The sequence below is a fragment of the Staurois parvus genome, unplaced genomic scaffold, assembly GCF_062004578.1.
Source record: "Staurois parvus isolate SC_StPar_1 unplaced genomic scaffold, SC_StPar_1.0 ptg000325l, whole genome shotgun sequence".
Classification (NCBI taxonomy): Eukaryota; Metazoa; Chordata; class Amphibia; order Anura; family Ranidae; genus Staurois; species Staurois parvus.
In genome coordinates, this window is record NW_028318121.1 from 197,215 (window position 1) to 269,303 (window position 72,089).

A 72,089-nucleotide genomic window follows, 5' to 3' on the forward strand; every position below is an offset into this window, starting at 1 on the left:
ACCTTGGTTGGAGGCCAACAGGCTCAAGTCTACTGCCAATGGATGGATCCCTCCTTGGTATTAGGGATCAGTGGGTGAAACATACTCACTGTGATTATCATCATCCTCCTGACCCTTGTGACAATGTCCACCATTGGGCTCTCCCAGATGGACATCAGAGGATGGACATGACAGCACCTGGACTGCTGACTGGGCCAGTGAGGTCAAACACATCATATCTACATGAAAGAGGCTGAGCTGAGTGGAATAAGACCTCACTGGGGCCACATTACATCTACTGAGGGCCACACCGACCTCATTCCAGAAGATGATAAGACCACGTTGGCGCTGTCATCTCTGTCCCCAGACCAGCTAGTGCTGGGCTGTCTTATCGGAAAGCCCAGAATTCTCTGTAACACGGTGTCATGGAGGAGCCGGGATTAAATGCTGATTTATAAAATGAATATTTCATACAATAAGTAATAAGAAAAGTGACAGAAAAGATCAATTTATTCATTTTTAAATCTTCCAGAAAATGAATAAAACCAACAAAAGACATTGTAGATTATCATTCAGCATTTTGTATTCGGGGAAAATGAAAACAAACGATGCGAGAAGAATGTCCCCGGCTGTGACATAAATGACACCTGTACTGGGGGGAATATGGAGGGGCCATTGCTGGATGTCTTCTGAAAATGCTCTTCTCCTGGCTGTCTGTGGACTCAGTATTTGGGGACACTGACCTGGAACAATCATGCAGATCAGGAAATCAGAGTTAAGTCAGAACTCCGAGTCTGAATACTTCTTCCAGGTGGTCTGACATAGAAAGTACAGAAGGCGTTGGATCAGAATGACAGCCAGGGAACTAGTATTCTTTAGAAGTAGTTAGCAATGGCTGCCACCATACTTCCTCCATGCAGATTCCTAGAATAGAACTCTGTAGGATGCAGACAGGTTAGTGTGTGATGATATATTAGCAGTATGTGTCTCCTTTTTATGTCCTGTACATCCTGGGGAAGGTGGGAGCTCTATGCTGCTCTGTACAGACACACACCGGGTTATGCCGGTCCTCTTCCTCTGCCCCCCAACCTGCTCTATGGTCACCCTTCCCCCCCTCTGCAGAAAAGGCCCTCTCCCCTCCCCCTCTTGTTGTGTGATGGAGCCGATCTCCATGAGTCCCCCCAGTACAGACTGAGCTCATCACCCACCACCATCTACCAGACCTCACTTCTGTCCTTCCCAGTCCCCTCACCCCATATGGTGTCATGTGACCTCTCCTAGATGTAGGGGTGACCCCATCCTATCCCATCACAATGGCAGCACTGCATCCTCTGTACTGATGGATCATCTCCATCCTCTGTGTGCGATCATGGATGGACATAGCGCCACCATGAGGAGGGGCAGAACATAGGGGGAGGGGTGGGGGAAGGGAAAATGCTGGTATTACATCGTCACTTCCTGTTTACAAAATTAAAGTAGAACTAAAGGCAAAACTTTTTTTTATTTTGGATGAAGCAAGAAAGGGTTCTACCCCCTGCCAGGCTTGTATTACATCTGTGTTCCATTGGGGAGATTTCTCCTCACTTCCTGTCCCATCGCCACAACAGGAAATGACAGACAATTGCTGAAAAGTGAGAGAATCCCTGCTGATCACCAGAACTAGTCTCCCCACTGGAAGATTTCCCCTCTATTCCTGTTCTGGTGACAACCCAACATTTGTTTCATTGTTACTTCTGGTGATAATGGTTACAAGGACAAATAGAGAGGCCGAATCTCCCCAATGGGGGCCCAGACAGCAATAAAAACCTGGCCGGGGTTCTAATCCCTCTCCACCCATCCAATACTAAAATACGTTTTGTCTTTAGTTCTACTTTATAGAGATAGATAGACAGCAGGGCGGACTGACAACTCATGGGGCCCCCGGGCAATAGGAGATCATGGGGCTCCCGGGCAATAGGAGATCATGGGGCCCCCTGTGTCCCCACCCACACTCAAGCCACACCCACACAAAGCCCCACCTACATTATGCACTGCCCACATTCCATGCGTTTGTCACAGAATTTTTCTGCACTATGTTCAAGATATCAGTGTTATATACAGGGAATAGTCAGTGTACAGATATCAGTGTTATATACAGGGAATAGTCAGTGTACGGATATCAGTGTTATATACAGGGAATAGTCAGTGTACGGATATCAGTGTTATATACAGGGAATAGTCAGTGTACAGATATCAGTGTTATATACAGGGAATAGTCAGTGTACGGATATCAGTGTTATATACAGGGAATAGTCAGTGTACGGATATCAGTGTTATATACAGGGAATAGTCAGTGTACGGATATCAGTGTTATATATAGAGAATAGTCAGTGTACGGATATCAGTGTTATATACAGGGAATAGTCAGTGTACAGATATCAGTGTTATATACAGGGAATAGTCAGTGTACGGATATCAGTGTTATATACAGGGAATAGTCAGTGTACGGATATCAGTGTTATATACAGGGAATAGTCAGTGTACGGATATCAGTGTTATATATACAGGGAATAGTCAGTGTACAGATATCAGTGTTATATACAGGGAATAGTCAGTGTACGGATATCAGTGTTATATACAGAGAATAGTCAGTGTACGGATATCAGTGTTATATACAGGGAATAGTCAGTGTACAGATATCAGTGTTATATACAGGGAATAGTCAGTGTACGGATATCAGTGTTATATACAGGGAATAGTCAGTGTACGGATATCAGTGTTATATACAGGGAATAGTCAGTGTACGGATATCAGTGTTATATATAGAGAATAGTCAGTGTACGGATATCAGTGTTATATACAGGGAATAGTCAGTGTACAGATATCAGTGTTATATACAGGGAATAGTCAGTGTACAGATATCAGTGTTATATACAGGGAATAGTTAGTGTACGGATATCAGTGTTATATACAGGGAATAGTCAGTGTACGGATATCAGTGTTATATATACAGGGAATAGTCAGTGTACGGATATCAGTGTTATATATACAGGGAATAGTCAGTGTACGGATATCAGTGTTATATACAGGGAATAGTCAGTGTACGGATATCAGTGTTATATACAGGGAATAGTCAGTGTACGGATATCAGTGTTATATATACAGGGAATAGTCAGTGTACGGATATCAGTGTTATATACAGGGAATAGTCAGTGTACGGATATCAGTGTTATATACAGGGAATAGTCAGTGTACGGATATCAGTGTTATATACAGGGAATAGTCAGTGTACGGATATCAGTGTTATATATATAGGGAATAGTCAGTGTACGGATATCAGTGTTATATACGGGGAATAGTCAGTGTACGGATATCAGTGTTATATATATAGGGAATAGTCAGTGTACGGATATCAGTGTTATATATAGGGAATAGTCAGTGTACGGATATCAGTGTTATATACGGGGAATAGTCAGTGTACGGATATCAGTGTTATATACGGGGAATAGTCAGTGTACAGATATCAGTGTTATATACAGGGAATAGTCAGTGTACGGATATCAGTGTTATATATAGGGAATAGTCAGTGTACGGATATCAGTGTTATATATAGGGAATAGTCAGTGTACAGATATCAGTGTTATATACAGGGAATAGTCAGTGTACGGATATCAGTGTTATATACAGGGAATAGTCAGTGTACGGATATCAGTGTTATATACGGGGAATAGTCAGTGTACGGATATCAGTGTTATATACAGGGAATAGTCAGTGTACGGATATCAGTGTTATATACAGGGAATAGTCAGTGTACAGATATCAGTGTTATATACAGGGAATAGTCAGTGTACAGATATCAGTGTTATATACAGGGAATAGTCAGTGTACGGATATCAGTGTTATATACAGGGAATAGTCAGTGTACGGATATCAGTGTTATATACGGGGAATAGTCAGTGTACGGATATCAGTGTTATATACGGGGAATAGTCAGTGTACAGATATCAGTGTTATATACAGGGAATAGTCAGTGTACGGATATCAGTGTTATATACAGGGAATAGTCAGTGTACAGATATCAGTGTTATATACAGGGAATAGTCAGTGTACGGATATCAGTGTTATATACAGGGAATAGTCAGTGTACGGATATCACCGTTATATACAGGGAATAGTCATTGTACGGATATCAGTGTTATATACAGGGAATAGTCAGTGTACGGATATCAGTGTTATATACAGGGAATAGTCAGTGTACGGATATCAGTGTTATATACAGGGAATAGTCAGTGTACGGATATCAGTGTTATATACAGGGAATAGTCAGTGTACGGATATCAGTGTTATATACAGGGAATAGTCAGTGTACGGATATCAGTGTTATATACAGGGAATAGTCAGTGTACGGATATCAGTGTTATATACAGGGAATAGTCAGTGTACGGATATCAGTGTTATATACAGGGAATAGTCAGTGTACAGATATCAGTGTTATATACAGGGAATAGTCAGTGTACGGATATCAGTGGCAGCATTTCGGGCACATCCAGGGGATGGACAGAACCTCTCATGGGGCCCTCTACTGACCCCGGGCCCTCGGGCAGTGCCTTAGTCCCCGAATGATCAGTCCACCCCTGATAGATAGATAGATAGATAGATAGATAGATCACATGCTCCTCGCTGACCAATAGAGAAAAGCCTTCACTATAATTGGACAGTTCTTCCAGCCAATCATAGACATCTGTGAGGGAGAAATAGAGACGTCTCACAGTAATATATGGATCATAGAAAACACTGCAGGACTATTGGCTGAATGTTCCACCAATCCCGTCCCCCCTCCCTGTGATGTCACCACTCTGGGCGGAGTTCTCACTTTCCCCGATTCCCCCCACAGATCTTTATACAACCTCTCCATACACCTATCCCGGCATGGAGGGGCTCAGTGAAGGTGGTGGTGAAGGTGTGGAGGTGTCGGATCGGGTCACACAGATCATAAAAGGAGATCCACCCGGCCTCATAATCCAGATCTATCCTGACTCTGGTACTGGAGGGATTGGGGGGTAAGAGGGTCTTATTACTGTCATGTATCACCCCACACTGATTACCATTCCTGTACAAACCCCAGGACTTGCTATTCCATGCAATCTGTGACTGCCCTCCTCTCCTGTCTATACTGGGGTAACACATCCCGACTCCCCATATATCTGACCCCCCGATATCCATATCCCAGTAATGTCTCCCTGAGGAGAAACTCCGACTGCTCAACACCTGAGAATAATCCTGAAATCTCTCTGGTGTTTCTGGACGATTCTGGTTTCTATCTGACCTGGATACAGTTTTCCTGTCATCTGATATATGTAGAGTATTATGAGCTGTGTTTCCATCCAGTAATATGTCCTCAGTAGAGATGAGCGAATCGAAGTATCCGAAGTGGAATTCGAGTCGAATATCGGAAAAATTTCGATTCGTGCCGAATCCGAAAAACAGCCTAATTCGGACGCGCGAATCGAAATTTTTCCGAAAATGGCGGCTGACATGTGCGGCGACGGAGCGGGGATGTCGGGGAAGGCGCGCAGACAAGGCGCGCTGCCCCATAATGCATTCCTCAATGACATGTGATCGCATCAGCCAATCAGCAGCCAGCCAGCCAGCACTGTGTAATGGTCGAGGTATATATAGCGGCCATTTTGGAAATCTTCATTTGCCTGCAGTCATTGAACAGAGGCAGACCGCTCTGTACTAGGGACAGGGACAGAGTTAGGGCCACAGAAACGAGAATTGGGGACAGAGAAAAGTTACTTAGGGACAGAGAACCATTACTCAGGGACACAGACTTGTTAATGAGGGCCACAGAATCGTTATTTAGGGACAAAGAAACGCTAGTTAGGGCCACAGAATTCATACTCAGGGACAGACAGAATTTTCACTCAGTGCCAGAGAATTGTTACTTAGGGCCACAGAAACGTTATTAGGGCCACAGAATTTTTACTCAGGGACAGACAGAATTGTTACTGAGTGCCAGAGAATTGTTACTCAGGGACAGACAGAATTGTTACTGAGTGCCAGAGAATTCTTACTCAGGGCCACAGAATTCATACTCAGGGACAGACAGAATTGTTACTCAGGGACAGACAGAATTGTTACTGAGTGCCAGAGAATTGTTACTCAGGGACAGACAGAATTGTTACTGAGTGCCAGAGAATTGTTACTCAGGGACAGACAGAATTGTTACTGAGTGCCAGAGAATTGTTACTCAGGGACAGACAGAATTGTTACTGAGTGCCAGAGAATTGTTACTCAGGGACAGACAGAATTGTTACTGAGTGCCAGAGAATTGTTACTCAGGGACAGACAGAATTGTTACTGAGTGCCAGAGAATTGTTACTCGCACAGACACAAAATTGTTACTTGCACAGACACAGAATTGTTACTCGCACAGACACAGAATTGTTACTCAGGGCCACAGAATTCATACTCAGGGACAGACAGAATTGTTACTGAGTGCCAGAGAATTGTTACTCAGGGACAGACAGAATTGTTACTGAGTGCCAGAGAATTGTTACTCAGGGACAGACAGAATTGTTACTGAGTGCCAGAGAATTGTTACTCGCACAGACACAAAATTGTTACTTGCACAGACACAGAATTGTTACTCGCACAGACACAGAATTGTTACTCAGGGCCACAGAATTCATACTCAGGGACAGACAGAATTGTTACTGAGTGCCAGAGAATTGTTACTTAGGGACAGACAGAATTGTTACTGAGTGCCAGAGAATTGTTACTCAGGGACAGACAGAATTGTTACTGAGTGCCAGAGAATTGTTACTCGCACAGACACAAAATTGTTACTTGCACAGACACAGAATTGTTACTCGCACAGACACAGAATTGTTACTTAGGGCCACAGAATTCATACTCAGGGACAGACAGAATTGTTACTGAGTGCCAGAGAATTGTTACTCAGGGACAGACAGAATTGTTACTGAGTGCCAGAGAATTGTTACTCAGGGACAGACAGAATTGTTACTGAGTGCCAGAGAATTGTTACTCGCACAGACACAAAATTGTTACTTGCACAGACACAGAATTGTTACTCGCACAGACACAGAATTGTTACTCAGGGCCACAGAATTCATACTCAGGGACAGACAGAATTGTTACTGAGTGCCAGAGAATTGTTACTCAGGGACAGACAGAATTGTTACTGAGTGCCAGAGAATTGTTACTCAGGGACAGACAGAATTGTTACTGAGTGCCAGAGAATTGTTACTCAGGGACAGACAGAATTGTTACTGAGTGCCAGAGAATTGTTACTCAGGGACAGACAGAATTGTTACTGAGTGCCAGAGAATTGTTACTCAGGGACAGACAGAATTGTTACTGAGTGCCAGAGAATTGTTACTCGCACAGACACAAAATTGTTACTTGCACAGACACAGAATTGTTACTCGCACAGACACAGAATTGTTACTCAGGGCCACAGAATTCATACTCAGGGACAGACAGAATTGTTACTGAGTGCCAGAGAATTGTTACTCAGGGACAGACAGAATTGTTACTGAGTGCCAGAGAATTGTTACTCGCACAGACACAAAATTGTTACTTGCACAGACACAGAATTGTTACTCGCACAGACACAGAATTGTTACTCAGGGCCACAGAATTCATACTCAGGGACAGACAGAATTGTTACTGAGTGCCAGAGAATTGTTACTCAGGGACAGACAGAATTGTTACTGAGTGCCAGAGAATTGTTACTCAGGGACAGACAGAATTGTTACTGAGTGCCAGAGAATTGTTACTCGCACAGACACAAAATTGTTACTTGCACAGACACAGAATTGTTACTCGCACAGACACAGAATTGTTACTCAGGGCCACAGAATTCATACTCAGGGACAGACAGAATTGTTACTGAGTGCCAGAGAATTGTTACTCAGGGACAGACAGAATTGTTACTGAGTGCCAGAGAATTGTTACTCAGGGACAGACAGAATTGTTACTGAGTGCCAGAGAATTGTTACTCGCACAGACACAAAATTGTTACTTGCACAGACACAGAATTGTTACTCGCACAGACACAGAATTGTTACTCAGGGCCACAGAATTCATACTCAGGGACAGACAGAATTGTTACTGAGTGCCAGAGAATTGTTACTTAGGGACAGACAGAATTGTTACTGAGTGCCAGAGAATTGTTACTCAGGGACAGACAGAATTGTTACTGAGTGCCAGAGAATTGTTACTCGCACAGACACAAAATTGTTACTTGCACAGACACAGAATTGTTACTCGCACAGACACAGAATTGTTACTCAGGGCCACAGAATTCATACTCAGGGACAGACAGAATTGTTACTGAGTGCCAGAGAATTGTTACTCAGGGACAGACAGAATTGTTACTGAGTGCCAGAGAATTGTTACTCAGGGACAGACAGAATTGTTACTGAGTGCCAGAGAATTGTTACTCGCACAGACACAAAATTGTTACTTGCACAGACACAGAATTGTTACTCGCACAGACACAGAATTGTTACTCAGGGCCACAGAATTCATACTCAGGGACAGACAGAATTGTTACTGAGTGCCAGAGAATTGTTACTTAGGGACAGACAGAATTGTTACTGAGTGCCAGAGAATTGTTACTCAGGGACAGACAGAATTGTTACTGAGTGCCAGAGAATTGTTACTCGCACAGACACAAAATTGTTACTTGCACAGACACAGAATTGTTACTCGCACAGACACAGAATTGTTACTCAGGGCCACAGAATTCATACTCAGGGACAGACAGAATTGTTACTGAGTGCCAGAGAATTGTTACTCAGGGACAGACAGAATTGTTACTGAGTGCCAGAGAATTGTTACTCAGGGACAGACAGAATTGTTACTGAGTGCCAGAGAATTGTTACTCGCACAGACACAAAATTGTTACTTGCACAGACACAGAATTGTTACTCGCACAGACACAGAATTGTTACTCAGGGCCACAGAATTCATACTCAGGGACAGACAGAATTGTTACTGAGTGCCAGAGAATTGTTACTCAGGGACAGACAGAATTGTTACTGAGTGCCAGAGAATTGTTACTCAGGGACAGACAGAATTGTTACTGAGTGCCAGAGAATTGTTACTCGCACAGACACAAAATTGTTACTTGCACAGACACAGAATTGTTACTCGCACAGACACAGAATTGTTACTCAGGGCCACAGAATTCATACTCAGGGACAGACAGAATTGTTACTGAGTGCCAGAGAATTGTTACTCAGGGACAGACAGAATTGTTACTGAGTGCCAGAGAATTGTTACTCAGGGACAGACAGAATTGTTACTGAGTGCCAGAGAATTGTTACTCGCACAGACACAAAATTGTTACTTGCACAGACACAGAATTGTTACTCGCACAGACACAGAATTGTTACTCAGGGCCACAGAATTCATACTCAGGGACAGACAGAATTGTTACTGAGTGCCAGAGAATTGTTACTTAGGGACAGACAGAATTGTTACTGAGTGCCAGAGAATTGTTACTCAGGGACAGACAGAATTGTTACTGAGTGCCAGAGAATTGTTACTCGCACAGACACAAAATTGTTACTTGCACAGACACAGAATTGTTACTCGCACAGACACAGAATTGTTACTCAGGGCCACAGAATTCATACTCAGGGACAGACAGAATTGTTACTGAGTGCCAGAGAATTGTTACTCGCACAGACACAAAATTGTTACTTGCACAGACACAGAATTGTTACTCGCACAGACACAGAATTGTTACTCGCACAGACACAGAATTGTTACTCAGGGCCACAGAATTCATACTCAGGGACAGACAGAATTGTTACTGAGTGCCAGAGAATTGTTACTCAGGGACACCTAATCGTTGAATTAAATAGTATGTCAGACAACATGCAGAGGAGTGGCAGAGGAGGCAATGTTTTAGGAGCGAGCAGACGTGGCAGCAGAGGAAGGGGTCGAGGCAGCAGTATTCGCAGCCAGAGGCCAGTGCTCCCGGTGTCATCCAGCGGTCGTGTCTCCACCGACAACCCTGCCGTCATTGATTGGTTGGCTCGGTCGTCTTCCTCTTCCCAGGTCACCTCTGACACCTACAGCCAACGGTCGGTGGGTACGTCAGACACAACCGTTAGTTGGCATGGCCCGGGACCAAGCCCACTGAAATCACGTGTCCTCTACCTGCCCCTGTCCTTTGCTGTTCCCTCACCAAGCGAAGTATCGCATGCTGTGGGCTCAGCCCCACTGTACAGTGAGGAAGAGCTAACAGAGGGCGGTCAGGAACGGGGGGAGACATCGGCCTTTTCAGCAGCCAAGCGAACAAGTACTGGCGAGGAGAGTGGCTCGGTAGCCGGTCTAGAGACAGGTCTGTCTCCTGACCCAGACGCAGCCGAGGGGGCTAGTAGTGAGGCGGAGACCCTACTTGATGATGAGGAGGTTGATCGCACTTGGCAGCCTCGTCGTCATCAGGCAATTTCTTCCGCATCATCAGGAGAAGAGGGTGGCAGCTTGGCAGCGAGCAAAACAGTCGGTGGGTTGCCCAGGAGACAGCAGCAGGGTCGCATCAGTGTCAGTGGAGCCAAACGTCCACGGAGTAGAGCACCAGCTCCACTGCAGCCTACCACCACGGCCAGTAGTGGTGCCGGTGCGCACGGAGGAAGTAGCAGTCAGCCAGTGAAGAGTAGCGGGGGCAAAGTTTCCTACTCGGTGGTGTGGCAATTTTTCCTCAAGCCGCCCGAGGAAGTAAACGTAGCCGTATGTCGACTATGTGGCCAGAAATGCAAGCGTGGCCAGGGGGCCCATGTTGGGACTACAGCGTTGCGTCAGCATATGCAGCGTCACCATTCGGTGGCCTGGGAAAACCGTGATAAACATACGGCGGTTCTGCCTGCCCCAGCCCCCGCTCCATCACCCGCTCCGTTACTTGCTCCGTCACCCGACGTCGTCAATCGCCCTCTATCAGCCAGTCAAGGCTCCAACACCTCTGCTGAGGGGAGTTGTCGCTCATTGGCATCTTCCGCTCGTTCAGATGCTCCTTCTCCTGCTACTCCTCTTCTCGGATTCCGTCAACAGTCTTTCTTGGAATCCGTATCCAAGAGACAACAGTTTGCGAGCACGCACCCGACGGTGCAAAAGCTGAACGTCCTCCTGTCCAAGTTGCTGGTGCTGCAGTCCCTCCCTTTCCAACTGGTGGACTCAGCACCTTTCCGAGAAATGATGGCTTGTGCCGCGCCGCGGTGGAGAGTGCCAAGCCGTCATTTCTTTGCCCAAAAGGCAGTGCCAGCCCTGCATTCACATGTAGAAGAGATGGTGGGCCAGTCTTTGAGCATGTCGGTCTCTGCCAAAGTGCACGGCAGCGCCGACGTGTGGAGCTGTAACTACGGTCAGGGACAGTACATGTCATTTACGGCCCACTGGGTGAACGTGGTGCCGGCACAGCCGCACCAGCAACTTGGACAGGTCACGACGCTTTTGCCTCCACGTTTGCACGTCCTTGGTCCAGCAAGCATGTCCGCCTCTACCACCTCTTTTTCCGCCGTGTCCTCAGCCGCCACCCCCGTGCCAAGTCCCATTACCCGACCGGCATATCACATGTGCAGGGCGCAACGGTGTCACGCTGTGCTGCACCTGGTATGCCTTGGCGAACGTAGTCACACAGGGGAGGAACTGCTGAGTGTAATGAACAGAGAAATCGACAGATGGCTGTCTCCGCGCAAACTAAAAATCGGAACCATGTTGACTGACAACGGAAAGAACATGGTGTCTGCTCTGCGTCAAGGAAGGTTGTGCCATGCGCCATGCATGGCTCACGTGTTCAATCTGGTTGTCAAGCGGTTCCTAAAATCCACCATCCCACTGCAAGACATCCTTAAAATGTCACGTAAACTGTGCATGCATTTCAGCCATTCCTACACCGCAAAGAACACCCTCCTTGAGCTGCAGCGGCAGAACGGAATTCCACAGCATCGCCTGATCTGCGACGTTGCAACAAGGTGGAATTCAACCCTACACATGTTAGACCGCCTTTACGAGCAGCGAAAGGCCATCACCGATTTCCTGATGTTACAAGCGGATAAAGGTACTCCCCTGTGTAACTTAGATGTCAGCCATTGGCAGCTCATGCGTGACACCTGCCGCTTGCTCAGGCCCTTTGAGGAGGCCACGCTATTCGTGAGTCGGCAGGACTATGGGATGAACGACGTCATTCCTCTGTTGCACGTCCTGGAACAAATGCTGTTAACAATGGCTGGTCAGGGTGCGGTAGACGTGGCGCACAGATCTCAACGCCACATGACCCCTGTGGGGGCAGGACAGGAAGAAGAGGAGGAGGTAGAGGAGGACATTTGTGCTCAGGAATTATTGAGTGAAATGGGTGGTTTTTCCACTCAGCGGACAGGAGTGGAGGAGCAGGAGCATCTGGTAGAGGAGGAGGAGGAGGAGACAGAGGACCCAGACGCACCGTGGCAGTATGCTGTGGAGATGGAGGCAGGGAGTCCCTCGCATTCCTTGGCACAAATGGCCCATAGCATGCTCGGTTGCTTGCGTAGCGACAGCCGAATAATAACCATCAGACAGAGGGATGACTTTTGGCTGTCCACCTTGTTGGACCCTCGCTACCGGTCCAAAATGGTGGCCTTTTTCACACCTGCTGAGAGGGAGGCCAAAATTACGTACTATAAAAACCACCTATGTAGTCAGTTGGTCTCTGCATTTGTGCGCCAACGTCCATCCTCAGACACTGTGGGCCCTGTGCGCTCGCGTTCCGCTGGCATGGCAGCAGGGGAGGGGTGGGGTGGTAGGAGCAGTGGCAGCTCCACCAGCAGTGGCTGCCTCAGTCTGCAGTCGATGATGAGTAGCTTTCTTCACCAGCGCAGTGAGGAAACTACTAACCAGCCGCAGCAGCAGCAGCAGCATCAGGTGGACCTGGAGCAGGAGCTCAAACAACAGGCTTGGGCCTACTTGGACAGCACCCTGCCAACCGAGGTAGACAATCCCCTTGACTACTGGGCAACGAAACTTGACCTTTGGCCCCAACTAGCTGAATTTGCCCTTGAAAGGCTGTCATGCCCGGCCAGTAGCGTGGCATCGGAGCGCGTGTTTAGTGCGGCAGGAGGTATTGTAACTCCGCGGAGGACACGACTGTCCACCCAAAGTGTGGAGAGACTCACGTTTGTGAAAATGAATCAGGCGTGGATTAGTCTGGATTTCAAACCACCAGTTCCTGACACAACTGACTAAATCCGCCATGAATCATGCCTCAAACATGTGCCACTTTCAGGTCTCCTCACACTGCTGGTGTGTTTAATTTTTTGACATAGGGTGCTGGCAGATTACGGGCCTCCTATAGCTGCTGCCAGGCCCCTAATCTGCCATAGGCCCCTATATACCGCCTCCTCATGCTGCTGCTAGGTCCAGAGTCTCTCATGGGTCCCTGTACGGCCTCCCATTGCTGCTGTCTCCATCGCCACACTCTGCTGCCATGTGCCACTTTCAGGTCTCTTCACACTGCTGGTGTGTTTAATTTTTTGACATAGGGTGCAGGCAGATTACGGGCCTCACATAGCTGCTGCCAGGCCCCTAATCTGCCATGGGCCCCTATATACCGCCTCCTCATGCTGCTGCCAAGTCTAGAGTCTGTCATGGGTCCCTGTACGGCCTCCCATTGCTGCTGTCTCCATCGCCACACTCTGCCATGTGCCACTTTCAGGTCTCTTCACACTGCTGGTGTGTTTAATTTTTTGACATAGGGTGCAGGCAGATTACGGGCCTCACATAGCTGCTGCCAGGCCCCTAATCTGCCATGGGCCCCTATATACCGCCTCCTCATGCTGCTGCCAAGTCCAGAGTCTCTCATGGGTCCCTGTACGGCCTCCCATTGCTGCTGTCTCCATCGCCACACTCTGCTGCCATGTGCCACTTTCAGGTCTCTTCACACTGCTGGTGTGTTAAATTTTTTGACATAGGGTGCAGGCAGATTACGGGCCTCACATAGCTGCTGCCAGGCCCCTAATCTGCCATGGGCCCCTATATACCGCCTCCTCATGCTGCTGCCAAGTCTAGAGTCTGTCATGGGTCCCTGTACGGCCTCCCATTGCTGCTGTCTCCATCGCCACACTCTGCTGCCATGTGCCACTTTCAGGTCTCTTCACACTGCTGGTGTGTTAAATTTTTTGACATAGGGTGCAGGCAGATTACGGGCCTCACATAACTGCTGCCAGGCCCCTAATCTGCCATGGGCCCCTATATACCGCCTCCTCATGCTGCTGCCAAGTCTAGAGTCTGTCATGGGTCCCTGTACGGCCTCCCATTGCTGCTGTCTCCATCGCCACACTCTGCTGCCATGTGCCACTTTCAGGTCTCTTCACACTGCTGGTGTGTTTAATTTTTTGACATAGGGTGCAGGCAGATTACGGGCCTCACATAGCTGCTGCCAGGCCCCTAATCTGCCATGGGCCCCTATATACCGCCTCCTCATGCTGCTGCCAAGTCTAGAGTCTGTCATGGGTCCCTGTACGGCCTCCCATTGCTGCTGTCTCCATCGCCACACTCTGCTGCCATGTGCCACTTTCAGGTCTCTTCACACTGCTGGTGTGTTAAATTTTTTGACATAGGGTGCAGGCAGATTACGGGCCTCACATAGCTGCTGCCAGGCCCCTAATCTGCCATGGGCCCCTATATACTGCCTCCTCATGCTGCTGCCAAGTCCAGAGTCTCTCATGGGTCCCTGTACGGCCTCCCATTGCTGCTGTCTCCATCGCCACACTCTGCTGCCATGTGCCACTTTCAGGTCTCTTCACACTGCTGGTGTGTTAAATTTTTTGACATAGGGTGCAGGCAGATTACGGGCCTCACATAGCTGCTGCCAGGCCCCTAATCTGCCATGGGCCCCTATATACCGCCTCCTCATGCTGCTGCCAAGTCTAGAGTCTGTCATGGGTCCCTGTACGGCCTCCCATTGCTGCTGTCTCCATCGCCACACTCTGCTGCCATGTGCCACTTTCAGGTCTCTTCACACTGCTGGTGTGTTAAATTTTTTGACATAGGGTGCAGGCAGATTACGGGCCTCACATAGCTGCTGCCAGGCCCCTAATCTGCCATGGGCCCCTATATACCGCCTCCTCATGCTGCTGCCAAGTCCAGAGTCTCTCATGGGTCCCTGTACGGCCTCCCATTGCTGCTGTCTCCATCGCCACACTCTGCTGCCATGTGCCACTTTCAGGTCTCTTCACACTGCTGGTGTGTTAAATTTTTTGACATAGGGTGCAGGCAGATTACGGGCCTCACATAGCTGCTGCCAGGCCCCTAATCTGCCATGGGCCCCTATATACCGCCTCCTCATGCTGCTGCCAAGTCCAGAGTCTCTCATGGGTCCCTGTACGGCCTCCCATTGCTGCTGTCTCCATCGCCACACTCTGCTGCCATGTGCCACTTTCAGGTCTCTTCACACTGCTGGTGTGTTAAATTTTTTGACATAGGGTGCAGGCAGATTACGGGCCTCACATAGCTGCTGCCAGGCCCCTAATCTGCCATGGGCCCCTATATACCGCCTCCTCATGCTGCTGCCAAGTCTAGAGTCTGTCATGGGTCCCTGTACGGCCTCCCATTGCTGCTGTCTCCATCGCCACACTCTGCCATGTGCCACTTTCAGGTCTCTTCACACTGCTGGTGTGTTTAATTTTTTGACATAGGGTGCAGGCAGATTACGGGCCTCACATAGCTGCTGCCAGGCCCCTAATCTGCCATGGGCCCCTATATACCGCCTCCTCATGCTGCTGCCAAGTCCAGAGTCTCTCATGGGTCCCTGTACGGCCTCCCATTGCTGCTGTCTCCATCGCCACACTCTGCTGCCATGTGCCACTTTCAGGTCTCTTCACACTGCTGGTGTGTTAAATTTTTTGACATAGGGTGCAGGCAGATTACGGGCCTCACATAGCTGCTGCCAGGCCCCTAATCTGCCATGGGCCCCTATATACCGCCTCCTCATGCTGCTGCCAAGTCCAGAGTCTCTCATGGGTCCCTGTACGGCCTCCCATTGCTGCTGTCTCCATCGCCACACTCTGCTGCCATGTGCCACTTTCAGGTCTCTTCACACTGCTGGTGTGTTAAATTTTTTGACATAGGGTGCAGGCAGATTACGGGCCTCACATAGCTGCTGCCAGGCCCCTAATCTGCCATGGGCCCCTATATACCGCCTCCTCATGCTGCTGCCAAGTCCAGAGTCTCTCATGGGTCCCTGTACGGCCTCCCATTGCTGCTGTCTCCATCGCCACACTCTGCTGCCATGTGCCACTTTCAGGTCTCTTCACACTGCTGGTGTGTTAAATTTTTTGACATAGGGTGCAGGCAGATTACGGGCCTCACATAGCTGCTGCCAGGCCCCTAATCTGCCATGGGCCCCTATATACCGCCTCCTCATGCTGCTGCCAAGTCTAGAGTCTGTCATGGGTCCCTGTACGGCCTCCCATTGCTGCTGTCTCCATCGCCACACTCTGCTGCCATGTGCCACTTTCAGGTCTCTTCACACTGCTGGTGTGTTAAATTTTTTGACATAGGGTGCAGGCAGATTACGGGCCTCACATAGCTGCTGCCAGGCCCCTAATCTGCCATGGGCCCCTATATACCGCCTCCTCATGCTGCTGCCAAGTCCAGAGTCTCTCATGGGTCCCTGTACGGCCTCCCATTGCTGCTGTCTCCATCGCCACACTCTGCTGCCATGTGCCACTTTCAGGTCTCTTCACACTGCTGGTGTGTTAAATTTTTTGACATAGGGTGCAGGCAGATTACGGGCCTCACATAGCTGCTGCCAGGCCCCTAATCTGCCATGGGCCCCTATATACCGCCTCCTCATGCTGCTGCCAAGTCCAGAGTCTCTCATGGGTCCCTGTACGGCCTCCCATTGCTGCTGTCTCCATCGCCACACTCTGCTGCCATGTGCCACTTTCAGGTCTCTTCACACTGCTGGTGTGTTAAATTTTTTGACATAGGGTGCAGGCAGATTACGGGCCTCACATAGCTGCTGCCAGGCCCCTAATCTGCCATGGGCCCCTATATACCGCCTCCTCATGCTGCTGCCAAGTCTAGAGTCTGTCATGGGTCCCTGTACGGCCTCCCATTGCTGCTGTCTCCATCGCCACACTCTGCTGCCATGTGCCACTTTCAGGTCTCTTCACACTGCTGGTGTGTTAAATTTTTTGACATAGGGTGCAGGCAGATTACGGGCCTCACATAGCTGCTGCCAGGCCCCTAATCTGCCATGGGCCCCTATATACCGCCTCCTCATGCTGCTGCCAAGTCCAGAGTCTCTCATGGGTCCCTGTACGGCCTCCCATTGCTGCTGTCTCCATCGCCACACTCTGCTGCCATGTGCCACTTTCAGGTCTCTTCACACTGCTGGTGTGTTAAATTTTTTGACATAGGGTGCAGGCAGATTACGGGCCTCACATAGCTGCTGCCAGGCCCCTAATCTGCCATGGGCCCCTATATACCGCCTCCTCATGCTGCTGCCAAGTCTAGAGTCTGTCATGGGTCCCTGTACGGCCTCCCATTGCTGCTGTCTCCATCGCCACACTCTGCCATGTGCCACTTTCAGGTCTCTTCACACTGCTGGTGTGTTTAATTTTTTGACATAGGGTGCAGGCAGATTACGGGCCTCACATAGCTGCTGCCAGGCCCCTAATCTGCCATGGGCCCCTATATACCGCCTCCTCATGCTGCTGCCAAGTCCAGAGTCTGTCATGGGTCCCTGTACGGCCTCCCATTGCTGCTGTCTCCATCGCCACACTCTGCTGCCATGTGCCACTTTCAGGTCTCTTCACACTGCTGGTGTGTTAAATTTTTTGACATAGGGTGCTGGCAGATTACGGGCCTCCCATTGCTGCTGCCAGACATGTAATCTGCCATGGGCCCCCGTACCGACTCCTCATGCTGTGACGTTGCAACAAGGTGTAATTCAACCCTACATATGTTAGACCGCCTTTACGAACAGCTAAAGGCCATCACAGATTTCCTGATGTTAAAAGCGGATAAAGGTACTCCCTGTGTAACTTAGATGTCAGCCATTGTCAGCTCATGTGTGACACCTGCGCTTGCTCAGGCCCTTTGAGGAGGCCACGCTATTCGTGAGTCGGCAGGACTATGGGATGAATGAGGTCAAATCGGCCATGGGCCCCCGTACCGCCTGTTCACGCTGATGCTGGTCCCACAGTGTGACCTGGGTCCCTGTACGGCCTCCCATTGCTTCCACTCTGCCATGTGCCACTTTGAAATCTCCTCACACTCCTGCGGTTGTCCATTTTGTCATAGGTTGCTGGCAGATTACAGGCCTTCCATAGGTGCCACCAAGCCCCATATCGGCCATGGGCCCCCGTACCGCCTGGTCACGCTGCTGCTGGGCCCACAGTGTGACCTGGGTCCCTGTACCGCCTCCCATTGCTCCCACTCTGCCATGTGCCACTTTCAGGTCTCCTCACGCTCCTGCTCGTTTCCATTTTGTCATAGGTTGCTGTATGGCCTCCCATTGCTGCTGCCTCCACCGCCACACTGTGGCTCCAAACACTGGTTTTGGCCCCGTGACTGGCCAAAGGAGTGAAGTGTGCGGTGATTCTAAGATCGACGGCACTCATCTGCATGTCATACTGACAGACAGTATTATTTCTCTTCCCCAGCAGACTCCAAGGGCATTTAAATTAAAGGTACAGTGTTCTGCACTAATATTAAGTCTCTCTGAAGCCTAGAAACACCCTTTTTTAAGTTAAATTCACAGCGAATTTATTCGACTCGAATCGAATATTGTCCACGAATTCGCCGAATCAGTCGAATCGAATTTTTCATTTCTTCGCTCATCTCTAGTCCTCAGCTCCCTGTATATAGAAGGATACATTTCCCTCTGTTATTATATCAGATAATGTGTGTAATGTGTGTGATATCCCAGCCACATCCAGCCCCCCTCCATCATGGAGGAGTTCCTCATGTCTCTCTCTGTCCTCATTATCTCCATCCTCAGTATCACACAAGTCACCTGTGTCTGATTCCTGTAGGACAGTCAGTGGATCCGTCATGTTACACAGCTCCTCAATGTCACGCATCTTCCTGGACAGCTCCTCCTTCTTTATTTCCAGATCCCGGATGAAGATGGAGACCCGCTCTGCCCTCCCGGAGATTTCCCTCAGGACTCTCTTCTCCAGGTCCTCCAGACGTCTCCTGAGATCTCTAAACAGGGCAGTGAATCTCTCGGTGTCACCAGCTGCTTCTTCTTCTACTTTCCTCCTGTGTTCCTGCAGACTCTGGACTCTTTCCTCCATCTCCTCTCTCTTTGTCAGAAGTTTCTGCAGAACGTTCCTCAGTGTCTCCTTCTTCTTCTCAGAAGCCTCATCCAGCATCTCCACCTGGTGTCCTCGATGTTCTCCAGCCAAAGTGCAGGACACACAGATACAGGTCTCATCCTCAGTGCAGTAATACTCCAGGATCTTCTTATGGACGGAGCATTTCCTGCTCTCCATGGACAAGGTGGGGTCACATAAGATGTGTTCTGGGGACTTTTTGTGGACTCTCAGGTGTTTATCACACAGAGAAACCTCACAGAGCAGACAGGATCTAACAGCAGGTACAGGATAGTCCACACAGTGAGTACAGAAGACCCCGGACTCCTCCTGATCAGGCTGAGCAGACAGGAAATTCTCCACTATGTTACGCAGTGTTATGTTCCTGTGCAGTGCAAGACGATCCGGAAACTTCTCTCTGCATTCAGGACAGGAATGTCCTCCAGACCCCTCCTGTGTATCCAGAACACGATCAATACAGACCCGGCAGAAGTTGTGACCACATCTCAGCATTACAGGATCTGTATAAATGTTCAGACAGACGGAACATTCCAGCTCGGCTCTCAGATTAGCAGACGCCATCGCTGACAGTAGGAGAAATGAAAGTCTCTGACACCGGGGAAGAATGCAGCTGGGAGGTGTCACTTCCTCCTACACAGGGCGAGGCTGGGCTGTGACTTGTACTTTGTTCATAGGATTCATTATATGGAGGGACACCAATATTGAAAGAATCTCCTGCAGAACAATGTGTCTGTCTCAGGAAAATATCGGACACTTTGGTGAAAATTAGGGCCGGGGTCAACAAACGTTCGTTCAGAACTGATTCTCTTTCCATACAAGTGAACAGGCATGCAAAAACAGATTGAAACTGTCACAGATTAAAGCAATAAAACTTCTACTAAGCTGCCCCTTGTAGTCCTACAGACCAGCAGACAAGCCGATACGTCCTCACTGGTAGTTGTACAACTCTAAGGCTGCATTCACACTGGAGGGTTTTGTAGCTTGAAGATCCAAGATCCAAAAACACTCAAACTTACAAAATCAATTGTTCTTGATGGCGCCTGTTCCAGTGATCAGGTGTGAAGAAGCACCATAGAGAACAAGTCATTTTTTCAGTTTGAACTTTCTTGGATCTTCGATCTTCAAGCTACAAAACCCTGAAGTGTGAATGCAGCCTAGGGGGGCCACCTCACCCCTTTACACTCGAACACATATTAGTTACACAGGTTCTGGGGCTGATGAAGGTGGGAATTCCACTCACTTGATGCCTTATCTGCATTCAATTAGCCCCAGAACCTGTGTCATTCATATGTGTTCGGGTGTAAAGGGGTGAGGTGGCCACCCTAATGCAGCCTAACATGCAAAGCTGTTCTGTATCTTGTAGTCCCACCAGCAGGCGCCCTGTTCTGTCCTTGTTCCTGCACAGGACTATAGAGTACTATAGACGTCGGCCATCCTCACCTGATGAATGATATAATCAGCTGATGGCTAGTCCCTGCTAAGCTTGGCTACCTGTCCTGCCACAGCCAATCAGAGTGGCTGCATCCTCTCAGAGAGGCTCAGATCAGCAGATACCATGGCTGACAGCAGAAAGCAAAGTGACAGTGAAAGTCTCTGACACCGGGGATAGAATGCAGCCAAATGTTTAACCCTTTCACTGCCAGGTCCGTACGCCGGAAGAAGTCAGATGGCTCCTCTGCCGCCGATTGCATCCATAGCCCCCGGTTCTGGTGACCACCCTTGGGCTCGCTCTCGCCATGTAAGCGGGAGAGCCATGGTGGGGGCTAATGGGTGGAGAGGAGAGAGGAGTGTGGATCACAGAGGAGACATTGGGGGTCTTTTAGACCCTGCATGTCTTTATAAAGAGAACCTGTCACCTAAAAAATCATGACATAAGGGACTTTGTGTCCCTATGTCAAGTAAAAAAAAAGTTAAGCACATTTTTTTTTGTTGTAAAAAAATAGTTACACCCAAGGGTATAACACCCCCCTGAAAAAATGTTGAGGCCCCCCCACCCCCACATATACACATGTATGACCGTAAACACACACGTCAGGGTGCCTTTGTGTAAAAACATTGATTGTGATACATGTTACATATCACCGCACACGCCTGAGTGAGAGCAATAATTCTAGCACAAGACCTCCTCCATAACATGAAACTGATGACCTGTAGGGGCTTATGAAGTGTTGCCTATAGAATATATAGGGGACTGAAGTTTGTCACCATTTCATAGGCGCACATAAATTTAAGGTTTGGCATGTTGGGTATCTATGTACTCGGCACAACCTCATATGTTATATTTTGATTTAAGTAATTGATTGCATTTGTTTGCTCTAAAATTCACTTTAGTGTGATTTTTATTGAAATTTTGTATTTCCAATATGACATATAAAATTGGAACTACCCATATTTTATTCTCTAAGGTGTCTGCTTTCAGAAAATATATAATATTTGGGGTTTTGTGTAATCTTTAGGCCTAAAATGATTTTTTAAACGTGTAAAAATAGGCAAAAATAGATCTGGCAGTGAAAGGGTTAATATTTACCAATACAGGGCAAGGCTGACCTTTGACTCATGCTTGTAAAAGGGTGTAAGTGCAATTCAAAATTTGGCTACTGGATGGTGTCCTCCCCATAGATAAATAGGGAGATACGTTAGGCAGTAGGAGGAGTTTGTGTAGAGAGTCTGAATGAAGAGGAGTGAGACTCTGGAGCTGGCCCCCCCATGGGACTTAGTGGGGCCCATTCTACAGAAATGTGGTGTTCCAGTGATTGGTATTCCCCAACTGGTAAAGTTATAAGTAAAGTTGATCCAGGGAATAACTGACTGCCTCTCTGGGGATCAGGAAGGAATTTTTTCTCCTGTAGGAGCAAATTGGATCGTGGTTTGCTGGGCTTTATGCCTTCCTCTGGATCAACAGTGGGTATAGGATTATACATTTTCTTTATGGTTGAACTGGATGGACTGGATGTTTTTTTGGCCAGACTAACTATGTAACTATGTAACTGGGGTATACCCGGAGATGTCCTGGTGCCCTGGATAGGAGGGAGATAGGAACAGGACATAATGTAGATTGCTTAGGAAAGTACCAATGGAAGTTGAATGCCTTGAAGTTGTGAAAGGAAAGCTTTGAAAAGTTATTGGCCTTGTCTCTTCTTACTACCATTGACCCGTCCATTGATCTGGTACCTGGCTCTGCCAGGGTGAAGTGTCGGGCATAGTATTGTACATGTGCTGGTGAATGTATGCCTTGTTTGCTCCCTCTGGGAGTGGGGACTCACATTAATGTGGAATTAGGGGATGAGGCCTGTTAGGGGTACCCGGGAATGATACTTTATGCCCACGTTCTTAATGCCCGGCCTACATACTGTATTCATATGATTAGTTATATGGAGGAACCCAGATCATAAAAAGGAGCTCATACAGAACAATATGTCTGTCTGGGGAAATAAAGGCCATTGTGGAAAAAAATATTCCCTGGATATGAGTTTTCTTTCTCCCCATGAAATCCTCTTCACCAAAACATAAAAATGTCTCACCATGTGGAGAGACATCTGCTCATCCTGCACCCTATTGCCGGATTGCTCATACTGACCATGAAATTCAGCTGAAATACTGTATGACAATGTTGGGTCTGCATTCATACTCTTCTCTCCCTATCACCATTAAAGAGAGAAGGAACAGCGGCTGCACATCCAACAGTTTCCAACAAGATGGAATATCTCTGTGTGCTGTAAGCCTCTGACGTTTTGAGGGGTCCATTACGGTCCTCTAAGAACAATAGTGCCCGCTCATCACAATTGGTTCTCGAATGAGGATCATCATTTCCAAAAATCAACCCATTAATGGTCACCCTAGGATAAACTCCTTCTTTCCATGCCCAGTCCTTTACCCTCCGAAGGTCATGTGTGGTGCTTTCTGATGTTTATGGTCATTGATTACCTAGGAACTAGGAAATGATTATTGAAAATGCCAGAGACATCAGAAAGTCTATTGCTGGAACCTGAGGAAAGATTATGGTCGCATGTAAGAAAAGTTTTTTTAATCTTTTAAATATCCTTACTGTATGTCCTCATTTTTCCTGGAATCCTAGCCTTCCCACTTTGGGATGGATGCAACCGTCATGTTGTAGTTGACCTATCACCATCATACGTAACAGTGAGCAAAGTTGAGTTCCAAGGTATAAGTACAGCAATGACACTACCATGTCCTACAGTGTTCCTGATTACCCCCACACCAGTGCCAATGTCACCACAGCCAGTGCAGCCTGCAACAGTTTCCCTGATTGCCACTGCACCAATCCCAGTTTGATCCAAAAACAGTGTTCCTGATCACCACCATGTCCCAGTTGTTGGGAATGCAACAGCATGTACTATAATGTACTATATAGTATTGTGTGTTAATATCACTTGACCAGTAGATGGCGCTGTACACTAAGGTCACTAGTTGTGCATATGTGTAAGACTTGTTGATTCTCCTTCCTCCTTCTTCTCTCTATTTTCAGGAAGTAATATGTCTGCTGAAATGTGCTCTGTATGTTTGCAACTTAAGCCACACAAGTAAAGTCATAGTTCTGCCTCATCACTACCAGTGTCTTCTATAACACATAACCAACAGGTTATGGGCCCAGCTCCAGACACTGGAAAAAGGAAAACTACAAGCAAGTAAGTGCTGCATTTACAATCCTACCAATTCACTGAAAGATGGCAAGTGCTTCAGATATGAAGTTTACAATAGCAAAGCTCAACAATACCAACTACCAGCTATGGAAGTTTAAGCTTGAAATGCTGTTATCCAAAGATGACTTGTGGCCGGTACTAGATACACACAGACCCAATGACAACCCGGAAGATGAAAGTGCATCATGGAGTGGTACTTTTAAAGTGACTCAGAATAGTACCTCACACGGATGGTACATTGATTCAGGGGCAACAAGTCACATGACAAGCGACGAGACATTCTTCACAGAAATTGATTTTAGTGTAAAAGATAAAGTCTTCCTAGCAAATGGGAAAAGTATTACAGCGGAAGGTAATGGTCAGGGATTTCTGAACTGCAAAACGCCATCAGGGGGCAAGCAGAGCATCCTTGTAAAGAATGTTCTATATGTTCCAAGTCTAGAAGGAAGCCTCCTATCAGTTAAAACCCTTGCAAGCAATGGACTCACTGTCCAGTTCAGAGGTAATGAATGCACAATTCAAAATAGAAAGCAAATCCTAGCAAGAGGAAGGTCAAATGAACATCTGTACAAACTCATCACTGAAAGTGAGAAGGCTAATGCGGCAACTCATAACCCACATGACAAGTGCATCCACCTGTGGCATAGAAGATTGGGGCATCGAAACCCAGAAGCTATAAAGGACTTTGCAAAGAGAGGTCTATCAGAAGACATGAAAATATTGCCTTGCCACACACTCAGCAAGTGCACGTGTTGCATCAAAGCAAAGGCCACCTGAACCTCTCTTCCACAGACCAGTCAGAGTAAAACCATTAAACCCATGGAACTGATACACAGTGATGTGTGCGGACCAATGAAAACCATCACACCTGGCGGGAACAGATATTTACTGACTTTCATCGATGATTATTCCCGGTACACAATAACGTATCTAATGAAGCACAAAAGTGAGACATTAGAAAAACTTCAAGAGTTTGTAGCTATGACAAGCAACAAGTTTCAAAGGAAACCTGGAATAATACGCACTGACAATGGAGGGGAATATATGAATAAAGAGATGGAATCATACCTAAAGAAACAAGGTATTATACACCAAACAACTGTACCATACACTCCTGAGCAAAACGGTGTAGCTGAAAGAAAGAATCGCACTCTTGTAGAAATGACCAGATGTATGATTACGGATGCTGCCTTACCTAACAAATACTGGGGAGAAGCAATAATGACTGCAACATACCTACAAAACAGGCTCCCATCAAAAGCTATTGAGAGTACACCATATGAAATGTGGAATGGATCAAAACCTAACGTAGGACACATCAGAGTATTTGGCTGTAAAGCATATGCCCACATTCCAAGTCAGAAACGCTCCAAGTTGGAGAACAAAGCCATAGAAGGCATTCTGGTGGGCTACAGTGAGCAGAGTAAGGGATATAGAATCCTTTGTCCAAAGACCAACAAGGTCACAGTAAGCCGCAGTGTTTATTTTGAAGAAAGTGAAGCATCAGATAATACAATTCTTGAAAAATGTGGAGAGGATTTACGTGCTGAATCGGCAAGAGACACTGACCCATGCGAAGCAGGACAAGAGCCAGAACAAGAAGTGGAACTTACAATCAACGAGCCAATAGAATCCGCTGAACAACAAGAAATCAGAAGATCCTCTCGAATGACAAAAGGGATACGAGCCCGCAGGTTATCATACGCTGCTAAAACACATCAAACACAGGAGCCAATATCCTGAGAAGACATAGAAACTTTGCCGAGAAGGGAAGCCGATCAGTGGAGAAAAGCAGCTGAAGAAGAAATAAAATCACTTCAAGAAAATATAACTTGGTCACTAACAGAACTTCCTCCTGGTCGCAAAACCATCGGAAACAAGTGACTGTTGCACTCTCTTCAACTGAAGCGGAATACATAGCAGCAGCACATGCATGTCAAGAAGCCATTTGGATTTGTCAACTTCTAGTAGACATGGGACTGAATATGTCACAACTAGAGATGAGCGAAGAAATGAAAAATTCGATTCGACTGATTCGGCGAATTCGTGGACAATATTCGATTCGAGTCGAATAAATTCGCTGTGAATTTAACTTAAAAAAGGGTGTTTCTAGGCTTCAGAGAGACTTAATATTAGTGCAGAACACTGTACCTTTAATTTAAATGCCCTTGGAGTCTGCTGGGGAAGAGAAATAATACTGTCAGTCAGTATGACATGCAGATGAGTGCCGTCGATCTTAGAATCACTGCACACTTCACTCCTTTGGCCAGTCACGGGGCCAAAACCAGTGTTTGGAGCCACAGTGTGGCGGTGGAGCCAGCAGCAATGGGAGGCCATACAGCAACCTATGACAAAATGGAAACCAGCAGGAGCGTGAGGAGACCTGAAAGTGGCACATGGCAGAGTGGGAGCAATGGGAGGCGGTACAGGGACCCAGGTCACACTGTGGGCCCAGCAGCAGCGTGATCAGGAGGTACGGGGGCCCATGGCCGATATGGGGCTTGGTGGCACCTATGGAAGGCCTGTAATCTGCCAGCAACCTATGACAAAATGGACAACCGCAGGAGTGTGAGGAGATTTCAAAGTGGCACATGGCAAAGTGGAAGCAATGGGAGGCCGTACAGGGACCCAGGTCACACTGTGGGCCCAGCAGCAGCGTGATCAGGAGGTACGGGGGCCCATGGCCGATATGGGGCTTGGTGGCACCTATGGAAGGCCTGTAATCTGCCAGCAACCTATGACAAAATGGACAACCGCAGGAGTGTGAGGAGATTTCAAAGTGGCACATGGCAGAGTGGAAGCAATGGGAGGACGTACAGGGACCCAGGTCACACTGTGGGCTCAGCAGCAGCGTGACCAGGAGGTACGGGGGCCCATGGCCGATATGGGGCCTGGCGGCACCTATGGGAGGCCGCTAATCTGCCAGCAACCTATGACAAAATGGAACCCTGGGCTGGGGCAGGCAGAACCGCCGTATCTTTATCACGTTTTTCACAGGCCACCGAATGGCGACGCTGCATATGCTGACGCAACGCTGTAGTCCCAACATGGGCCCCCTGGCCACGCTTGACTTTCTGGCCACATAGTCGACATACGGCTACGTTTACTTCCTCGGGCGGCTTGACGAAAACTTGCCACACCGCCGAGTAGGAAACTTTGCACCCGCTACTCCTCACTGGCTGACTGCTACTTCCTCCGTGCACACCGGCACCACTACTGGCTGTGGTGGTAGGCTGCAGTGGAGCTGCTGCTCTACTCCGTGGCCGTTTGCCTCCACTGACAAAGCTGCGACCCTGCTGCCTCCTGGCAGCAGCAATGGGAGGCCGTACAGGGACCCAGGTCACACTGTGGGCTCAGCAGCAGCGTGACCAGGCGGTACGGGGGCCCATGGCCGATTTGACCTCATTCATCCCATAGTCCTGCCGACTCACGAATAGCGTGGCCTCCTCAAAGGGCCTGAGCAAGCGCAGGTGTCACGCATGAGATGACAATGGCTGACATCTAAGTTACACAGGGAGTACCTTTATCCGCTTTTAACATCAGGAAATCTGTGATGGCCTTTAGCTGTTCGTAAAGGCGGTCTAACATATGTAGGGTTGAATTACACCTTGTTGCAACGTCACAGCATGAGGAGGCGGTATATAGGGGCCCATGGCAGATTAGGGGCCTGGCAGCAGCTATGTGAGGCCCGTTATCTTGCAGCACCCTATTTTCAAAAAATTAAACACACCAGCAGTGTGAAGAGACCTGAAAGTGGCACATGGCAGCAGAGTGTGGCGATGGAGACAGCAGCAATGGGAGGCCGTACAGGGACCCATGAGAGACTCTAGACTTGGCAGCAGCATGAGGAGGCGGTATATAGGGGCCCATGGCAGATTAGGGGCCTGGCAGCAGCTATGTGAGGCCCGTTATCTTGCAGCACCCTATTTTCAAAAAATTAAACACACCAGCAGTGTGAAGAGACCTGAAAGTGGCACATGGCAGCAGAGTGTGGCGATGGAGACAGCAGCAATGGGAGGCCGTACAGGGACCCATGAGAGACTCTAGACTTGGCAGCAGCATGAGGAGGCGGTATATAGGGGCCCATGGCAGATTAGGGGCCTGGCAGCAGCTATGTGAGGCCCGTAATCTGCCTGCACCCTATGTCAAAAAATTTAACACACCAGCAGTGTGAAGAGACCTGAAAGTGGCACATGGCAGCAGAGTGTGGCGATGGAGACAGCAGCAATGGGAGGCCGTACAGGGACCCATGAGAGACTCTAGACTTGGCAGCAGCATGAGGAGGCGGTATATAGGGGCCCATGGCAGATTAGGGGCCTGGCAGCAGCTATGTGAGGCCCGTTATCTTGCAGCACCCTATTTTCAAAAAATTAAACACACCAGCAGTGTGAAGAGACCTGAAAGTGGCACATGGCAGCAGAGTGTGGCGATGGAGACAGCAGCAATGGGAGGCCGTACAGGGACCCATGAGAGACTCTAGACTTGGCAGCAGCATGAGGAGGCGGTATATAGGGGCCCATGGCAGATTAGGGGCCTGGCAGCAGCTATGTGAGGCCCGTAATCTGCCTGCACCCTATGTCAAAAAATTAAACACACCAGCAGTGTGAAGAGACCTGAAAGTGGCACATGGCAGCAGAGTGTGGCGATGGAGACAGCAGCAATGGGAGGCCGTACAGGGACCCATGAGAGACTCTAGACTTGGCAGCAGCATGAGGAGGCGGTATATAGGGGCCCATGGCAGATTAGGGGCCTGGCAGCAGCTATAGGAGGCCCGTAATCTGCCAGCACCCTATGGCAAAAAATTCAACACACCAGCAGTGTGTGAGGAGACCTGAAAGTGCCACATGTTTGAGGCATGATTCATGGCGGATTTAGTCAGTTGTGTCAGGAACTGGTGGTTTGAAATCCAGACTAATCCACGCCTGATTCATTTTCACAAACGTGAGTCTCTCCACACTTTGGGTGGACAGTCGTGTCCTCCGCGGAGTTACAATACCTCCTGCCGCACTAAACACGCGCTCCGATGCCACGCTACTGGCCGGGCATGACAGCCTTTCAAGGGCAAATTCAGCTAGTTGGGGCCAAAGGTCAAGTTTCGTTGCCCAGTAGTCAAGGGGATTGTCTACCTCGGTTGGCAGGGTGCTGTCCAAGTAGGCCCAAGCCTGTTGTTTGAGCTCCTGCTCCAGGTCCACCTGATGCTGCTGCTGCTGCTGCGGCTGGTTAGTAGTTTCCTCACTGCGCTGGTGAAGAAAGCTACTCATCATCGACTGCAGACTGAGGCAGCCGCTGCTGGTGGAGCTGCCACTGCTCCTACCACCCCACCCCTCCCCTGCTGCCATACCAGCGGAACGCGAGCGCACAGGGCCCACAGTGTCTGAGGATGGACGTTGGCGCACAAAGGCAGAGACCAACTGACTACATAGGTGGTTTTTATAGTACGTAATTTTTGCCTCCCTCTCAGCAGGTGTGAAAAAGGCCACCATTTTGGACCGGTAGCGAGGGTCCAACAAGGTGGACAGCCAAAAGTCATCCCTCTGTCTGATGGTTATTATTCGGCTGTCGCTACGCAAGCAACCGAGCATGCTATGGGCCATTTGTGCCAAGGAATGCGAGGGACTCCCTGCCTCCATCTCCACAGCATACTGCCACGGTGCGTCTGGGTCCTCTGTCTCCTCCTCCTCCTCCTCTCCCAGATGCTCCTGCTCCTCCACTCCTGTCCGCTGAGTGGAAAAACCACCCATTTCACTCAATAATTCCTGAGCACAAATGTCCTCCTCTACCTCCTCCTCTTCTTCCTGTCCTGCCCCCACAGGGGTCATGTGGCGTTGAGATCTGTGCGCCACGTCTACCGCACCCTGACCAGCCATTGTTAACAGCATTTGTTCCAGGACGTGCAACAGAGGAATGACGTCGTTCATCCCATAGTCCTGCCGACTCACGAATAGCGTGGCCTCCTCAAAGGGCCTGAGCAAGCGGCAGGTGTCACGCATGAGCTGCCAATGGCTGACATCTAAGTTACACAGGGGAGTACCTTTATCCGCTTGTAACATCAGGAAATCGGTGATGGCCTTTCGCTGCTCGTAAAGGCGGTCTAACATGTGTAGGGTTGAATTCCACCTTGTTGCAACGTCTCAGATCAGGCGATGCTGTGGAATTCCGTTCTGCCGCTGCAGCTCAATGAGGGTGTTCTTTGCGGTGTAGGAATGGCTGAAATGCATGCACAGTTTACGTGACATTTTAAGGATGTCTTGCAGTGGGATGGTGGATTTTAGGAACCGCTTGACAACCAGATTGAACACGTGAGCCATGCATGGCGCATGGCACAACCTTCCTTGACGCAGAGCAGACACCATGTTCTTTCCGTTGTCGGTCAACATGGTTCCGATTTTCAGTTTGCGCGGAGACAGCCATCTGTCGATTTCTCTGTTCATTACACTCAGAAGTTCCTCCCCTGTGTGACTACGTTCGCCGAGGCATACCAGGTGCAGCACAGCGTGACACCGTTGCGCCCTGCACATGTGATATGCCGGTCGGGTAATGGGACTTGGCACGGGGGTGGCGGCTGAGGACACGGCGGAAAAAGAGGTGGTAGAGGCGGACATGCTTGCTGGACCAAGGACGTGCAAACGTGGAGGCAAAAGCGTCGTGACCTGTCCAAGTTGCTGGTGCGGCTGTGCCGGCACCACGTTCACCCAGTGGGCCGTAAATGACATGTACTGTCCCTGACCGTAGTTACAGCTCCACACGTCGGCGCTGCCGTGCACTTTGGCAGAGACCGACATGCTCAAAGACTGGCCCACCATCTCTTCTACATGTGAATGCAGGGCTGGCACTGCCTTTTGGGCAAAGAAATGACGGCTTGGCACTCTCCACCGCGGCGCGGCACAAGCCATCATTTCTCGGAAAGGTGCTGAGTCCACCAGTTGGAAAGGGAGGGACTGCAGCACCAGCAACTTGGACAGGAGGACGTTCAGCTTTTGCACCGTCGGGTGCATGCTCGCAAACTGTTGTCTCTTGGATACGGATTCCAAGAAAGACTGTTGACGGAATCCGAGAAGAGGAGTAGCAGGAGAAGGAGCATCTGAACGAGCGGAAGATGCCAATGAGCGACAACTCCCCTCAGCAGAGGTGTTGGAGCCTTGACTGGCTGATAGAGGGCGATTGACGACGTCGGGTGACGGAGCAAGTAACGGAGCGGGTGATGGAGCGGGGGCTGGGGCAGGCAGAACCGCCGTATCTTTATCACGGTTTTCCCAGGCCACCGAATGGTGACGCTGCATATGCTGACGCAACGCTGTAGTCCCAACATGGGCCCCCTGGCCACGCTTGCATTTCTGGCCACATAGTCGACATACGGCTACGTTTACTTCCTCGGGCGGCTTGACGAAAAATTGCCACACCACCGAGTAGGAAACTTTGCCCCCGCTACTCTTCACTGGCTGACTGCTACTTCCTCCGTGCGCACCGGCACCACTACTGGCCGTGGTGGTAGGCTGCAGTGGAGCTGGTGCTCTACTCCGTGGACGTTTGGCTCCACTGACACTGATGCGACCCTGCTGCCTCCTGGGCAACCCACCGACTGTTTCGCTCGCTGCCAAGCTGGCACCCTCTTCTCCTGATGATGCGGAAGAAATTGCCTGATGACGACGAGGCAGCCAAGTGCGATCAACCTCCTCATCATCAAGTACGGTCTCCGCCTCACTACTAGCCCCCTCGGCTGCGTCTGGGTCAGGAGACAGACCTGTCTCTAGACCGGCTACCGAGCCACTCTCCTCGCCAGTACTTGTTCGCTTGGCTGCTGAAAAGGCGGATGTCTCCCCCCGTTCCTGACCGCCCTCTGTTAGCTCTTCCTCACTGTACAGTGGGGCTGAGCCCACAGCATGCGATACTTCGCTTGGTGAGGGAACAGCAAAGGACAGGGGCAGGTAGAGGACATGTGATTTCAGTGGGCTTGCTCCCGGGCCATGCCAACTAACGGTTGTGTCTGACGTACCCACCGACCGTTGGCTGTAGGTGTCAGAGGTGACCTGGGAAGAGGAAGACGACCGAGCCAACCAATCAATGACGGCAGGGTTGTCGGTGGAGACACGACCGCTGGATGAAACCGGGAGCACTGGCCTCTGGCTGCGAATACTGCTGCCTCGACCCCTTCCTCTGCTGCCACGTCTGCTCGCTCCTAAAACATTGCCTCCTCTGCCACTCCTCTGCATGTTGTCTGACATACTCTTTAATGCAACGATTAGGTGTCCCTGAGTAACAATTCTGTGTCCCTGAGTAACAATTCTGTGTCTGTGCGAGTAACAATTCTGTGGCCCTAAGTAACAGTTCTGTGGCCTTCAGTAACAATTCTGTGTCTGTGCGAGTAACAATTCTGTGTCTGTGCGAGTAACAATTTTGTGTCTGTGCGAGTAACAATTCTCTGGCACTCAGTAACAATTCTGTCTGTCCCTGAGTAACAATTCTCTGGCACTCAGTAACAATTCTGTCTGTCCCTGAGTAACAATTCTCTGGCACTCAGTAACAATTCTGTCTGTCCCTGAGTAACAATTCTGTCTGTCCCTGAGTATGAATTCTGTGGCCCTGAGTAACAATTCTGTGTCTGTGCGAGTAACAATTCTGTGTCTGTGCGAGTAACAATTCTGTGTCTGTGCGAGTAACAATTTTGTGTCTGTGCGAGTAACAATTCTCTGGCACTCAGTAACAATTCTGTCTGTCCCTGAGTAACAATTCTCTGGCACTCAGTAACAATTCTGTCTGTCCCTGAGTAACAATTCTCTGGCACTCAGTAACAATTCTGTCTGTCCCTGAGTAACAATTCTGTCTGTCCCTGAGTATGAATTCTGTGGCCCTGAGTAACAATTCTGTGTCTGTGCGAGTAACAATTCTGTGTCTGTGCGAGTAACAATTCTGTGTCTGTGCGAGTAACAATTTTGTGTCTGTGCGAGTAACAATTCTCTGGCACTCAGTAACAATTCTGTCTGTCCCTGAGTAACAATTCTCTGGCACTCAGTAACAATTCTGTCTGTCCCTGAGTAACAATTCTGTCTGTCCCTGAGTATGAATTCTGTGGCCCTGAGTAACAATTCTCTGGCACTCAGTAACAATTCTGTCTGTCCCTGAGTAACAATTCTCTGGCACTCAGTAACAATTCTGTCTGTCCCTGAGTAACAATTCTGTCTGTCCCTGAGTATGAATTCTGTGGCCCTGAGTAACAATTCTCTGGCACTCAGTAACAATTCTGTCTGTCCCTGAGTAACAATTCTCTGGCACTCAGTAACAATTCTGTCTGTCCCTGAGTAACAATTCTGTCTGTCCCTGAGTATGAATTCTGTGGCCCTGAGTAACAATTCTCTGGCACTCAGTAACAATTCTGTCTGTCCCTGAGTAACAATTCTCTGGCACTCAGTAACAATTCTGTCTGTCCCTGAGTAACAATTCTCTGGCACTCAGTAACAATTCTGTCTGTCCCTGAGTAACAATTCTGTCTGTCCCTGAGTATGAATTCTGTGGCCCTGAGTAACAATTCTGTGTCTGTGCGAGTAACAATTCTGTGTCTGTGCGAGTAACAATTTTGTGTCTGTGCGAGTAACAATTCTCTGGCACTCAGTAACAATTCTGTCTGTCCCTGAGTAACAATTCTCTGGCACTCAGTAACAATTCTGTCTGTCCCTGAGTAACAATTCTGTCTGTCCCTGAGTATGAATTCTGTGGCCCTGAGTAACAATTCTGTGTCTGTGCGAGTAACAATTCTGTGTCTGTGCGAGTAACAATTTTGTGTCTGTGCGAGTAACAATTCTCTGGCACTCAGTAACAATTCTGTCTGTCCCTGAGTAACAATTCTCTGGCACTCGGTAACAATTCTGTCTGTCCCTGAGTAACAATTCTGTCTGTCCCTGAGTATGAATTCTGTGGCCCTGAGTAACAATTCTGTGTCTGTGCGAGTAACAATTCTGTGTCTGTGCAACAATTCTGTGTCTGTGCGAGTAACAATTTTGTGTCTGTGCGAGTAACAATTCTCTGGCACTCAGTAACAATTCTGTCTGTCCCTGAGTAACAATTCTCTGGCACTCAGTAACAATTCTGTCTGTCCCTGAGTAACAATTCTCTGGCACTCAGTAACAATTCTGTCTGTCCCTGAGTAACAATTCTGTCTGTCCCTGAGTATGAATTCTGTGGCCCTGAGTAACAATTCTCTGGCACTCAGTAACAATTCTGTCTGTCCCTGAGTAACAATTCTCTGGCACTCAGTAACAATTCTGTCTGTCCCTGAGTAACAATTCTGTCTGTCCCTGAGTATGAATTCTGTGGCCCTGAGTAACAATTCTCTGGCACTCAGTAACAATTCTGTCTGTCCCTGAGTAACAATTCTCTGGCACTCAGTAACAATTCTGTCTGTCCCTGAGTAAAAATTCTGTGGCCCTAATAACGTTTCTGTGGCCCTAAGTAACAATTCTCTGGCACTGAGTAACAATTCTGTCTGTCCCTGAGTATGAATTCTGTGGCCCTAACTAGCGTTTCTTTGTCCCTAAATAACGATTCTGTGGCCCTCATTAACAAGTCTGTGTCCCTGAGTAATGGTTCTCTGTCCCTAAGTAACTTTTCTCTGTCCCCAATTCTCGTTTCTGTGGCCCTAACTCTGTCCCTGTCCCTAGTACAGAGCGGTCTGCCTCTGTTCACTGACTGCAGGCAAATGAAGAATTCCAAAATGGCCGCTATATATACCTCGACCATTACACAGTGCTGGCTGGCTGGCTGCTGATTGGCTGATGCGATCACATGTCGTTGAGGAATGCATTATGGGGCAGCGCGCCTTGTCTGCGCGCCTTCCCCGACATCCCCGCTCCGTTGCCGCACATGTCAGCCGCCATTTTCTGAAAAATTTCGATTCGCGCGTCCGAATTAGGCTATTTTTCGGATTCGGCACGAATCGAAATTTTTCCGATATTCGACTCGAATTCCACTTCGGATACTTCGATTCGCTCATCTCTAGTCACAACCCACACCCATATTTGAAGACAATCAGGGATGCATAAAGCTTACACACTCTGAGAAGATTAACCCAAGAACCAATCACATTGATGTAAGATATCATCTGCTCAGAGACATGCAAGAACAAGGGGTTATCGACATCCAGTACTGCCCATCAGAGGAGATGACTGCAGACGCACTCACCAAACCTTTGCCAAGGGAACGTCATTGTTTTCTACAAAAGAGACTAAATGTCATATAATTATGCACATGCCGTTGAGAAGGGGTGTTGGGAATGCAACAGCATGTACTATATACTGTATTTGTATGTTAATATCACTTGACCAGTAGATGGCACTGTACAATAAGGTCACTAGTTGTGCATATGTGTAAGACTTGTTGGTTCTCTCTCTTCCTCTTCCTCTCTCTTCAGGAAGTATTATGTCTGCTATCACAACCTGCTGAAATGTGCTTTGTATGTTTGCAACTTAAGCCACACAAGTAAAGTCTGGATTCTTCCTCATCACTACCAGTGTCTTCTCTAACACATAACCAACAGATATACCTCCTATTAAGAAAGGTTGTTTGAAAAAAGTAATATTTACATATTGGTCCTCAGGCATAGGGGAACCTCTGTACAAAATATCGCCTGACAATTGTGGATCACTACGCAAAATGGGTGGAAGCTTTCCCACTGATACACCCTGATGGGCAGTCAGTTGCCAAGGCAATTATAAAGGAAATAGTTCCAAGATTTGGGATCCCTTCTATCATTTACAGTGATAAGGTTTCATATTTTGTAAACCAAACAATACAGCAAATCGGCAGATGGTATAATATTGACCTAAAGAATCACTGTGTCTATCACCCACAGTCTGCAAGCACTGTGGAAAGACATAATAGTACTATAAAAAGTAAACTGAGAAAGCTAATGGAGGAGACTAAAAAAAATTTGGGTTCAGTGTCTACCAATAGCTTTATTGAGCATGAGAATAACCCCCACAGTTAACACCTTATGAGGTACTGTATGGTAGACCATATTACATTCCACAGCTCAAGCCATTTGCTAGAGAAGATGAAGAAATGGATTGCGAGCTAGAAAACTACATGAGAAAATTACTGATGTCTAAGGAAGTTTTGTCTCCAAACTCTCAAACAGGTCAAGAAACTCCAACAAAGCAGGACACGCTTGTCCAACCAGGGGATTGGGTTTGGATCAAAATAATCAAGAGAAAGCATTGGTCAGATCCAAGGTGGGAAGGGCCTTATCAGGTACTATTGTCCACACCCACAGCAGTCAAAATAGCAGTACCTTGGATTCACATTGCAAAAGGGCAAGGAACTTAGGGTCAGATTAGGGAACGCCCACGGAGTCTTGAGTGTAAGTCCGGCTACAAAGGTGGGTGAATCCAATAGGGACCAGCCATCTCAACCCCGGTGAAAAAAACATGGCACAAAATATTATTATTATTATACAGGACTTATATAGCGTCGACAGTTTGCTCAGCGCTTTACATTATGGAGGGAGACAGTACAGTAACAATACAGTTCATAACAAGAGGGATTAGAGGGCATTGTTCCTTGGAGCTTACAATCTAGGAGGGAGGGGATAGTAGTACAAGAGGTAATTAGCTGTGGGGGATGGAGTGGTAGAAATAGTAGAGGATTCCAGTATTAGCTGGGGTCGGGATAGGCTTCCCTGAAGAGATGGGTTTTTAGAGTGTGCCTAAAAGTGAGCAGAGTAGGCGATAGTCTGATAGATTGGGGTAACAAATAGGCTCATAGGGGTGGAAAAACTGCTTAAGGAAACACAAATACTAGAACCAGGGAACTTCACCAAAACATGGACAGGCCGATTCCTAATAGGGATGATGACAGTGGGAAGCATTGTAACATTATTACTAACACTCTTGAATCTAAACCTTAAGGCCCAAAAACAGGATAAAAGAATACACCAAAGGAATTTGACAAAAGGCCCAAACGATGACCTAATCATCACCATAAACGAAGGACCCATCATCGCAGTCACATTTGACGCATGCCAAGTGGTAGAATGCTCACGCAATCGGGTACTTACATATAGCAAATGTGAAAAGTATCTGTGTGAAACTGCCACCTGTTCTTCGTGGTCTGAAGTATGGTGGACTACAGATTTAGATGATTACCTAACCTCTTCAGCTCAGGTTCCCCCACAAAAAAGTATAGTGCATCGGTTAAGTTTGTAAAGGATAACATCTCGGGGGAATGACTATAATCGATTGTTAATAGTCTTGAGACATGCAAAAAGGGAGGATTCTGGAACCTATAAGTTAGGTATACACGTACCCCTGGGGAAAGATGCAATGGGAACAATACAGATTCAAGAACTTGGGAAAGGACAAGTTGCACCTCCAGTCACCAGCATGCCACTATTAAAACTTCGCCCAGACCTGTTCAAAACTAACTTTACTTACAAATAACAGTTAAGTATAGAAACAGGGTTTGGGGATACGAATGAGTGGATAGAATGGGTCAGACAACCAGGACCAAAGGGATGGGAAACTGTATCTCATGTGCCGACTAACGGCCTCAGCTAGTGACTGTCCCTTTCCTGACTGATACAACAAACCTGACATGTATGATAAGGATGTTTAAGGAAAACATCACACATACTGAGTGCAGGGAGGAGGGGAAACTGTATATAACCACCAGGATGCGGAGCATTCCTCCCTCTGTTACAGTAATCCCAGGAAATTTCATCTGCTTTGTCAACACAGAAAGTAATGGACATCAAGTAGGAGACTTACCCCCGACCTATTCCAAAAAACATATCAACTAGAGATGAGCGGATCGAACATGACGAAGTGGAATTCGTTTCGAAGATTGGGAAATATTCGATTCGCGACGAATCCGAAGATTAGCAAACTTCGGAGGCACGAATCAAATTTTCCAAAAACTGGCGGCGACATGTGTGGCGACGGAGCGGGGATCTCTGGGAAGGCGCACAGACAAGGCGCGCTGACCCATAATGCATTCATTCATGACATGTGATCGCATTAGCCAATCAGCAGCCAGCCAGCCAGCACTGTGTAATGGTGGAGCTATAAATCGCGGCCATCTTAGAATTCTCCATTAGCCTCCGGTCATTCAAGAGAGACAGACCTGTCTGTATGAAGGGACAGAGATAGGGCCACAGAGACTTTAGGGCCACAGAATCGTTACTCAGGGACACAGAATCGTTACTTAGGGACACAGAATCATTACTCAGGGACACAGAATTGTTACTCAGGGACACAGAATTGTTACTCAGGGACACAGAATCGTTACTCAGGGACACAGAATCGTTACTCAGGGACACAGAATTGTTACTCAGGGACACAGAATTGTTACTCAGGGACACATAATTGTTACTCAGGGACACAGAATCGTTACTCAGGGACACAGAATTGTTACTCAGGGACACAGAATTGTTACTCAGGGACACAGAATTGTTACTCAGGGACACATAATTGTTACTGAGGGACACAGAATCGTTACTCAGGGACACAGAATTGTTACTGAGGGACACAGAATTGTTACTCAGGGACACAGAATTGTTACTCAGGGACACAGAATTGTTACTCAGGGACACAGAATCGTTACTGAGGGACACAGAATTGTCACTCAGGGACACAGAATTGTTACTCAGGGACACATAATTGTTACTCAGGGACACAAAATTGTTACTCAGGGACACAGAATTGTTACTCAGGGACACAGAATTGTTACTCAGGGACACAGAATTGTTACTCAGGGACAGACACAGAATCGTTACTCAGGGACACAGAATTGTTACTCAGGGACACAGAATTGTTACTCAGGGAGACAGAATTGTTACTGAGGGACACAGAATCGTTACTGAGGGACACAGAATCGTTACTCAGGGACACAGAATCGTTACTCAGGGACACAGAATTGTTACTCAGGGACACAGAATTGTTACTCAGGGACACAGAATCGTTACTGAGGGACACAGAATCGTTACTGAGGGACACAGAATTGTTACTCAGGGACACAGAATCGTTACTCAGGGACACAGAATCGTTACTCAGGGACACAGAATTGTTACTCAGGGACACAGAATCGTTACTGAGGGACAGACACAGAATTGTTACTCAGGGACACAGAATTGTTACTCAGGGACACAGAATTGTTACTGAGGGACACAGAATCATTACTGAGGGACACAGAATCGTTACTCAGGGACACCGAATCGTTACTCAGGGACACAGAATTGTTACTCAGGGACACAGAATTGTTACTCAGGGACACAGAATCGTTACTGAGGGACACAGAATTGTTACTCAGGGACACAGAATTGTTACTCAGGGGCACATAATTGTTACTCAGGGACACAGAATCGTTACTCAGGGACACAGAATTGTTACTCAGGGACACAGAATCGTTACTCAGGGACAGACACAGAATTGTTACTCAGGGACACAGAATCGTTACTGAGGGACACAGAATCGTTACTGAGGGACACAGAATCGTTACTCAAGGACACAGAATCGTTACTCAGGTACACAGAATCGTTACTCAGGGACACAGAATTGTTACTCAGGGACACATAATCGTTACTCAGGGACACAGAATCGTTACTCAGGGACACAGAATCGTTACTGAGGGACACAGAATTGTTACTCAGGGACACAGAATTGTTACTCAGGGACACAGAAATGTTACTCAGGGACACGGAATTGTTACTCAGGGACACAGAATTGTTACTCAGGGACACAGAATCGTTACTGAGGGACACAGAATCGTTACTGAGGGACACAGAATTGTTACTCAGGGACACAGAATCGTTACTCAGGGACACAGAATCGTTACTCAGGGACACAGAATTGTTACTCAGGGACACAGAATCGTTACTCAGGGACAGACACAGAATTGTTACTCAGGGACACAGAATTGTTACTCAGGGACACAGAATTGTTACTGAGGGACACAGAATCATTACTGAGGGACACAGAATCGTTACTCAGGGACACCGAATCGTTACTCAGGGACACAGAATTGTTACTCAGGGACACAGAATCGTTACTGAGGGACACAGAATCGTTACTGAGGGACACAGAATTGTTACTCAGGGACACAGAATCGTTACTCAGGGACACAGAATCGTTACTCAGGGACACAGAATTGTTACTCAGGGACACAGAATCGTTACTCAGGGACAGACACAGAATTGTTACTCAGGGACACAGAATCGTTACTCAGGGACAGACACAGAATTGTTACTCAGGGACACAGAATTGTTACTGAGGGACACAGAATCATTACTGAGGGACACAGAATCGTTACTCAGGGACACCGAATCGTTACTCAGGGACACAGAATTGTTACTCAGGGACACAGAATTGTTACTCAGGGACACAGAATCGTTACTGAGGGACACAGAATCGTTACTGAGGGACACAGAATTGTTACTCAGGGACACAGAACAGTTACTCAGGGACACAGAATCGTTACTCAGGGACACAGAATTGTTACTCAGGGACACAGAATCGTTACTCAGGGACAGACACAGAATTGTTACTCAGGGACACAGAATCGTTACTGAGGGACACAGAATCGTTACTCAGGGACACAGAATCGTTACTCAGGGACACAGAATCGTTACTCAGGGACACATAATCGTTACTCAGGGACACAGAATCGTTACTGAGGGACACAGAATCGTTACTCAGGGACACAGAATTGTTACTCAGGGACACAGAATTGTTACTCAGGGACACAGAAATGTTACTCAGGGACACGGAATTGTTACTCAGGGACACGGAATCGTTACTCAGGGACACAGAATCGTTACTCAGGGACACAGAATTGTTACTCAGGGACACAGAATCGTTCCTCAGGGACACAGAATTGTTACTCAGGGACACAGAATTGTTACTCAGGGACACAGAATTGTTACTCAGGGACACAGAATCGTTACTCAGGGACACAGAATCGTTACTGAGGGACACAGAATTGTTACTCAGGGACACAGAATTGTTACTCAGGGACACAGAAATGTTACTCAGGGACACAGAAATGTTACTCAGGGACACAGAATCGTTACTCAGGGACACAGAATCGTTACTCAGGGACACAGAATCGTTACTGAGGGACACAGAATCGTTACTCAGGGACACAGAATCGTTACTGAGGGACACAGAATCGTTACTGAGGGACACAGAATCGTTACTCAGGGACACAGAATCGTTACTCAGGGACACAGAATCGTTACTGAGGGACACAGAATCGTTACTGAGGGACACAGAATTGTTACTCAGGGACACAGAATTGTTACTCAGGGACACAGAATCATTACGTTATTTTTGGGGTGCTTATTGAATTAAAGAGTATGTCAGACAACACGCAGAGGAGTGGCAGAGGAGGCAATGTTTCAGGAGCGAGCAGACGTGGCAGCAGAGGAAGGGGTCGAGGCAGCACTAGTTGCAGCCAGAGGCCAGTGCTCCCGGTGTCATCCAGCGGTCGTGTCTCCACCGACAACCCTGCCGTCATCGATTGGTTGGCTCGGTCGTCTTCCTCTTCCCAGGTCACCTCTGACACCTACAGCCAACGGTCGGTGTGTACGTCAGACACAACCATTAGTTGGCATGGCCCGGGAGCAAGCCCACTGAAATCACGTGTCCTCTACCTGCCCCTGTCCTTTGGTGTTCCCTCACCAAGCGAAGTATCGCATGCTGTGGGCTCAGCCCCACTGTACAGTGAGGAAGAGCTAACAGAGGGCGGTCAGGAACGGGGGGAGACATCCGCCTCTTCAGCAGCCAGGCGAAGAAGTACTGGCGAGGAGAGTGGCTCGGTAGCCGGTCTAGAGACAGGTCTGTCTCCTGACCCACACGCAGCCGAGGGGGCTAGTAGTGAGGCGGAGACCCTAATTGATGATGAGGAGGCTGATCGCACTTGGCAGCCTCGTCGTCATCAGGCTATTGCTTCCGCATCATCAGGAGAAGAGGGTGCCAGCTTGGCAGCGAGCAAAACAGTCGGTGGGTTGCCCAGGAGGCAGCAGGGTCACAGCAGTGTCAGTGGAGGCAAACGGCCATGGAGTAGAGCACCAGCTCCACTGCAGCCTACCACCACGGCCAGTAGTGGTGCCGGTGTGCACGGAGGAAGTAGCAGTCAGCCAGTGAGGAGTAGCGGGGGCAAAGTTTCCTACTCGGCGGTGTGGCAATTTTTCGTCAAGCCGCCCGAGGAAGTAAACGTAGCCGTATGTCGACTATGTGGCCAGAAAGTCAAGCGTGGCCAGGGGGCCCATGTTGGGACTACAGCGTTGCGTCAGCATATGCAGCGTCGCCATTCGGTGGCCTGGGAAAACCGTGATAAAGATACGGCGGTTCTGCCTGCCCCAGCCCCCGCTCCATCACCCACTCCGTTACTTGCTCCGTCACCCGACGTCAATCGCCCTCTATCAGCCAGTCAAGGCTCCAACACCTCTGCTGAGGGGAGTTGTCGCTCGTTGGCATCTTCCGCTCGTTCAGATGCTCCTTCTCCTGCTACTCCTCTTCACGGATTCCGTCAGCAGTCTTTCTTGGAATCCGTTTCCAAGAGACAACAGTTTGCGAGCACGCACCCGACGGTGCAGAAGCTGAACATCCTCCTGTCCAAGTTGCTGGTGCTGCAGTCCCTCCCTTTCCAAGTGGTGAACTCAGCACCTTTTCGAGAAATGATGGCTTGTGCCGAGCCGCGGTGGAGAGTGCCAAGCCGGCATTTCTTTGCCAAAAAGGCAGTGCCAGCCCTGCATTCACATGTAGAAGAGATGGTGGGCCAGTCTTTGAGCATGTCGGTCTCTGCCAAAGTGCACGGCAGCGCCGACGTGTGGAGCTGTAACTACGGTCAGGGACAGTACATGTCATTTACGGCCCACTGGGTGAACGTGGTGCCGGCACAGCCGCACCAGCAACTTGGACAGGTCACGCCGCTTTTGCCTCCACGTTTGCACGTCCTTGGTCCAGCAAACATGTCCGCCTCTACCACCTCTTCTTCCGCCGTGTCCTCAGCCGCCACCCCCATGCCAAGTCCCATTACCCGACCGGCATATCACATGTGCAGGGCGCAACGGTGTCACGCTGTGCTGCACCTGGTATGCCTTGGCGAACGTAGTCACACAGGGGAGGAACTTCTGAGTGTAATGAACAGAGAAATCGACAGATGGCTGTCTCCGCGCAAACTGAAAATCGGAACCATGTTGACCGACAACGGAAAGAACATGGTGTCTGCTCTGCGTCAAGGAAGGTTGTGCCATGCGCCATGCATGGCTCACGTGTTCAATCTGGTTGTCAAGCGGTTCCTAAAATCCACCATCCCACTGCAAGACATCCTTAAAATGTCACGTAAACTGTGCATGCATTTCAGCCATTCCTACACCGCAAAGCACACCCTCCTTGAGCTGCAGCGGCAGAACGGAATTCCACAGCATCGCCTGATCTGCGACGTTGCAACAAGGTGGAATTCAACCCTACATATGTTAGACCGCCTTTACGAACAGCGAAAGGCCATCACCGATTTCCTGATGTTACAAGCGGATAAAGGTACTTCCCTGTGTAACTTAGATGTCAGCCATTGGCAGCTCATGCGTGACACCTGCCGCTTGCTCAGGCCCTTTGAGGAGGCCACGCTATTCGTGAGTCGGCAGGACTATGGGATGAACGACGTCATTCCTCTGTTGCACGTCCTGGAACAAATGCTGTTAACAATGGCTGGTCAGGGTGCGGTAGACGTGGCGCACAGATCTCAACGCCACATGACCCCTGTGGGGGCAGGACAGGAAGAAGAGGAGGAGGTAGAGGAGGACATTGGTGCTCAGGAATTATTGAGTGAAATGGGTGGTTTTTCCACTCAGCGGACAGGAGTGGAGGAGCAGGAGCATCTGGTAGAGGAGGAGGAGGAGACAGAGGACCCAGACGCACCGTGGCAGTATGCTGTGGAGATGGAGGCAGGGAGTCCCTCGCATTCCTTGGCACAAATGGCCCATAGCATGCTCGGTTGCTTGCGTAGCGACAGCCGAATAATAACCATCAGACAGAGGGATGACTTTTGGCTGTCCACCTTGTTGGACCCTCGCTACCGTTCAAAAATGGTGGCCTTTTTTACACCTGCTGAGAGGGAGGCCAAAATAACGTACTATAAAAACCACCTATGTAGTCAGTTGGTCTCTGCCTTTCTGCGCCAACGTCCATCCTCAGACACTGTGGGCCCTGTGCGCTCGCGTTCCGCTGCCATGGCAGCAGGGGAGGGGTGGGGTGGTAGGAGCAGTGGCAGCTCCACCAGCAGCGGCTGCCTCAGTCTGCAGTCGATGATGAGTAGCTTTCTTCACCAGCGCAGTGAGGAAACTACTAACCAGCCGCAGCAGCAGCAGCATCAGGTGGACCTGGAGCAGGACCTCAAACAACAGGCTCGGGCCTACTTGGACAGCACCCTGCCAACCGAGGTAGACAATCCCCTTGACTACTGGGCAACGAAACTTGACCTTTGGCCCCAACTAGCTGAATTTGCCCTTGAAAGGCTGTCATGCCCGGCCAGTAGCGTGGCATCGGAGCGCGTGTTTAGTGCGGCAGGAGGTATTGTAACTCCGCGGAGGACACGACTGTCCACCCAAAGTGTGGAGAGACTCACGTTTGTGAAAATGAATCAGGCGTGGATTAGTCTGGATTTCAAACCACCAGTTCCTGACACAACTGACTAAATCCGCCATGAATCATGCCCCAAACATGTTATTATTTTTAACATAGGCCTCTGTATGGCCTTCAATTTAAGCTGCTTACGCTTCGCCACTCTGCCATGGGCCCCTGTACCGCCTCCTCTTGCTGCTGCCAGGTCCAGAGTGTGTCATGGGTCCCTGTACGGCCTCCCATTGCTGCTGACTTCATCGCCAGACTCTGCCATGTGCCACTTTCAGGTCTCCTTACACTGTTGGTGGGTTCCATTTTGTGATAGGGTGCTGTATGGCCTTCCATTGCTGCTGCCTCCACCGCCACCCTGCGCTATGTGTCTCTGTCGTCTGCTCACGCTGCTGACGGCTTCCGCTTTTTAACCTAGGCCTGTGTATGGCTTCAGAATAATGCTGCCTACACCGCCACCCTGCGCCATGTGCCTCTGTCGTCTGCACACGCTGCTGCCAGGTCCATACTGATTCATGGCCCCCTGTACCGGCTCCTCATGAACGTGGTTCAGCGGGTTTGCATCACTTAACGGCAAATCGTTGCCAAACGCTGGGACGTTCAGTGTTGTGCGCATTAAGCCAGACACCAAAGGGCAGCACAGACCTGTTATTACTCGCTCAAGCATGGCTGAACAAAACCAGTCTCTACCACAAATTGGACCCAGACCTGCCCAGGGTCTCGTAAGTAGATTGCACGGAGGAGTAGAGTTCGTTATTGGAATTAACTGTGAGGGACTTTTAAACCTAGGCCTGTGTATGGCCTTCAATTGAAGCTGCTTCTGCTCCGCCACTCTGCCATTGGACTCTTGATAGTCGTCTCCCCACGCTGCTGCTGGGGGGACTTTTTAACATAGGCCTCTGTATGGCCTTCAATTTTAGCTGCTTACGCTCCGCCACTCTGCCATGGGCCCCTGTACCGCCTCCTCATGCTGCTGCCAGGCCCGTAATCTGCCATGGGCCCCCGTACCGACTCCTCATGCTGCTGCCAGGCCCGTAATCTGTCATGGGCCCCTGTACCGCCTCCTCATGCTGCTGCCAGGTCCAGAGTGTGTCATGGGTCCCTGTACGGCCTCCCATTGCTGCTGTCTCCATCGCCACACTCTGCCATGTGCCACTTTCAGGTCTCCTCACACTGCTGGTGGGTTCCATTTTGTCATAGGGTGCTGTATGGTCTCCCATTGCTGCTGCCAGGCCCGTAATCTGCCATGGGCCCCCGTACCGACTCCTCATGCTGCTGCCAGGCCCGTAATCTGTCATGGGCCCCTGTACCGCCTCCTCATGCTGCTGCCAGGTCCAGAGCGTGTCATGGGTCCCTGTACGGCCTCCCATTGCTGCTGTCTCCATCGCCACACTCTGCCATGTGCCACTTTCAGGTCTCCTCACACTGCTGGTGGGTTCCATTTTGTCATAGGGTGCTGTATGGCCTCCCATTGCTGCTGCCAGGCCCGTAATCTGCAATGGGCCCCCGTACCGACTCCTCATGCTGCTGCCAGGCCCGTAATCTGTCATGGGCCCCTGTACCGCCTCCTCATGCTGCTGCCAGGTCCAGAGTGTGCCATGGGTCCCTGTACGGCCTCCCATTGCTGCTGTCTCCATCGCCACACTCTGCCATGTGCCACTTTCAGGTCTCCTCACACTGCTGGTGGGTTCCATTTTGTCATAGGGTGCTGTATGGCCTCCCATTGCTGCTGCCAGGCCCGTAATCTGCCATGGGCCCCGTACCGACTCCTCATGCTGCTGCCAGGCCCGTAATCTGTCATGGGCCCCTGTACCGCCTCCTCATGCTGCTGCCAGGTCCAGAGTGTGTCATGGGTCCCTGTACGGCCTCCCATTGCTGCTGTCTCCATCGCCACACTCTGCCATGTGCCACTTTCAGGTCTCCTCACACTGCTGGTGGGTTCCATTTTGTCATAGGGTGCTGTATGGCCTCCCATTGCTGCTGCCTCCACCGCCACACTGTGGCTCCACACTCTGGTTTTGGCCCCGTGACTGCCCAAATGAGTGAAGTGTGCGGTGATTCTAAGATCGACGGCACTCATCTGCATGTCATACTGACTGACAGTATTATTTCTCTTCCCCAGCAGACTCCAAGGGCATTTAAATTAAAGGTACAGTGTTCTGCACTAATATAAAGGCTCTCCGAAGCCTAGAAACACCCTTTTTATAAGTTAAATTCGCAGCAAATATATTCGACTCGAATCAAATTTATTCCGCGAATTCGGTGAATTAGCCGAATCAAATTTTTGAATAATTCGCTCATCTCTAATATCAACCAGTGACCCACCTTACCAGCAGGATTGGCTTCATGACCAAAAGAAGCAATTAGCTGATGTTTGGTGGCTGTGTGCGGATATGAATCTTAGGACCAAACTCCCTCCCAAGTGGAAGGGGAGCTGTGCCTTAACCCATTTGCTTCTTCCTTTTTATGATACCTGTAGGTGATAAGATGAAGATATCACCATTGAAGAAACAATATTCTGAAGAGAGGAGCACCACAAAGATCGTTGGACAATCGAATCTACATCGATTCCATTGGAGTACCACGAGGAGTCCCTGATGAATTTAAAGCAAAGGATCAGATTTCAGCCGGATTCACCTCCATATTTTTGTGGATTCAACCTAACAAGAATGTCGACTGGATAAGCTACGTCTACTATAACCAGCAAAGGTTTGTAAACTACACCAGAGATGCCCTTAAAGGAGTAGCCAGCCAATTGGATGCAACCTCATTGATAGTCTGGCAGAATCGTATTGCTCTCGATATGCTGTTAGCAGAGAGAGGAGGTTTGTGCAAGATGTCCGGAACCTTTTGTTGCACCTTCAATCCTAACAATACAGCCCCCGATGGAAGCATAACGAAGGCCCTGCAAGGATTGCAGATGCTGTCTGAAGAACTGGCAGAAAATTCTGGAGTGGAAAACCCTCTGGCTGGACTTTTTGAGACCTGGTTTGGTAAGTGGGGTGAGCTGGTAAGAAATATGGTGATCTCAATAGTAATGGCTGCTACAGTGTTGACTCTGTGTGGTTGCTGTTGTATTCCCTGTATTCGAGGACTCCTTCAACGGTTCATTGATACAACCTTGACAAAGACTATGTTTCTCCAAAAAGACATATTCCGGATTCCATTCTGAAGCAGATGTGGATGAGTACAAAGACTATACCCCTGACTCTCATGTGTGAACTATATGATGGACCTTGGTGAAATCCTGAAAGCCGAGGTGCTGAAAGAACTGTCATAAATGAGTATAAATAGGGGGGGAATGTTAGAGAAATTAGAGGCTCAATTTATAATCATTTCTGCTTGCTTATAAAGGGTTACATAAGAAACTGTATTTCTGAAATCTATGCTAGCTACAAGTCATTCTCTTGTATGAAACTGCAAAGTGTGCAAGAAACATTTCTTTGTATCAGTCTGCAAGGCTAGAACATGTCCTTGGTTCCCACCTGATAGGCTAAAGAAACATTAACTGAATATTAAAAATGTACTTGTGAGCCAATAAGGTGTATAATAAACGGCTTCTATCAATAAGATCGCAGGCTGTCTTGCTCACCCTCGTAAATGTGAGTTGTCAGTGCATACAAATGAAGAAAATATACAGTCAGGTCCATAAATATTGGGACATTGACACAATTCTAACATTCTAACATTTTATCTGCTCATTGTAATTGGGATCATGAGGGAATAACACACACCTGGCCATGGAACAGCTGAGAAGCCAATTGTCCCATTACTTTTGGTCCCTTAACAAGTGGGAGGCACATATGCAAACTGTTGTAATTCCTACACCGTTCACCCGATTTGGATGTAAATACCCTCAAATTAAAGCTGACAGTCTGCAGTTAAAGCACATCTTGTTCGTTTCATTTCAAATCCATTGTGGTGGTGTATAGAGCCAAAAATGTTAGAATTGTGTCCATGTCCCAATATTTATGGACCTGACTGTAGATGCCGCGCTCTATCAAGACCTATTACCTGTATATAGTATAAAAACTGTATTTGCATTAAATCTCTAATAGCTGCATGACCTCTTAATGTTTGCACAAAAATTATTGAATTTTCTACTTTTTATTTATTTTTCATACATTTTTTTGATATTCATTTATCAATTGGATTATTTATTTAAACATCAAAGGACACAAATTTGATAAAATTTGCACAGATTTTTCTTTTTTTTTCTTTTTTCACTAATTTTGATATATATTTTTCATTCATTCATTATTATCAACACATGTTTGGGTATTGATTGGTAATAACAATCATGTCTGGTTACACTTAGGAGATCATGCAGCTATTAGAGATTTAATACAAATACAGTTTTTATACTATATACAGGTAATAGGTCTTCATAGAGCGCGGCATCTATATTTTCTTCAATTGTAGGCTAAAGAAACATGTCATTGTTTAGAAGAATAACCTGCAAGCTTGTTAAAATACTTCCTTGTATGAGAATACAGAAGTTACTTCCTTACTAAGAGTCTGTAAGACTTGGCTACACCTTCTTCTAGGATTTGACCAATAAAGGTGAAGCCCAGACTTAAGTCAACCAATCATATCCAGAAGAAGTGGCTAAGTCAGCATCTTTGCTATAAATCAGGAAATAACAGTCTATAAATATGTAGATGAATTGTTGCCAGGCAGACAAGTCAGGATAAATGTCATTGTGCTGTATCTTGTCTCCTCGTACGAGTAAATAAACTCTTTAACTTGAATCCTGAGTGCGGTCTGAGGTGGATGCCTCTCACATCCATCCAGTTCAACCATAGAAAAAAAAAGTTATAATCCTATACCCGCAGTTGATCCAGAGGAAGGCAAAAAAAACCCAGCAAAGCATGATGCAATTTTGCTCCTGCTGGGGAAAAAAAAGTTATCTTTTTAGTAAAAAAAAAATAACCCAAATTAGTTTCTAACCAAAAATTATAATTGAAAAACTTTTTTTTTTACATTTTTATATTATTATTTATGTTTTGTTTTTGTTTTTTTACATACTGTTACCCTAGCAATACAGTGTCACCATAGTGACACTGTACTACTTGTGGGGGGGGATGAAAGTTTGTTTTTTTTACACTGATTGCTTTTACAGCAATAAAGGCTGTAAAAACAATAATTTCTCTTTCTCCCTGGCTGCATTCCTGCAGCCATTGAGAAATATTGTGTGAGCTGTGATTGGTCACAGCTTGTCACATGGTACAAGGCTGTTGTGAATGGCCCTGTACCATGTGATCTCTGTGATCATTCATAGATTTCACACGTAGTAAGCAATGATGTCAGAAGTGACATCTTGCTTACTACTATTCATGTGATCACTGATTGGTCAATCAGTGATCACATGATCGGGACCTCACACAGAGGTCCCATACAGCGATTGGTGCCTCGCCCTCCCAGGGAGTGCGCACAGTCCAAAATGGCGGGTGCTGTTTATGAACGGCAACCCGCTGCTGCACTGCTCCCGTCAGGCAGTTTACAGTGAGGAACAGAAGTATTTGAACCCCCTGCGATTTTGCAAGTTCTCCCACTTAGAAATCATGGAGGGGTCTGACATTCACATTGTAGGTGCATTCCCACTCTGAGAGACAGAATTAAAAAAAAAATTCAGGAAATCACATTGTATGATTTGTAAAGAATGTATTTGTCTTGCACTGCTGAACAGAAGTATTTGAACCCCTGAGAAGATCCGTGTTAATATTTGGTACAGAAGCCTTTGTTTGCGATTACAGAGGTCAGACGTTTCCTGTAGTGCCTGACCAGGTTTGCACTGCAACAGGGATTTTGGCCGACTCCTCCACACAGATCTCCTCTAGATCTGACAGGTTTCGGGGCTGTCGCTGAGCAACACGGAGTTTCAGCTCCCTCCAAAGATGTTCTATTGGATTTAGGTCTGGAGACTGGCTAGGCCACTCCAGAACCTTGATATGCTTCTTACGGAGCCACTCCTTGGTTCTCCTGGCTGTGTGCTTCGGGTCGTTGTCATGTTGGAAGACCCAGCCACGACCCATCTTCAATGCTCTGACTGAGGGAAGGAGGTTGTTGCTCAAAATCTCACAATAAACGGCCCCATTCATCCTCTCCTTAATACAGTGCAGTCGTCCTGTCCTCTTTGCAGAAAAACACCCCCAAAGCATGATGTTACCACCCCCATGCTTCACAGTAGGGATGGTGTTCTTGGGATGCAACTCATCCTTTTTTCTCCAAACACGACAAGTGTGGTTTAGACCAAAAAGTTCTACTTTGGTCTCATCTGACCACATGACTTTCTCCCATGCCTCCTCTGGATCATCCAGATTATCACTGGCAAACTTCAGACGGGCCTGGACATGTGATGACTTGAGCAGGGGAACCTTCCGTGCAATGCATGATTTGAAACCCTGACGGCGTAGTGTTCTACCAACAGTGACCTTTGAAACTGTGGTCCCAGCTCTCTTCATGTCATTGACCAGCTCCTCCCTTGTAGTTCTGGGCTGATTCCTCACCTTTCTTATCATCAGTGATACCCCATGAGGTGACATCTTGCATGGAGCCCCAGTCCGAGGGAGACTGACAGTCGTCTTTAGCCTCTTCCATTTTCTAACAATTGCTCCAACAGTTGATTTATTTTCACCAAGCTGCTTGAAAATTGCCCGTAGCCCTTTCCAGCCTTGTGGAGGTCCACAATTTTGTCTCTGTTGTCTTTTGACAGCTCTTTGGTCTTGCCCATGGTAGTAGTTGGCGTCTGACTGACTGTGGGGTGAACAGGTGTCTTTAAAGAGCTCAGACAGGTGCTACTAAGTTAGATTAATGAGTGGAGTAGAGGTGGACTTTATAAAGGCACAGTAACAGGTCTTTGAGAGCCAGAATTCTTGCTGTTTCTTAGGTGTTCAAATACTTATGTCCAGCAGTGCAAGACAAATAAATTCTTTACAAATCATACAATGTGATTTCCTGAATTTTTTTTTTAATTCTGTCTCTCAGAGTGGGAATGTACCTACAATGTGAATTTCAGACCCCTCCATGATTTCTAAGTGGGAGAACTTGCAAAATCGCAGGGTGTTCAAATACTTCTGTTCCTCACTGTATATACATGGGCCGGATGGGAAGTGGTTAATATTCCTTCCATTTTAACCCAACTTTTTACCTCTGCACTATATGTCCAGTCCACTACCCTTGACAATAACACCGACATGTAATACTTCCTCATATCTGGCAGGTTCAGTCCTCTTCTTTCTTTATTTTTACATAGAGTCTCATAACGGATTCTTGCTTTCTTGTTACCCCATATAAACCTCGATATCATTCTTCTTATTATCTTGAAGAAAGGTCCTGGTAAATATATTGGGAGCATTTGAAACTTATACAGGATTTTTGGGACTATCACCAACTTGACCAGATTAATACACCCGATCCACGAGACCCACCCTATTGAAAGTCTTCTCAACTCATCTTTGATTTCATCTATTAATGGGATGTAATTAACTTGATATCGATGTTTTATTGAAGGAGTTAACTTTATTCCTAAATAGCTTAATTCTCTCTCCCTCCACATGAAAGGAAAATCTTTTTGTGGGGTCTGCATCTCCGCCTTTGCAGCATTCATATTTAGGATCTCAGATTTTGATAGATTTATTTTCAAATTTGACAGCGCCCCATATCGTTTTAATAATCCCATTAAATTAGGCAACGTCAATCTAGGATGAACGACATAAAATAACATTTCATCTGCATATGCTGCACCTTATGTTCTACTTCTCCTATCCTAATTCCTCTGATATCTATACTCTTTCTCACCATTGCCAGTAATGGTTCCAGGGATATTACAAATAACAAAGGTGATAGGGGACATCCCTGTCTAGTACTGCTATACATTTTAAAGGATCCTGACAGGGACCCATTTACTATAATTGATGCAGAAGGTCTATTATAAAGCTCTTTTATCCATCTTATCATTTTACTCCTTATTCCCAAAGCTTCAAGTGTATTATTCATGAATCCCCAGTCCACCGGTCAAAGGATTTCTCTGCATCTATCCACAGAATAATCATCTCCTGTTTCCCTGCTTTTTGTAGGAGTAACAATGTTCTTAGACCGTTGTCTCTTCCTTCTCTTCCTGGAACAAAACCCACTTGATCTAGATGTATCCCCTCTGGCATCAGCTCCTTCATCCTGGTGGCGTGGACTTTCGCGAGTAACTTTGTATCAATATTTAATAATGATATGGGTCTATAACTAGCGCATTGTGCATTGTCCTTCCCTTCTCTGAGAATAACTGTTCTATATGCATGCAGTGATTCTTCTCTCATTTCCGTCCCCTCACATAATGCGTTCATATAACTACATCATTTAGGTACTAATATTTCTTGACATTTTTTTATAATATCCTATCGTATAACCGTCAGGGCCTGAGCTCTTTCCACTGACCGTACTCTTCAATGCTGCACTCATTGCCTCCTAAGAGATTATACGTTTCAGTGTTACTAATTTATCTTCTGCTAATCTCCGTAAATGTGCCTCCTTGAGGACTTCTAAACTTTCCTGTTCTTCTCTTTGTCCAATCCTCTGATATTTCGGATTCACCTCATAAAGCTTACTATAAACCTTTTGGAACATGTTGGCGATCTCTGTGGTGGAGTAAACCAGATCCCCTTTCTCATTTTTAATCCCTTCTATATAATTTCTTACATTTCTTTTCTTTTAGCCTTTTCATCAGGTGTTTCCCTGGCCTGTTCCCCCACCTATATCTTTCCTTTGAAATGCTATTGAAAACCTTCCTGGTCTCCTGTTCTGTTAAATCTTTTAATTCTTCTCTTGTAAGGATAATCCTCTGATATATATTTGACTTCTGCTTTTTTTATGGGTCTGTTCTAATTTATATAACTCTTCCAACACTCCCTTTATTTTTCTCTCCCGTTCTCTCTTTTTTTATCCCTTGAGCTATCAGTACTCCCCTAATGTAAGCTTTATGAGCTTCCCAAACAGTAGCTGTTGATAATTCCTCCATTTCATTCAAGGTAAAAAAAATGTTCAATGTCTTATCTTAACCTTCTCTGTATTTCAGTATCTTGTATAAGTGACTCCTTTAATCTCCACATAGCCCTCCTATTCTTATCCTCACCTACCCGCAGGCTCACTGTAACTGGAGCATGGTCTGACATAGACACCACCTTAATATCTGATTTAATCAACCATTCTAGATGTCTATGCTCAATTAAAACATAGTTCAATCGTGAATACGATCTGTGCGCAGGCGAGACGAAGGTATAATCTCTTTCTCTAGGATGTTGTTTCACTCTCCAAATATCTATTAGTTGATTTTGATGTAACCTCTATTTCAGCATTCTTAATTTTCTGCCCTCATCTCTCTGCGCACATGATGATGTATCCATCCAGGGGTCTAAACATAAATGAAAGTCTCCTGCCACAACCAAACAGCCTTTTTTAAAATTCATTATCTTTCCGAGTACTTCTTGGAGAAATATTTCAGGCTTCCTGTTTTGGCAGTAGACATTAATCAGAGTGTAATGTTGTCCCTGTATTTTCCCTCCAAGGTCTAGATATCTACCCTCTGGGTCAACCAATGGCCTTTCCAGTTTAAAACCTATGTATTTTGAAAATCCAATTGCGACTCCTTTAGCCCTCTTTATTGGTGAGTCTTCATAATGCCAGTGTGGATAATTCCTTGAGTATAACTTATCTATGGCGTCATAAGTTAAGTGTGTCTCTTGTAAGAAGACCACATCTACAGAATGTTGGTGTACCTCCCTCAAAACCGTACGTCTTTCAATTGGAGAATTTATCCCTTTCATGTTGTAGGTCATAATGTTAATCAAACTCATGTCTTTTTATTGTTTCCCTTCTCTGCCACGCCTCCATTTCCATGTAGACTGGCAAAACATGTTCATATGATGGACACCTACCCTACCCCATCTGCCCCCCTCCCACCCTCTCCCGTTTCCCGCTCCCTCCCCAAACCAACTTACTCTTAAAAACTCCCTGGCCTACATATTGCCCTGGAATCTGACGTAGATTTCTCCCACTGATGATTCCAATTTTAGGGTAAAACTCTAAACATGGAAGCCTAACCTGATCCCCCATTTCCAACATAAGGATATTAATAACTTAACCTACTAGGCCTCCAGGCGTCCAACCTTATTCAAATCTCTCCCTCTGATCCCCTCACAGAAAACCCCATAATGGGACAAGGGAAAGGACCAGCAAAGGAGAGAGAGAGAGAGAGAGAGAGAGAGCAAAAACTCACCACCTTTCTATTTTTATAGGGTCTGAATCTGGTCTTCCAATCAATGGATTGAACACATTCCATATTTTTTCTCTCAAATCTTCCTCCCTAAAAACTCTGGTAGGCCCCGTACCTTCAGATTATTTCTTCTGTCTCTATTCTCTTGATCCTCTAATTTATATGCTAGTTCCCGATGTTCCCTTTGCATCTCTTCTACCTGTGATTTCAATTTGACGATCTGCTGGGCCTGGGTTTCCATTCTCCCTTCTATTTCTTCCACTCTTGTTCGTATTCGCCCAGGTCAGTATGTATCCCAGCCATTTCATTTTTCATAAAGAGTTCCAGTTTTGGGAACATTTTCGACATCTCGGTTCTAGTGGTGATTTGTGATATAGCGCCCTGTTGATCCATCATACTTTGCTCTATTACGTTGTCAGTATTTATGGATTCGGTAATCGAATTTCCATCCCGCATTCCATATGACAATCTAATTTGCGCTTCATCATATTTTCTGCTTTCTTCCTGATGTTTCTAAGGGCCTTGTTTTCTGGACTTTTTTCCCATTGGGCATATATTTCTTGATGGTATGCCTATCTGCATTCGACTGCGATATTCCCCCCCCCCCAACTTTTGCAGATCTACTCTTCATTTTAATTGGGTGTGTTTGTTAACCTCCCATATACTACTCACAATCAATATTGTCAGCCCCATGAAAAGTCCACAAACAGTCCCGATTACCTATAGGAGGATATGTAATGTCTGTAACTCTCCGTACCCTCTGAGAACACCCGCACCTCAATCTTCTGTTTGCTCGGCCCCACTTCATGTGTCTATACTTTTCATATAACAGGCACAGAACAATATTAAAGTTTAAACATCTCGCCGTTGCCCACGGCAGTTCACCACCTCTATCCACATCTGGAACGCTGGCCCCGGCTTCTGAACATATACTCTTCAAATTCCTTCGTCTTGTTGACACAATCATACTGTGGGAGTACCTAAGCGTGGTTTCCGTCAGATCGTCAATTCTATATGATGATTTAGGTTTTGCGGGTGTCTCAGGGTCCGCATTTCTTCTGGCACAAGCTATTGATGCTTCTTGGGATCCCTTTCAAGTTGATCCTCCCTCAGGATTTCTCCTTTCCAAGCTCCACTGATCCCTTGTGGCAGACAATGGCATGTCAGACTGATCAGTGACCAGCCCTTGTAACACTCCTCCATGCACCTTCTCTTAGCCTTGCGTCCTCGCCTCACTCCCGCTGAAAAGGTCTTTCCCCTCCCCAGCACGGTCCGCCACAGAGCACCACGGCAGTGTCTAATGCAGACCACTCCGCCTGAGCCAACGAAGCAGGATGAAGCGAGACTCGGAGATATTACCAGGGATCGGGAATGCAGCGGGACGGGTCTCTGCGGGCGCTCCCACAGCTCCTGCTGTCCAGGCAAGCAGGTCCAGTAAGCTATTGGGTGTTCAAGCATTCACGCTCTGGCGGCATCACTCACCCAGAGCTCCATGTTCAGGCCCTCCCCTTTACGGGATCATGATGACCTCCAGTTATGGATGGGTCAAAATTCGCTGCATAAGTTCCAAAAGGCAAGGCGTGGACCTGGGCACTCTCTGGTTCTAAACTTTCATATCAAGAGATGGACTGGAAGGTGAACCTACAAAAGAATTATCCTCATAGAGGACAAACCCATTCAAAGTGCAAAAAGAATCCTCATAGTGTAGTAAGATAAATTAAATGTATTGCCTAAAAATGTACAAAAAAACATACATCAAAACAGAATGTCACCATATAAATGAATGGTAAGTTTCCAACCAACAAGATGGCCGCCACGTTTCGGTGCATGCTGACGTCACATGCTCTGGCTACTCCCTACACGTTTCATCATCAATGACATCATCAGCGGCGTGACCAGCGTCAGAACGCAGCACATATTTATAGGGAAGAGGGGAACCACCTCCTCCTTCGTTCTCATAAGGCATGCACCGGAACTGGAAGAGAATCATTGGGCACAAGCACCAGGATCGCCACAGCATATCCTGCCAATAGCACATTTCCAGAAGCATAAAACAAAAATACTTGGAAACAATACTATACATTATCTTGTTGTAAAACATGTAATCGGCCATTGTATGCCAGAGGGGGAAAAAGAAAAGACAGGCAAGACATCACATTACCGGTCGTGGTGCCATCTTGTGTTCACAAAAGATATGGCAATTGCCCATTTAATAGACATAAAAACGTCAAAATATTTGTGACATAAATTAAAAATAAATACAGAAGCACCATAAATAAACATCTCCAGTCGACCTTAAAAGGTGTAAATAGTTATAAAGTAACCAGAAACAGCTAACTATTATTGATGAATGATTGACGTCCCATTCAATATTGAGACCATATGACGTATATGATTGTAAAGTGTAAGTCCACCATACTTCCAATGTAGAAATCTCCCGCTTGGTGTAACTGCCCCTCCAATTCTTGGAGAATTTGTCAATACCAATAAACAAAGTTCCCTCGGGGTTTTTCTCATGGTGAAGAGCATAATGCTTAGAAACACTATGGTTGGGAAATCCTCTCTTTATATTGGCAATATGCTCTTTTAGCCTAGTCTGTAGTGTCCTAACGGTGCCTCCTATATATTGACACCCACATGGAAATTGGATTAAATAAACCACGTTTTTGTGGTACAGGTGATACAATTATTGACCTTAAATGATTTATTAGTAATCATGGAATGAAAGGTCTCAATGTTTCTATTATTACATGTATTATACTTACAGACTGTACACCTTCTACAGGGGAAATACCCCTTAATCTCATGAAACATAGAAGGTTTCTTAGGAGGAGCTATAACATTAGGGGCTACAAATAATCTCAATGGAGGTGCCCCTCTAAAGATAACAGGAGGGGCCTCCGGAAGGATGGGACCCAAAATGTTATCATTCCGCAATACTCCCCAATGTTTCTTAAAGATATTTTTAATGTCATAATATTGAGAGGAGTATGTGATGACAAAGGCAGTTTTAAAGAGGGTTATAAAAATGGAATCATAAATGAAAAAAATAGAGATCCTTTTTGGCTCCTATGGCTCCATGTCTACCTGTGACATATTATTTGCCCAAAGTTCATAAGGATCCCACTAACCCTCCGGGTAGGTCCATCATTAGTGGGATCAGCTCAGTGACCTCTAATACTGAGTGGAGTATGTGGTGACAAAAGCAGTTTTAAATGACTCATTTGGGTCTTTTTTTAAACCAGGAATTAATTGCTCTGTTCTATTTTTTGCATCCGCTTCCCTAAATGCTTTTTCTAATGCAGAAGAATTGTACCCCTTTTCGAGAAATTGTGATTTTAACCAGTTATCTCTAAGAAACATTGGGGAGTATTGTGGAATGATAACATTTTGGGTCCCATGAAACACAAATGATGCAGCGCTACTACCATAAGAATTCTTCACACATAAATGAATAAGTGAAACAGGTCCCTAACTCACATTCATACATACACATATTAGTGCCAATTTAGTATATTAAGTATTTTCAGACCTCTATTAATAAGGCAGCTGTAAAAGAGATTGTTCTGGGCCACAATAATATGGCCGCCACTTCCCTATATTGTTCTCATGCAGTTATTCCATTCTAATGAATAGTGAACTAAGGGAAAATGGCCACCGGACTTATGGACTACATCAAAATGTCCGCAGCTTCCCTATATTGTTCTGATGCAGTCATTCTATTTACATGCAAAATGAACTAAGGGAAAATGGCCCCCAGACCTATGGACTACATCAAAATGGCCACCGGAGATGCGCAGTAGCACCTTTCCTAATGAGATTCATTGACAGGAGGTCATTATATAAGGAAAGTGTCACCCTATCAGCTTGCCCTGATGAAGTCACGTGTTAAGCGTGACGATACGCGTGGGCGGTGACGCACTTCCGGTCGGACGCCTTCTTTATTTACATTGGACACCCATGAAGTACATGTGATCTGAGGTTTGATTGACATGTGATGTACAAGATGATCGACAATGTGAGCGTATTCCATATGTGATACTTTGTTTGGTGAATAAATAGTGTGACACGATGCAAGCATTCACTTCTATTTCCTGAGGGATCCAGTGGCTGCAGCCACCTTATGTGCCTGAAGAGGAGATCTGCTGCCCTGTGATCCTGTGCTGGAATCTGTACATGAGGGGAGGTCAGTGTGGAGAGCTGTGGAGGATGACCTACTATTAGGGTCCATGTGTTAGTGATCCTGAAGGCCTTATGACCTGTGCGGGTCGCAAGAGGGAGGTGAGCGGGCAATTCAGCCGTTTGTGGATATCTCTGCACATTTATCAGCACAATTATCATTTTATTGTTCTTCTTCTTCAAGAATTGCTGTGGACTTTATATCTGTTTTTTTGTATATTGTCAGGTGTTTTACACCTCACGGGACTTTATATATTTATTCATGTTTGTTTGCATGATCAGTTCTCAGGTTATGCGTTTATTGGGATGCACGTGTGTTTTGTGTTATATGGTGGGAACTGTTTTTTAGTTCCGGTTGGAGGTTTTTTAGCACATTGAGTCCTGTTGTGACTTGTTTGATTTGGAGCACTATTGGATCCTATTGGATTACTTGGGGCACCGATGATGTTATTTGGTCCTTTTAGGACCTCGTATTGACACTTGTCACACCTGATTATTTATGAGTTTTTTGGCACTATTTAATATTGTGTGTTTATGTTATTTGTGTCACCTATTTTGCACTTCTTGTGTAAAATGTACTTGTGAGCCACTGAAGGATACAAATATCTGTGTATATGTAACCAATATAATGTGTCGCAGGCGTCCTCGCTCACCCTCACGTGGTGCGCATCAATAAGACGGCAATAGAAAGATTGGGCGCCGCGCTCTATTAATTGTTTAACCCCTCGCCCTCAGAGGATTTACCCCCCTTAATGACCACGCCTCTTTTTGCTACTCGGCGCTGCACTAATTCAACTGATAATTGCGCGGTCATGCAACGCTGCACCCAAACGAAATTTACGTCCTTTTTTTCACACAAATAGAGCTTTCTTTCGGTGGTATTTGATCACCTGTGCGCTTTTTATTTTTCACGCTATAAACAAAAAAATGCCAAAAATTTGGAATTAAAAAAATATTTTTTATTTTCAGCTATAAAAAAATATAGTAAACTCAAAGTTGGTTATAAATTTAAGCCAAAATGTATTCTGCTCCATGTTTCTGGTAAAAAAAATCCCAATAAGTGTATATTGATTGCTTTGTGTGGAAGTTATAGCGTCTACAAACTATGGTATAGATACTGCAACTTACACCATTTTTCTGCTATACAGCGCTGCGCTAGTTTAACGGACAATTGCGCGGTCATGCAATACGGTACATAAATGAAATTTACATCCTTTTTTTCCCCACAAATTGAGCTTTTTTTGGTGGTATTTGATCGCCTGTGCGGTTTTTATTTTTTGCGCTATAAAAAAAAAAGGCTGACAATTTTGAGGAAAAAAAAACAATATTTTGGACTTTTTGCTATAAAACATGTCCAGTAAAAAAAATGCAAAAATCAAATTTAGTCATAAATTTCTGCCAAAATGCATTCTGCGACATGTCTTTGCTAAAAAAAACCCCAATACGTGTAAATTAATTGGTTTACGTGAAAGTTATAGCGTTTACAAATGGCGGGAAAGATACTGGGATTTTTAGTTTTTGTTTTTTTATACTAATAATGGCGGCGATCAGCGAATTATGGCGGTGATCGGCGAATTATGGACTGCGGGGACATTTTGACATTGGGGGGTACTGACTTGGGGTCACTGACATCCCCAAAAACACTAATACAGTGATCAGTGCAAAAAAAAACACTGACACTTTCCTAATGGCACTGGGGAGGAAGGGGTTACATTTATTTTGCAGGGAAGGGTTATAGGAGTGAGGGGGAGTGTTTTACTAGGGGGCGGGGCGGGGGTGTGTGCTGGGCGGGACAAGGCTGATCGAGAAAGAGAAACTGTTCTCTCTCGATCAGCTCATCCTCGAGCTGACAGGGAAGTGACAGACAGCACAGCACAGCAGCCCAGAATTGTCTGATATCCATGTATTATACCTGTAGGTAAATTCACTCTGAATTAGTGTGACATTGTCCATTATATATATATATTTACATTTTCTTCCCATATATTAACTTAGGATCTATATTTATATATTGTCTGCATGGCGCTCAATGGTCACTCAGAAAACATGAAAGGTCAAATTCTTTATTTAGACCCCTAGGGGCCAGACAATCCATCTCATAAATCCAATGAGATTCTTTTTTACTAATTTCTCTAATTATGAGTCCTGCGAGGAGAAGTGGACTAAGGAGAGTGCTGGGGAAGGAGAGATCTGGTCTACCATAGTGACTCCCAGTACAGCGTCTATTGTTACCCATTGCAGCTATACAGCACAGGCTGTTACAGAGGAGAGTATACGGCATCCATCCTTCTGTTCAACTGATAAACAATGTGGTATCATCCCAGTGCATATGGGACTATTCATTCCCAGCTGAAGGTCAGAGCTGGAATATTTCACCCTTAATCTATTTCATTTACAATTATTATTACCATTATTATTATTTTTTATCCACAATCCTATTTTGTTTTATATAATTATTGGTATAAGGTGTACTTATGTTTATTCACGGTGATAACTCAGAGAGATTATTTTATACCGGCTAAAATCATTTTTTACATTTTAATATTTATTTTTAAACAATTAATAGAGCGCGGCGCCCAATCTTTCTATTACTAATTTTGCACTGTTTCACTTATTCATTTATGTGTGAAGAATTTTTATGCATCATTTGTGTTTCATTTATATTTTATGTCTATGGGTATATGACTGTATGTAGCAGCTTTACCTTTGTTGGTAGGTATTAGTTTTTAGGTAGGAGCGCAGGAGTTTGTCACATTGATTTTGGGTCCCATCCTTCCGGAGGCCCCTCCTGTTGTCTTTAGAGGGGCACCTCCATTGAGATTATTTGTAGCCCCTAATGTTATAGCTCCTCCTAAGAAACCTTCTATGTTTCATGAGATTAAGGGGTATTTCCCCTGTAGAAGGTGTACAGTCTGTAAGTATAATACATGTAATAATAGAAACATTGAGACCTTTCATTCCATGATTACTAATAAATCATTTAAGGTCAATAATTGTATCACCTGTACCACAAAAAACGTGGTTTATTTAATCCAATGTCCATGTGGGTGTCAATATATAGGACGCACCGTTAGGACACTACAGACTAGGCTAAAAGAGCATATTGCCAATATAAAGAAAGGTTTTCCCAACCATAGTGTTTCTAAGCATTATGCTCTTCACCATGAGAAAACCCGAGGGAGCTCTGTTTATTGGTATTGACAAATTCTCCAAGAATTGGAGGGGCAGTTACACCAAGCGGGAGATTTCTACATTGGAAGTATGGTGGATTTACACTTTACAATCATATACGCCATATGGTCTCAATATTGAATGGGACGTCAATCATTCATCAATAATAGTTAGCTGTTTCTGGTTACTTTATAACTATTTACACCTTTTAAGGTCGACTGGAGATGTTTATTTATGGTGCTTCTGTATTTATTTTTAATTTATGTCAAAAATATTTTGATGTTTTTCTGTCTGTTAAATGGGCAATTGCCATATCATTTGTGAACACAAGATGGCCCCACGACCGGTAATGCGATGTCTTGCCCGTTTTTTCTCTTCCCCCTCTGGCATACAATGGCCGATTACATGTTTTACAACAAGATAATGTATAGTATTGTTTCCAAGTATTTTTGTTTTATGCTTCTGGAAATGTGCTATTGGCAGGATATGCTGTGGTGATCCTGGTGCTTGTGCCCAATGATTCTCTTCTGTTTCCGGTGCACACCGTATTAGAATGAAGGTTGGTGGGGTTTTTTTAAAGCTCCTAGAAGCTGTTGTTGGCATTTTTCTGCTCCTAGAAGATAAATAGTGTCCTCCTAGGTGTCCATGTACACTGCTTTAGGCCAGTAGCATTTTTTGAGCTTCAGCGCCTAGAAGCAGAAATAAAATAGTTTTTGTAGTTTTTTGGAGCGGTTTTCAAGCAGAAAAAAAAATGCTAAATGCTACTAAAATGACACTAACAGCTTTTTTTTGTTTTTCCTACATGTACTGCAAAAATGCCAATAAAACACTAACGATCCTAACATGCTACTAAAATGCTATTACCTGCGATTTTTATTCCGCTTTGTTTCCAGCGTTTTTTGGCCTAAAAATAATCCAGTGTGCATGGAGCCGTAATGTGTGAGGGTTAGAGCCCGTCAGGTTTTATTTTTGTGGCTGAAAGAAGAAATATCATGAAGAGTATAAAACCACAAAGGAGCCTAAGAAACTTTAATTGCTCATCAATTCCAGAGGTTTACCCCCCCCCCCCCCTTCCTGACGAGGCCATTTTTTGCAATACGGGGCTGCATTCATTTAACTGACAATTGCGCAGTCATGCAACGCCGCACTCAAATGAAATTTACATCCTTTTTTTCCCACAAATAGAGCTTTCTTTCTGTGGTATTTGATTGTCTGTGTGTTTTTTATTTTTTGCACTATATACCATAAAAGACTGACAATTTTGAAAAAAAAACAGTATTTTTGACTTTTTGCTATAAAACATGTCCAATAAAAAATGTAAAAATCTAATTTCGTCATAAATTTACACCAAAATGTATCCCGCTCCGTGTCTTTGCTAAAAAAATCCCAATCCGTGTAAATTATTTGGTTTACGTGAAAGTTATAGTGTCAAAAAATGGCAGTATAGATACTGGGTGTTTTCTTTTTATACTAGTAATGGCGGCGATCAGCGACTTATAGCGGGACATGGGGCGGACATTCTGACACTGGGGGGGGATTGACTTGGTGTCACTGACATCCCCCATGACACCAATACAGTGATCAGTGCTAATAAAAAGCACTGACACTGTAGTAATGGCACTGGGCAGGAAGGGGTTAACATCTGGGGTGATCAAAGGGTTAACTGTGTGCTGTGTGTGTTACTATGTAGACATTCTGTGCAGAGAGATACAAAGCAGCCTGTTGGCGCTGACAGGGGAGAGATCTGTATTGTTTACATACAGACCTCTCCCCTGTCAATGTTCATCGGTGATCACCGGGTGCCGGCAGGGAGTCTCCATCTGGGACCCAGTGATCGACAGCTGTAGCCGTCAGTGGCAGTGTGGGTAGGGTGGTGCAGATAGGATGGTGCACGCACCTCCTACATGAGAATACAAAATCATGTGTATATATATGTGATTTTGCACAGCCCTGCCGCCCTGTAGCAGTAGTTCTACTATAGGGCGGCAGGGAACCGGTGAAATAAAACATCCAACGTGTTTCAGGGGTCTGATCCCTCCCCCTTTATCAGGACTTGAATGTTCTATAAATTCCTGTAAGGACTCAAATAGCACAAATAACAAACTGAAGTTATGTAACGTTTATGTATCCGAAACAGATCCACACAGGAAAATGTTTTGTACATTTATAACATCCAAGCCCTGAAGAAGTGTTCAGAATCAGGAAACGTGTCGGTTGTTGTTTTTCCAATTATTTGAAGAAGAGTTAAAGTTTTCTTGGACTTATTGTGGTTTGGCGCTCTCTGTGACATCGTTCTGTTTCTGGATTCGGATTCCCCTGTAAGGGTTCCCCTGTCTGACAAGAGCAGCCTCACCGGTGCTATTGCTCATTGGCTGGACATTCTGCAATATTGCACTAGTGACTATCGGTGTTCCAAGCACCTCTCTGACATTTATTCCGGTTCCTTTTGCTGTCTAAGTCCCTGCTGGGTTTATTTACCCTTCATATTTGTCCTGCTCTTCATTATCCAATAACCCGCATTGTAAAGCTGTCACTAGAAATGGAGGTGAGGGGAAATTTTCCAAGGTGGACATGTGTTCCGGTGACAACTGTCTATGAGGGGAATTGCTCTCATTTTGTAGAACTTTCCTCACTTCATGTTGTGTCTTCAAGAAAGGAAGAGAAGGAGAATCTCCCTGACAGGACAACAAAGGGATTGAGTACCTAGAAATCATACATACTGTCAGCCATGGGGGCTCTGAGCCAGTAACTTCACAGAGGTATTGCTGTTCTACAACCTGCAAATGGTGGTCATCTCACCAGTTCCTGACCCATCCCTGCACCATATATCAGGAGACCCATGGGTGTAGCACCTGGTCCCTGATACTTCCGTAACGTTCTAAAGATCTTGCTATATCTTCATCAGCCGAATGATGTGATGAAGACGTGAGAGCTCTGGAAATCTGAACCCATTGATTCTTCTGAGCCATAGATAGCCAATGTGGGAAGAACGTCACCAGCACTCCAAGGATCTCTAGTTATGGGTCCAAAGCTTTAATAAGCAATCACATTGTTACAGCAAGTGTGACGTTTCGGAGTCTCGAAGAACCCCTTCATCAGGCATGTGACTATAGATAGCCAATGGTCACAAGTCATTTAGAGGATTGCTTGCCGTTATTGGACCCAATTCTGACCTGTATTGAATGGCATCAGGGCCTCCGACAGGAGGGTAGAGGCAGTACTCGCACCATTGGGTCAGCAGAAGACTCTTCCCTTCCTATCCTCCTTTCTTGGTTGGTAGCTCTCTGCTAAGTGCAACATGGCCACCAGTCATGTGAGCTCTAATGAGAGATGGTGGTAATGTGAGCAGAAGATACCTCAGGTTGGAGAGTGAGGAGGAGCAGAATATTACAGCCATGCTGTGTATGGGATTCTCTGAGCTGGCTGCCAGCCACACAGGGCCATTTTTGTATTTTTGAAGTCCCGCGGTGTAGTGAACACACTCACAAAACTAGCACCCAATGCAAAAAAAAGTGAGTGCTCAAAAGTGAAGCACACAAAAATGTGCACAGGGTGTTCGTCTGGCCCTCCTCCAAAAAGAAAGGGCCCTAGCACTGATCCCCCGATGCGCAAGTCTCCTGACAGGAACTGAGCCACTCACTAGGTCCACCCGGCCAAAACCAGGCAGATCCCTTTCTTCAGGAGGCCTGCTGAAGCAAGGCCACTCCAAATACTAAGTGGGGCTCCCCCAAAGGGAGACCCCATGAGAGGAGAAGACCCTGACCAAAGGACCACATGTCCACCCCCCATGACTTTCAGGGCAGGATCAAGGACCTAATGCCTAGTAATCGAATGTGCAAAAAGTGCGTAGGTGCTGTGCAAAAAGTGCAAGTGACAAACAAACATAAAAAAAAGGGAGGGGGGGGAAGTGGAAAAGTGCTTGGTGCCATAGTGCAGTACTATGGTGGGCTGTTTGGCCAGGAATAAAAAATTCCTCTGATCCTGACCAAAAGGCCCGGCCCTAGAGGCAGGTGCGAAAAAAAAAGTGTGACTGGTGTAGTGACCAAGGTGCCTAAAACCCAAAGTAAGCTCCCTCACCATAAGAATTTCACCCCCCCTGGACTGCCACTCCAGGGGCACATACACCACGGGCTTCTTTCTCAGCCCGTCCCTCGGCCAGACCAGAGCAGTCCCATCCCTACCAGAAAGGCATCAGAACTTAGAAAGCTTAGGGAGAGCCTTGCCTACAACCGGGGACCAGCCTGGTGTACCAGGCCAGAATCAACCCGGGAGGAAAAGGCTTCCCCACCACTCTCACCATTCCCACCTAAGAAGAGGTACTAATCAGCACCCCCCACCCAACAGGAGGCACCGGCATCCCCTCCCCCAAAAACTGATAAGAACAGATTTTTTGATTGAAAAGATACTTTTATTGCAGAAGCATCAAAAACAACATGTTACGTGTAATCGGGGTACATCTCACCCTGTACTGCGACGCAGCGCACCACATAGCAATACAGTTCCAAACATACGATAAATACATTCAGGCCAATAAATACATTCGCTCAGCGGTATGATGCCTGACGTGATGTGCACAGAGGATGAATCCCCCGGATCACCACGTCATGCATGACGCCGCTTACCCCAAAAACTGTAGCATCCTAATACGATATACATTTCCTAGTCACTATGTCATGCACGAAAACGATAACTGAAAAGAAAAACATTCTCAACAATAGGCATCGGGTGTGTGTGGGGGGGGGGGGGGGGGGTGGAAGGGGAGGGAAGGGGGAAACACAGGCCCGAAGCTTTATTGAAGGGACAAAGACACGCAAGGGGGAGTAGGGGGAAGGGGGAAATCTTCAGACGTCCTCTTCCTCCTTAAAGTCCAACAAGGAATAGTCTCTGAGCAGACTGAGGATCAGTCTGCGACAGTCCTCAATGGACATCCTCTCCCGCTGGTGGATGAGGCGCTTTCTGGCGCACCATAAAGCGTCCTTAAAACAGCACAGCACCCGCCAGGCGCCGTCAATGTCCTCCAAAGAAAAAGTTCCACAGAATAGTCCATTCAGCACCCCAAAGTGTGTGATGGCTGTCTGTGGCACAAAGTCCTTGAGTTCAGGTTCCAGGGCCCCCAACAGGGCCTGAGCAAATGAGCACTCCCAGAAAACGTGGTAGGACGTTTCCTCATGGATGATGCAGAAGGGGCAGTGTCTGTATCTGCTCAGGTTCCTGGCATGCATAAATGTCCTGAGAGGCAGTCCCCCCTGGATAGCCATCCATGCCAGGTCTTTGTGCCTGTTGGTGAGGATGTTTGAAGAAACATTCCTCCAGACCACCTTGCAGGTGTCCGAAGGCAGGCCTGGAACCGACTCCAAAATGTCGCTGGCTCGGATGAGCTTGTAGATCGTCTTTGGCTTCCACAAGTCCGGCTTGACTCCCTGCAGCCCTTGCTCCCTGATGAACTTGAAGGTATCCAAGTAGAACCAAGGAGTGTCCCAGTTGTAGGGGATGGAACTATCCCAAGTGTCCCACCCCAGGGACCTCCAGAGAGGCAACAGGAAGAAGCGAGACATTGCGTTCCCGCCAGAGTCCGTAGTCCGTCTTGGCAAAGTTCTGCGGACGCAGTTGCAAGCAAAGAACACCCTCAGCTGGGTGGCGATGTCGGGCACGCCCTTACCGCCCTTGAGGGGTTCCTTGAACATGACTGCCCGCTTCACTCTGTCCATCTTGGAGCCCCAGATGAAGTGAAACACCGCCCTGGTGATGGCCTTGCAGGTGTTGACCCGGGGGGGCCAGGCCTGGGCGAGGTACTGCAACACAGGGAGAATCTCGCTGCGGAGTACCAGTGTCTTCCCTTCGATGGTGAGGTCTCTGAGGCTCCAGAGTCCAAACTTTTGGCGCATCTTGGCCAGTCTCTCCTCCCAAGACTTCAGGGCTGCGCCCTCGGCACCAAACCAAACTCCCAAAATCTTCATGAAGTCTGTCTTGATGCCAAAGGGCATGGATGCAGAAGAAGGCAGGAACCACTTTCCGAAGAGCATGACTTCCGACTTCCCGCAGTTGACCTTTGCCCCCGAAGCTTGGCCGAAGTCCTCGCAGGTCTGGACGAGCAGGTCGATGGAGCGCTGGTTGGCACAGAACACCGTCACGTCGTCCATGTAGAGCGAGCACTTCACTTCCCGTCTGTCTGGTCCCGGTGCGGTGATTCCGCCGATCTCTGGATTCCGTCTGATGCATTCGGCGAAGAGCTCTATACAGCAAACAAAAAGCAGAGGTGAGAGAGGACAGCCTTGTCTGACCCCGGAGAGAACCGGGAAGGGGTCAGTCTTCCAGCCGTTCACCTGCACGGAACTACAGATGTCATAATACATGATGTCAACATATGAACAAAACATTTCCCCGAGACCAAACCTGCGCAGGGCTCTGCACATAAACCCATGGGAGACACGGTCAAAGGCCTTCTCCTGATCAAGACTGACCAGGGCCGCGTGCACACGGCGGTCCTTGATGTATTGGACCGTGTCCCGGACAAGCGCTAGGATAAGAACAAGATACTGATAAGAACAGATAAGAACAGATACTACACTTGATCTTAGCCAAAAGGCCGAGAAGTCATCCACACGGGGCCATGCCGTGCCAACAAAGACATAAGTGCTGCCAAATATTGGGGTGCAGGCCATACTCCTGTAGCAGGAAGGGGGCCCTGTCAGGGAGGATGTATAGGGCCCCATGATTTGTATGATCACAAAGATCTTTCTGCCATTCTGTGAAAGTTTCCCTTGCAGAATGCCTCTGAAATGGTGTCACACAAACATTGCAACTCGGAAATATCGTGTACAATGACTCCCACAGAATGCCATATAGAATGCAAAACCACTGCCAGACTCCGCCCCCATACCCATATATAGACAGCTGTAGCCACACCCCTCCCACAGGGAGAAGCACAATGTTACTATGTATCTCCGCCCACCATCTATTATATAAAATATTCCACAAGTGTAAAAGAAACTGAAAAAGGAACAAATAATGTATAAAAGTTGGAGATTTGATCCCTGAATGAAATGATGATGTGTAATAAAGAGGCGGAGCTTGTCTTTACAGGACCAATCACGGTGAGATGTCACTGAGTGTGGGATAACAGATGTTGTGATTGCGGTTTATCACTGACAGTGATCAGTAGAACTGGACCTTGCTGTTCCCTTCACACACAAGTGGTATCTGTACAATGTAACAATGTGTCCGCTCCGCATTCTTCTCACTGAAAGCAACATTTCTCATTACATAGAAGAACTTCCTCCTCCAATGTGTCCGACCTTCCTTCATATATGTGTGTATTGTGTGTGTGATCCCAACATAGGGAGCAACTCAGCATTCCCAGCAGTGCAGAGGATGAGAGGAGAGTGATAGAGGAAGGAGCCGAGTCCTCCAGCAGTGCAGAGGATGAGAGGAGAGTGATAGAGGAAGGAGAGGAGTCCTCCAGCAGTGCAGAGGATGAGAGGAGAGTGATAGAGGAAGAAGCCGAGTCCTCCAGCAGTGCAGAGGATGAGAGGAGAGTGATAGAGGAAGGAGCCGAGTCCCCCAGCAGCGCAGAGTATTTCAGGAGAGGAGAGTTATAGAGGAAGGAGTGGAGTCCTCCAGCAGAGCAGAGTATTTCAGGAGAGGAGAGTTATAGAGGAAGGAGCGGAGTCCTCCAGCAGTGCAGAGTATTTCAGGAGAGGAGAGTTATAGAGGAAGGAGCCGAGTCCTCCAGCAGTGCAGAGTATTTCAGGAGAGGAGAGTTATAGAGGAAGGAGCGGAGTCCTCCAGCAGTGCAGAGTATTTCAGGAGAGGAGAGTTACAGAGGAAGGAGCGGAGTCCTCCGGCAGTGCAGAGTATTTCAGGAGAGGAGAGTCATAGAGGAAGGAGCGGAGTCCTCCAGCAGTGCAGAGTATTTCAGGAGAGGAGAGTCATAGAGGAAGGAGCGGAGTCCTCCAGCAGTGCAGAGTATTTCAGGAGAGGAGAGTTACAGAGGAAGGAGCGGAGTCCTCCGGCAGTGCAGAGTATTTCAGGAGAGGAGAGTCATAGAGGAAGGAGCGGAGTCCTCCAGCAGTGCAGAGTATTTCAGGAGAGGAGAGTTATAGAGGAAGGAGCGGAGTCCTCCGGCAGTGCAGAGTATTTCAGGAGAGGAGAGTCATAGAGGAAGGAGCGGAGTCCTCCAGCAGTGCAGAGTATTTCAGGAGAGGAGAGTTATAGAGGAAGGAGAAGAGTGGTAAATAAGTAGGGGTCCAGGCATGCGATAGTTAAGGAATGTATTTGATTTTAGCTGGTTGTTAAGGAGCCAGTAAATATCATGGTTTCTAAGGAGTGGGCGGCCGCCACATCCTTGACAACCATGACTCATCTCCACTCCTCCCCCATGAGAGCAGAATCTAAACAAAAGAATTGCTGACATTAATTTTTTTTCTTTTTATACCAGTGTGGGGTCCCCCCCAATCTTTACTAGCCCCTTCGGTTCTGGTATGGATTTTGAGGGAAAGCCTACTCCAAAATTAAAAAAAAAAATGGTGTGGGGTCCCCCAAAATCCATACCAGACCCTTAATCGGGCATCATTTTAAACACCCCACAGTGCAAACAAATTAAAAATAAAAAATTAAAATACTATAAATAAAAAGTCCCAAAAAAATGATGTATAAAGTCCACAAAAAAAAATTGTGCTCAATCCCCCAAAAAAGTGCTCCAAAATTCGTCAAACAAATGTGCTCCCCCCATCCGTGATAAATGCTCCTCCCCCCTCACCGGATGGAATGGACTCTTTGCTGGCAAAAGAGTCAAACAAACGTAATGTGACCGGGCGTGTCCTCCCAGATCACTCTGTACTCAATATCCTCCAGATACGACTCCCATGATTGGACGACAATGGAAAACAAACCAAAACACAACAAATAGTGCAATACTGTAAAAAAGCTTTAATTATTTAAAAAGTCTGCCTTCTGTGCACTCACATGTTTAATATAGTATTCAGGCTTTCATAATAGGCACAAAGGATCATATTATCAGGCTAATTCATTTGTAGAAGAGGACTGGCAAAGATAAATCGAAATCCCTTTCAAAAAAAAAATACAAAAAAAAAATGTGAAATAAAAAAAGTATTTTTTTTGTATCTGTGGGAAATTTCATTCATAATTGGAATATTGAACCCCTTTATGCAGCCTCAGTGACGGGGACCATGTAATTGGTCGCTGTACAACCCACCCTTCTACTCTTTCTCCGCTTACACCGAATCCTTTTCTCCTTGCTAGAAGAGAAGATTGTAAACAAAAAAGGTATACAATAAATATATAGATGAATACAATAAAGATGAAATAGTTAGATCGGGGTTTGATCGAGGTTCATATCAGGTTCAGGATCAAAGTTCAGGGTCAGGGTCAGTTTATTTTAGGTAGGATTAAACAACAAAATGTTCCCTATTGTTTCTGGGCCCTACTATGGGTACAAACAACAAATCATATACACATACTGTATGTGGTATTACTACAATCATCGGGGGAGGAGGATGTGTTTTGGGTTGTTCTTTGGTGGTGGGCCATGGTAATTGTAAGAAATATGCGGCTACATTTCAAAAACCATATTTACCATTTTGGGCCAGTTTTCCTTTGCTAAAAAAATCAGGAGAGGATGAATTTGTCCTTAAAAACAGGTTATAATTCACTTGGATACACAAGTAGATGGGATGATATGTACAGTTTTACAAACAAATGCCAAAGCTGCAAAACTGCATTGATGCGTAAAGATATGTTTTACCGTCCCCCATGAAGGGGTTACATAGTTACATGGTTTGTAAGGTTCCATAAAGATACCGGCCCTTCCAGTCCAACCTGTGTGTGTTTATGTCATGACCCCTTTCCATATTCCTGTATATTG

At 46.7% G+C, this 72,089-nt stretch overlaps 1 protein-coding gene and 1 pseudogene across 1 annotated transcript; both read right to left on the bottom strand.

Moving 5' to 3' along the window:
* Positions 1–4,094: 4,094 nt before the first annotated feature.
* LOC149457329 (E3 ubiquitin-protein ligase TRIM39-like) lies at positions 4,095–19,895 on the bottom strand. The gene is made up of 3 exons (XM_089683859.1): positions 18,834–19,895; positions 10,589–10,594; positions 4,095–5,355 (listed from the first exon to the last, which is right to left on the bottom strand). The coding sequence occupies exons 1-3, from the start codon at positions 19,875–19,877 to the stop codon at positions 4,828–4,830; spliced, it is 1,578 nt and encodes a 525-aa protein (XP_089539985.1). The 5' UTR covers positions 19,878–19,895; the 3' UTR covers positions 4,095–4,827.
* A 48,730-nt stretch (positions 19,896–68,625) lies between these two features.
* LOC149457330 (U2 spliceosomal RNA) lies at positions 68,626–68,804 on the bottom strand (annotated as a pseudogene).
* Between the last annotated feature and the right edge of the window lie 3,285 nt (positions 68,805–72,089).

Excerpts from the sequence above, each read along its gene's own strand:
- LOC149457329 (XM_089683859.1), bottom strand. The coding sequence starts at position 19,877 with ATGGCGTCTGCTAATCTGAGAGCCGAGCTGGAATGTTCCGTCTGTCTG.